Source organism: Nuphar pumila, chromosome 17, assembly GCF_984573655.1.
Source record: "Nuphar pumila chromosome 17, dmNupPumi1.hap1.1, whole genome shotgun sequence".
NCBI classification, from domain to species: domain Eukaryota; kingdom Viridiplantae; phylum Streptophyta; class Magnoliopsida; order Nymphaeales; family Nymphaeaceae; genus Nuphar; species Nuphar pumila.
The window spans coordinates 83931001-84003089 of NC_143265.1; the positions used below are offsets into that span (position 1 = coordinate 83931001).

General features: G+C 38.0%; 2 protein-coding genes across 3 annotated transcripts in view; one reads left to right on the top strand and one right to left on the bottom strand.

The window, feature by feature from the left end:
- Nucleotides 1-1765: 1765 nt before the first annotated feature.
- LOC149812568 (uncharacterized) lies at nt 1766-51331 on the bottom strand. The gene is made up of 3 exons (XM_089993086.1): nt 50300-51331; nt 41190-41330; nt 1766-1963 (listed from the first exon to the last, which is right to left on the bottom strand). Exons 1-3 carry the CDS (start codon nt 51329-51331, stop codon nt 1766-1768), a joined length of 1371 nt encoding a protein of 456 aa, XP_089849212.1.
- Nucleotides 51332-67522: 16191 nt separating this feature from the next.
- The window catches only part of LOC149812569 (polyadenylate-binding protein RBP47-like), a 23153-nt gene continuing 18586 nt past the window's right edge, over nt 67523-72089 (top strand). Inside the window, exon 1 of one of the 2 annotated variants that reach the window (XM_089993954.1) lies at nt 67523-68039. In XM_089993954.1, the coding sequence (XP_089850080.1) occupies nt 67674-68039 (366 nt within the window). In that variant the 5' untranslated portion in view covers nt 67523-67673. The remainder of the gene's footprint in view (nt 68040-72089) is intronic. The other variant, XM_089993953.1, reaches the window with a different exon arrangement.

The window sequence follows — 72089 nt, forward strand, 5'->3', positions numbered from 1 at the left end:
ATAGTTAAAAGACCGAAAAACACTACAAATCGTTGTGGGGCTCGTTGGAGACCTCAAAGCACTATAAATCATAGTTAAAAGATCGAACAACACTATAAAACATTGTGAGGCTCGTTGGAGACCCAAAAATACTACAAATCATAGTAGAGACTCATTAGAGACTCAAAAAAATCATAACAATAATTTGCTGAAGAATATTGCCAATCAAATAACGATTTGTTGAAGAAGTGCTACAACAGTCATGATATGGGGGCCAAAATCAGAACATTTATAAAATCTGGATACAAGGTTCTGGTATTTAATCAAAATAAAACAGTAATTGACCATGAAAAATTCTGAAAATTTACAGGGATAAACTAGACACATAAACTAAGAGAACCCATTTTACAGAATTGAAAAATGATCTTACATTAGGAAAATAAAATTCAAACAAAATGGATCAAAATCTGAGCCGTTAAAATGACACAGGGTGACAGGGTTATGGTTTTTGACCCGAAACTGGTACGAAAATGCCATAGAAATAGCTGAAATTTGGTATGAACAAACTAGATTCAATTTAAAAAACAACCCTTTTTACGGATCGGAAAGATCATATCTGGTTAGGGAGAAATCACTTCCGCAAGTTGGTCCTGATTCGGCTAAAATCCTGACGGTGCAAAATAACAGATTTTGAATCTCGATTTTTAAAGTGGGTCAAACAAACTCAGAATGATCTGATTTTTGGTGGAGAGCATGAAGACATCTGCGTGAAGTTGCAGTAAAAAATTCAAGTTAAAATGAGCTCTGGTTACATACAAATCGATAGATCTAAAATGCACAAGAATTCAAAGTATAATCTAGAAAGCAACTGAACATGATGAAAGCAAACTGCACATGCGTGGATGTTCAAAAATGAGATCTAATGCCTTAAAATATGAACGGATAAAATCTTTGAATCAGACTCCACAACTCTTCAAGTTGAATGATGCTACCCACGCTGGGAGGAGCCCCCAAACCCCCTCCTGTAAGGGCAAAAACTCTAAATCAGGTTCCACAACTCATCAAGTTGAATGATGCTACAGTTAGTCTGCAGGTCAGTCGGTGTTTGATGGAGAAATGTTGGATCGTTTGTTGGATGTGCACAGAAGTAGAGAGAGAATGGAGAGAGAGTGAGATGATGTTTTACCCCTCTCTTGTAAGGGTAAAAACTCTGAATCAGGATCTACAACTCATTTAGTTGAATAATGATACCCACGCTGGGAGGAGCCCCCAAACCCTCCTCCTGTAAGGGTAAAAACTCTGAATCAGGCTTCACAAGAGTCAATGTATAGGTCAGTCGGTGCTTGATGGAGCAATGTATGATCTTCTAATGGATGTGCACAGAAGCAGAAATAGAAGGGAGAGAGAGAGTGAGAGGGTTGATGTTCATGGCCTCCTCCAGGGGAGATTTCTTTCTCGGATAATCCTGCAGTGCAGAGACTGGGTCTTAAATAATCATCTTCGGGGCACTTAAGTCTTTACAACCACTCCTTTTCAAGAACCGTCATTTTTTTTTTGCACCAATGGAGGAGAGGGTACTTAAGTCTTTGCAATCTTATCAAACTCCAACGCTAATTAATGCTGACAAACATGGGGATACGAGACGCACATGCTTACATACGTGGTGCTCTTTGGGACCCCCGATCATGAGATGTAGCTAACTGCCCTGTTCGGGGGGGGGGGGGAACATATAACCTGCTTTGGTAATCGAGAGAAGAAATGCAGTTTTACCATCAACTGACCGACGCTAAAGCCGAGAGGGCCCATCAAGATCTCGTCGATCTCCGCCGCGCTCTTTCTGAGTAAGGTAAGAGATCCTCTCGGGGGACTCCAAATCCTCCAGGGATTTCTGGGGAACAACCTTACCTGTCATGACTCCCCCCGATTCAATAGATGCGCTGCAGATGCCTCGAGTTCTAAAGGCAGGCAACCAAGGACGTCGAGCCTGTAGACCACCCAATAATTTATTTAAGAAAAAAAACGACGAGATAAACAGGCAATCGACCAGAGCAAAGATTGGAGATTTAGATCAGAAGTTTACTTTTGGTTACCTTTTCTCTTCGATGAGAAACAATTTGGTTACTTTGTTGCTTATTTTTATAATGTCTCCAAGACAAACTTCTCCTAAAATCATTCACGTGAAATTGTTTAATCGAACAAACCGATTAAAACGCTTTCAACCTCAATTTATTTAATAAACTATCATAAGATGAGACGTTTTAGAAAATAAATGGTAAAATGTAGGGACTTTAACGTAAATTTCATTAATTTTTAGTACAAATGCTATAAATGACCGCAAACTAAAAATATAAAAGATCCTTTTTATTGTTCTTTTAACAATTTTGGCCTTTTCTTTATTCGAAATTGTAATACCTAGTTTTTTCATAAGGCAATTTACATGGCACCTGATTTTTCTAAGAAACAACTTACATTGCGTCTTGGTGCTTGATTTTTTCATATAATACTTACATGGCACCAAATATTTTTGAGGGGTTGTTTTCTTTGGTAGCCTATTTTTTCCACCCACAACTTACATTGTCTGATTTTTTAAAGCAATACTTACATGGCGCCAAAATTTTTCAGGCGACAACTTAGACAAGTGGTTTGACTAAGGTGTCTAATTTTTTTAGGAGCAAAAAAGGTAAAACCGTCAAGGAAAAAAATCAAGTCAACAAATTTGATATATTTTGAGTAGTGAATTGGCCATATTTGATATATTTCTTCAGTCTGAGCCAAAACAAAGAATGACGCCAAAAGTGAGTGTCATCTACGTCATTGTAAGTAAAAAGTATTATTTCATACCCCTAGCAAGTATTTGAAGATAACCTCAAATTAGGCAGTTTTTTGCAAATAGTTGATAACTTGGGCAGCTTTTCATAAATCACTCCTTACAGTCTTGAAGCAAAGTGAACTAGGTTTTAAATTTTGCATAGTTGTACTGGATCTAGTAAAAAAGTTGAAAACACATTGATGGATTGGATTTAATTGGCATCCAAATGCAAATCCAACAAAATTGTCAAATATGAACACTATCCAAAAATATATCTCAGTTCTATTTTATGGTCCAATATTCAGATTTAGATCAGAGACTTGGTGCATGCTACTTCAAATTCCATAACCAGGCTGCATAATTTCAACAAAGTAGTGATAGGGTGATGCAAATCCAATGCCAGATTTGTGAAGAACTCTGATCTACGAAGCTACTCTTACACTATGCTATGGTAAAGTAGATATCTAATTAGGGTTGTCAATAGGTCAGGTCAGGGTTGACCTGGACCCACTCATATAATTAATAATCGGGTTCGGGTTCAAGTTTTGATGGGTCATTAAAATAGAATCTCAAACCCAAAGCTGCGTAATTTTAAAATTTTGTTTCTTTAAAATATATATAAATTACTCAGATTGGGTTTGGAACCCAACAAAAAAACTAGGTCGGTTTGGGTATTGGCAAAAATATGACCCAAACCCAGCCTACATATTGCTCAGGTCAGGTTCATGTCGACCCGAATATTATTTGGCTTGGCACTTTCCATGCCCATAGTTAGGAATGCAGGTTTGGATTTGGTCGGCTACCTGATACAAATCGGACATGTTGGCAACCCTAAATCTAATAAAAAATATGCAAAAATTGAAGAAAATACTCATAAACTCATTCATTCATCTCTGAAAATAAAACCTTCTATAATCATTATTTATAGGCAAAAGAAAAACCTTAATCTAGTTTGGATTCGAGATAGATCCAATACCTACCTCTAAAATAGAAGCCAATCCAATATCTAGTATTCAATTTAAATATAATAAAATCTTAAAAGAAATAAAGGATCCAAATGGATCCTAGACCCAGCCAACCATGCTTGGCTCATGTATTATTCTCCCCGGATTGAAGAAGACTCAGCCTTGAGCCTAACTCGATTGCATTTCTTCTAGTTGCATTCAACTTTTTAAAAGTAATGAGTGGAAACAAGTCTTTGAAATTGCAAATCCGCTACAAGGTGGTGGCAAGATCCACTTCCCACGAGACCCTAGTAAGAGAAGTCCATGGACCCTATTGTTTGTTGGCGGATACAAAAAGTTCTCAAACAAATCTACACATTACATTTGGGTCAACCAAGAAAAGTTCACTTAAAAATGTTTTTGGGCCCAATCAAGTTTAAGTGCATCCAGATAGTCTTTAATAGGTTTTAGAGTAGGAACTAGGTCAAATGGAAAGGTTAGGCTTTGAACGTGGGTTATTTTTAGAAATAGTTTGGGTCTAATAGATCTAAGAGAGTTTAAGAGGTTATAAGGGATCAGTGGGGTTTGGTTTGATAGGTTTTCGGGGTGGGAAATTATTCAAAACATGGTTATAGAGGTCAAAATCGAGTGGGAACAGGTCTAGAATAAGAGAACCGATTCCCTGAGCTGATACAGGAGCCAAAATGGGTGGGATAAGGGGGTAAACTGTTTTAGAGATGAACCAGTTTGGGTTTGTTTCATCTAGCACAAGACTCTCTCGTTGGAAAACCCTAGTGCATCCACGTCCCATGGTGAGGCATGAGAGGGCAAGGCAGTTGGCCGCTTAGGGTGCCGCTGGTCAGGGAAGGCCGGTGGGAAGGTCACTGGAATCTTTCCAACCAACTGGCGGCCATTCCCTGCAATGCGAGGGAGAGAGAAGCGGCTTGGGAGGCACCTCCTGTGGCTTTGTTGACAGCGGCCAGAGGTACTGCCGACCCCGACTGGATAGCAGTTCCCAATCAACTCCACCATCCACTAACCCTCCCAAGGAAGGGAGAGATGCATTGGTGGCGACCCAAGTTGTGTCCCATGGATTGGCTACATGAAAGCTTGCCATCAATTGATTGATCAAGCCATGGTAAGTGTCGATAATCATACCTCGACTGGCGGTAGTTCTTGTCATTGTCTATACACGCGGATGGTGAGGTGACCAAGCTAGTTCCATGGTGAGGGCTTTATCGACAACTCGAGTCTTCTCGATCGTCAATGGTTGCTCCACTACTGGTTGTTTATCAATCTTGCTCATCGAAGTCTCTGGCCTCGCCAAAAATTGGTTGTGTTGCACCACAGGTTGATCTACCATGTTTAGGGTTGCGAAATTAGTCTTGGAATTATGTGCCACATGATTCGATGATGTTTTAATGGATCATCGTAAATATTTCACACATCTCATGCACCTTATTTTTAAGGTGATCCATATGTATTACCTTAATATACAACTGATCGAGACAACAATTAACCTCCATAATTGCTTGATCCCTTTTTGGAGTGTTGTGTCAAAGAATAACTCATTATGATACCACTTGATACAAATTTGATATTGAAATTGCGAAGAACTCTATGATTTACGAAGCTACTCCAACACCGACAAACTAAAGATCTAATGAAAAATATCTGAAAAAAAATACTCATAACCTCATTTATTAACCTATGAAAATAAAACCTTCACCAAAAGAATTCTGCGGATTACCGACGATGCTATTCGATGCAAATCCGTCGTTGAATTGTTTAGCAATGGATTCACGGCGGCGTAGCGACGGATAGCGTCCGTCGCAATTTCTTGGTCGCTAATTAGTGACAGAACTGATCTATCGCTAATTCGTGATGGATTAGCGAATGTCATGATCCATCGTTAAATAAGCATTGATTTTGTTTTGCCACAGATACATATCTGTCGCTAAAATTTAATGACGAATACGTATTCATCTCTAATATTCATCACCAATTTAGCGATGGATTATATTCTGTTACAAAACATCGGCTGATTCAGTTTTTGAGACAGATAAATATCCATCCTTAATTTATTGCTAAATTGGTGATGGATATTAGCGATAGATAATATCCATCGCAAATTTGTCACAAAATTTTAAAAAAAATTGAAATATAATAAATATCGAGAAAAAATTTCTCGTTATATATTTTATATAACCTGTGTATAAAAAACAAAGTACACATAAAAAATACATATACAAAGCAGGTGTACCAAATTTAACACAAGATATAAGTGAAATAAATTTAACAACCCAGTATAATTCTCGACAAGTTCTAATTAGTTACAAGTGTACATATACAAAGAGTTTCGTTTGAAACAACAAGTACGTGAAACAAATTCAACACATGAAGCTAATCCTCCCCAAGATTCGAAGCATCATCATCTTCATTATCTGGATTTGCCCCTCCATCCATGCCTCCATCAGCTCCTCTACGCTGATCATCTCCAGCATCCTACAAGAGAACCAAAATGTTAGTATTGATAAACAAAATATAATGAAATAAATTATATGCAATACACCTAATCTAGGGCAATCAAAGTAACATGGCTGAATGACACAAAGACTAGCAATAAAGTGAAGGACATTAACAGAATTTAGAGGTTGTCAAAAAACTTTCATAGTAATTCAATCATGCATATATGTGTTATAAGGCAGTCAAAAAACTTTCATAGTGATGAAATCATGCATATATGTATTCTAAGGTTGTCAAAAGACTTTCATAGTGATTTAATCATGCATATATGTGTTCTAAGGTTGTCAAAAACTTTCATAAAGATTCAATCATGCATATATGTGTTATAAGGCAACCAAAAAACTTTCATAGTGATGAAATCATGCTTATATGTGTTTTAAGGTTGTCAAAAAACTTTCATAGTGATTCAATCATGCATATATGTGTTATAAGGCAGTCAAAAAACTTTCATAGTGATAAAATCATGCATGTATGTGTTATAAGCTTGTCAAAAACCTTTTATAGTGATTCAATCATGCATATATGTGTTATAAGATAGTAAAAAAAAAATCATAGTGATGAAATCATGCTTATATGTGTTCTAAGGTTGTCAAAAAACTTTCATAGTGATTCAATCATGCATATATGTGTTATAAGGTAGTAAAAAAAAAATCATAGTGATGAAATCATGCTTATATGTTCTAAGGTTGATAAAAAACTTTCATAGTGATTCAATCATGCATATACGTATTAAAATCTAACAACATAAAACTTTATACCTGATGGACATCAGAGCTCATGTTGAATATAAACAAAGTTTACCTGTCCCGAAAAAAGTTGCATAACTCATTATGGACAAGGTTGGGAATGACTTCATGTAAAAAGTCATGCATTGTGTCCTAAAGAATCTGGCAGACACCATCCCAAGAAATGACATGGTCAATCGGCCGCTGGGAGTTGATGCTGGCGGGAGAACTCTGAGAGCCCTTGCTGGAGGAGGCAATGACTGGTGTGGTATTCATATTACTCCCAAACCCGAACATATAACCTTTTTTGGGTTTACCGGTTGCAGTCACCCATGTTGCAGGATCAAAAGACGGATAATGAGTGAAGTCATCGTCATATCGCTCTACCATCTATTGCTCGTATGACTCCTACAAAGTAATCATTACAGTATGAATTAATAATTAAGAATTATAATGTTTATGATAATATAATTCATGGTAACTTATATATTACAATATTTATTAAAACAATAAATACATACCATTGTCGCTCTCATCCAAATGAATTAAATTCATCTTTATATAAACCGAGCCTAACATTTCTAACTTTTATTATGAAGGTCTGATGAGTACGATCAAAGTGCTTCCAAACTTCTGCGTTAACACGATGTGTGATCTTGTCTTCATCATGTTGAACTTTATTTGCATGTCATCTCGTGTGTTTAGCTGTCCTCGAAGACATATACAATCATTGTAATCTAGGGGTGAGAGGGAAGTAACAGAGTGACTTATATGACACTTCCTTTGACCTCGTGCTAGCATTGCCCCTTGTCTTTGGCTTGAACCGAGGATGCCCACATGACGGACATGATCTGATATTTTCTTGTTCTTTGAAATACATCATGCAGTGATTTGGATAAGCATTTATCTTTTGATACTCTATACCTAGAGTGTTGACCATAACCTTTGCACGGTAGAAATTTTGTGGCAATTTCTCACCTTTGGGTAACATACTCTTCACAATAGAGCACAAACGGTCAAAACATGATTGACTCAAATTATACTCTGACTTTAAATTCAGTAGTTAAAGAATTATACACAAGATAGTGTGACTCTCGCAACCATTCCACAGTGGCTCATCAGCATCTCTAAGTAAGTCATAAAATCTACTAGCTACATCATTTGTTGTTTCTTCTTCTACCCCAGTTGGTACATCACTAGAACCCATAGCAGAACCCAATTCTGATCCTACGACATCAAATATCAAATCTACATATGGATTATCATACATCACATCCACCCGTGTGTCAAAATTATTTCAAAATTCTTCACCATGAAGCATCCAATTCTGATAACCACTCACAAAACTCTTTTTGTATAGGTGATGTCTAACGCTATGAGGTTCTACAAATCGATTATTCTTACACATCATGCAGGGGCACCTAATCCGACCAGTAGGATCTACTGTATTGATACTTGTCGTTGTAAATTCAATAAAACTGTCAACACCATCCATGTATTCAAGCGACACCTCATTATCAACCATCCTACGATACATTCATTCATGATTTGCAGCCATTTTGTCTTATAATGTTATGGATATAATCTTCATTAGTTAAAAGAGAATCATAATAATGCTATGATGAAGAAAATATCTAATTTATCTAATAATTCTTGTTTGGTGATTGTTGGTGAGCAATTTTTTTTCAGTTAATGCATAAATTTTCTTTCTCTCTCTACCACAAACATGCTTAACATAAAATGCAATTTCATGAACTATTATGCATGCATTGATAATTCAATATTTTTGTGTGTAACACCATCATATCACATTTACACACATCACAAGGATATTTATAAAGATGAAATCACATTCACAAACATGATACATTCAATTAAAGCATATTTTTATGATACAATATTACATGGTATGCATAATCAAATCGAAAATAACTTCATGCAAGCATGGATAGTCATGTCAAATATTGTAATATATTCAATCATTCATATCGCAATAATGTCAAACATCTATCTGCAGTAAATACACTCCAATATCCCGCTAACTACTACCATGACTAACATGTAATCCAAACTACAAAAATAAGAGCACTTCTATTCTCATACATTCAAATCATGTTCAGCATGATCTTCAAACTCCAGCAAAACAGTACTAGATATCTACAACTAAGTGAGTGTTGCATCCAAGAAAGTAAATAACATGTGATGTACTTTCATCACTTACTCATAACGGGTATTTACCTGATTTGCATGCTTTTGTATTTGTATTTTTCTTGTTTCTTTTTTGCATGATATTTTAATCGCATGAGATGCTTAGCATTAAGCATCACACATTTTGCTCTGCTACGCACCTGCAATGACAAAGACTGCTGGTTAAATTGGTGTATATAGTAAAAATATCTTGAGATAAATATAAATTTTTTCTTAGAAAAAAAAGATAGAAAAAATATTGCAATATTTAAATTTTACAACATAAATAAAATATAACAAAACCCTTAAAATATAAAAAATATAAATATCATAGTAATAATATGATTTGATAAAAACACAATATTTTTCAAAACAGGCGATGGTTTGAAAATATCGTGTCTTCATTGTGATTATATCAGTTTTCGAAAATCTTTCAATCAAATTGAGAGGTTTTCAAAAAATGGCTGATATTTACAAAACCGTCTCCTCCCCTCCCTTGCCAATAAAAAACCCAGTTGTGAAAGCCCCTGCTGGCCAGGGTGTCTCCCCTACCGACCTATCAGAAAAAAACCCTGTCGACCGGCCATGGTTTGCCAAAAAAGAGGAACCTGCCGACAGAAAAGAAAGAGAAGGAGAAGGAGAAGGAGAAGAAGAAGAAGAAAAGGACACAAGAGAAAGAGAGAGGGGGTGAGAGGTTACCTAAAAAGAGGTCAGCGAGAGGGAGAGCATCGATGTCAGGTGCAAGTGACAAGCGAGGTGAGTGACAGTTCGACTATGAGAGTTGAGCGAGGGAGTGGGTTCAGGGGTCCAATCGAAGAGGGGGTGGAGAAGGAGAGGGAGGAAATCTCTTGTGTGCAGGCGATGGTGGTCATGACAACATCGTGGGTCCGGCCGATCGGCTTACGGGGATTGAAGGAGGATGCTCCGGCCGATTGACAAAAGCGAAGAGGGAAGAGGTGGCGCCGCAGATGGGGCTCTCGGCGGTGAGAGAGATGGAGTGAGGGAAGAAGGAAGAGGTGAAGGAGAAAACTCGGGCGATTGTTATGTAAGATTGATGAAACAAAAAGAGAAAGAAAGGGGCTCGCATTAGGGTTTTATGGGAGAAATTAGCGACTGAAAAATTCTATCTCAAAATCTGTTGCTAATTAGCGACGGCGTAGCGACGAAAAAAAATTGTCTCTCATCCATCGCGAAGTTGCAACGGAGTTTGAGACAAAATGTTTTGTCGCTAATCCATCGCTAATTAGTAAGGGATTATGAGACATAAATTTTTTGTCTCTAATTGGCGATAGATTTTGAGACAAAAAATTTTCGTCGCTAATATCGCAACTAATTCCAATTTTAGGGATGCCTTGTTTTCTCTAGCTGATTCATCGCAAAGTGGCAATGAATTATTTTCATCGTTAATTAACGTCTTTCTTGTAGTGCTTCTACAACCAATATTTATAGACAAAAGCAAAACCCTAATCTAATTTGGATTTAAGATGGATCCATTACCTAACTCCAAAATAAAAGTCGATCCAATATTTAATATTCAACTTAAATATAATAAAAAACCTAAAAGAAATAAAGAGATCCAATGGATCCAACATATCCTAGACCCACTTGACCATGCTTTGTTCCTGCATCAAAGGGTCACCAAAATTTTTATGTTGCTAAGATAAATAAAAGAGTATTTCTAAAGAAATTATCATGCTCTTGGGAATTGCACAAGCCATCACAGGCTTGTTTTTAAACTAAATAGAATTGTATGACAATTCATTATTTTTGTTTTTTATTGATATAATTTAGTAAACAATAACATTACAACAACTATTATGGTTGTGTAATGTGTGCAATACCAAAAGGGCACCAAAATTTTTATACTGCTAAGATAAATAAAAGCGTACTTCTCAAGAAAACACCATGCTCTTGGGAATTGCACAGGCCATCACACAGGCTTGTTTTTAAACTTACTAAAATTGTATGACAATTCATTATTTTTGTTTTTCATTGATAGAATTTAGTAAACAATAACACTATAATGGTTGTGTCATGTGTGCAATACCGAAAGGACATGAGAAAATTAATACAAATATTGAGGTTTGAAGTGATTTTTTCTTTTAAGACGTGTTTGATGCCATGGTAAAAAAAGAAGAGGAAAAAGTATCTAGAGAAAAGAAATCGCAGGACTCCCCCTGCCCCCTTGCTAACTTTTTTTTACTCTTTTTCCACTATTTAAAAAGCATGAAAAAGTAGAGTAAAGTATTTTCACATTTGATAAACATATGGGTTCATTCATCAATAGGGTGGAAAAGTCATGAGACTTTTTTTGTCACGACTTCAAATATGCCTTTAAAATATGAATTTTCATATCACATGAAAAGCTTGGGATGTGATAACTTTGAAAAAGATTTGCTTTCATTTATCCACTTTCTTTGGTGAAGAAGTTTTCCACATGTATGGATGGTGACATTACAAAATATGAAAATTATTCTTGATTGGAAGTCAAATAAAAGGATTTTATTTTTCTTTTCATTTTGTATAAAATTTTCAAGCTCTTTTTCTCCTTTAAAAGATGTCCTTTGATAAATTATGAGTGCATATGTGTGATGTTTTTTTTTTTCTTTTGACAATTTGACCAATGCTTATTGTGTTGGGTTTGGGTTGTAGCTCTGATACAACTTGTTGGAATTAGGTCATATTGTGATGCCTGAATTTGGGTGGGTCTCAGGTATCGTGAAAATCCAACAGAGCATTGTGCACTCTCGCTTATGTGAATCAAATCCGATAAGGAACTAATACCTGCAATAGAATAAAATAAATAATTAAATTAAACAACAAAACCACACACCTAAAAAATACAGCACAATGGCGACCACGCTAAACTTGAAAATATTCATTTACTTGAGTCAATCATGATAAGGTATATGCATATTTATAGGCAAACAAAAGGGATCATGTGGTCCCCACACACATATCATCAAACGAATAAAACTTTGGCATACTTACCATAAGTAGATGTAGTTATTTTATAGCCACAACCAGCTCTATTTATAGAAGATTTATTCACTAAATACCAACTTGGTCATGCATGACATGGTTATATAAATGACATGTTGCCAACTTCATAACAAGTCAAAACATATGGCATTCCAACAAAATATAAAATTACTGACTAATAATAGTCGGTCTTGCACAACAAATTTTCACTCCTCCTCTCTTTTTTCCAAAAGCTACTTCATTGTTGACAAAACTCAACATGCAAAATTACCCTGTCAATGTACTTTAAAATGTTGTGTTAATCTTGTTACTCAATAGAATAAAAGGTGTTTGGTTGGGACCTTGAACACAAAAAATTTACCATGCACGGTTTGCAAGTTTTTTTGTTTGTAGGTAAAACATGTAATATCCGGCATTTTTTGGTGTTTTTCTTAATTTTTGTTTTAGTTTACCGGATTTTGTAAATGGATTATATATGGATGAACTTTCTTTTTAATGAAAAAAAAATCATTAGTTGGTTTTGAATCTTGAGTTCACTTCTGAGTTGAGAAAGCTTTCTCTTGAAATCAGCTTCATAAACCAAGTTTTCCTTTCACTATTTTTCATACTACTTTTAAATATAAAAAAATAAGTCAATTTTCAAACATGAGTAAAATAAATTGTTGTTTTATATTGTTCTATCAAAATACACTCTGTCCAAAAGTCATTTATCGGTAGGAAGCAACCCTTGATTTTGATTGCTTTTAAGGGCATGTTTGCTTTAGTCATAGGTGGAGATGAACGATCACAAAAGTAAAAATTGTGATTGTTAGTAACAAGGTTAATCTTGTGACCAACTTTGACAAGATTTAAGGAAAAATAATCGCTTGAAATTTTTTCTTGTTTTCCTAACCTTAGTGTTGTGATTGTGATTTATAATCAGAGTATCTTGATAAAATTCAAGAAATCACATGGCATCGCACACATGACCTAAGTGTTCATCAAAAAACTTTATATATATATATATATATATATATATATATATATATATATATATATATATATATAAGTTGAGAGATTAAGGCTGCTCTCCTATGATCTTTACTAATGGGGGCTACTGAAGATCAAATAATACATTCTAATCTAGTGGTTTGTCTTGTCATCACATATGTTCCCCATCATTAGAAATACAAAAAAGCAGGAAGCATACAAATAAATCAAGACTATGAAATTGAAAATAACAGGAGGGAAGAAAGGCTAGTATGTTTCTCAAACCAACCTAAACCATAGAACATCCTTACAAGAGCATTCATCTGATTAATCCATGCTTAATTATTGGCTGAAGAATTTGTATATTTGCTTTTATATTGATGAAAAAAATTCAGTAAAATTTATAATCAAGTTACATTATAAGGACACACTAATGCATCTGCTCTAATCAAAACAATATTCACAATAACAACAAACTTGATGGAGGCTTCAGTCTTTTGGGTAGAAGAACCATGCTTTGTCACTTGACATGGGATGATCACGGTTTAGAATTTCTGAGGGCATTACTTGTTGCAACTTTAAAGCTGACTACTTCTTGGTGGGTAGGGAAGACCTCAAGGGCGTTTTTACCAATAAGAAGCCTCTCAAAGTATGTCGGCTGGTGATAGAGGAGTTTTCCCTTAGCCTATAGGCATAGCCAACAAAAAAGGAAAAAAAAAGTTCCCTTCACCTCACATGTCGACAACAATAGTTGTTTTAAAGATGCCTGGTGCAATCAGCAAACATTTTTTTGACATTCCAAGGGGAAAACCCCACATTACCGACTGTACATTGGCTAACCCCACATTATTGAAACCCTTGAGGTCTCCTCTGCCCACCTGGGAATATACCTAACTTCAGCTTTGCGACAAGGGATGCCACCCATATCTTTCGAACTTGTGACGTCTCATCAACTTGGTGACATTTACAAGTCACCCTACCAGATGAGAGTGGGCAAAGATTTTCTCACGTCACCAAACATTTTAAAATGCCAAACTATCCTCATGAACTCAAATGTACAGAAAATATATTTCAGCCTAGCGAGAAAGTCTGTTTGTCATTGCCTATCACCATATTAATGAGGTTGGATGATGATTCTTTACAAGTCATTTTATTAATGTCCTCTAAATACATCTTTTTTTAAAGGAAAACTGGGGTTAGGCAGACCCCTACCAATTTTATTGATTTCATAAATTTCCAGTGCAGTATTTCGTATCTCTGTCTTTGAGGGGAACCAATTCGGGGGTGATCCTTCCATGATTTTTGGATTCCCACTTGGCTAGTTTATCTAACAATCTAGACATGTAGTTTGAGTTATATTGTGGTTTTATTACAACTATCCTGCAATAATTGTACAAAAAAGATCTAACATCTTGAGGGATGATGTTTCCTTGACTGCAACCATTCAATTTTTTTTTATTGAGTTGAAGTGTTCATTGTCCACATGGTCGAACCCACTCTTTTCCATACATATGTTATTGTGTTCCATGTTGAACATCTCAGATACGGATCCAACCCTATGTGTAACCCGGTTTGACACTAATAAAGGTATTAGTGGGGCATTAGTGGGAATCAGTGGAGAAGGGGGGTTACGTGAATGTGAAAGGTTCATATTTAATATGGCATTATGCATGAATGCCATGTATGTAACCCCCCAGTTTTCTCCTATAAATTGAGGCATGGCTGCTTGATGAGTGCAACCAAAGTGTTCTCACTTCTCATTGGTTTCAGGGTCCAGCTCACCATCAACTTGACGGTCTGAGCTCATCGTGGGCGTCGATATGCTGAGAAGAACACCATGCACCTACACCAATGCTCGTCTCATCCATGGCGTCAACTGGTATGTATGTTGCTTTTACATTCCGGTTATGGTTTTACATGAACGCCAACATTGGGTTATGGGCCCACACTCTGCTGCGCACGTGGGTGTTGACATTCTCGCAGCACTCACTGGAATCCCCCCATCGCCCAAGTATGTCTGTCTATCATGGGCTAAATTTCAAATGCCCGTGCGGCAGCCATCGGGCGGTTGCAGTAATTTTGGTTTTAGGTGGGAGGGGGTCAACCCCATCTACACCCACCTTACACTGGAAATGGGAATGTGTTGTGGTTGTTCATAGCCCATGATGTCGTATCATCGTGGACCGGCCATAAACACTTTGGCATGGATGGCCCAGCACGCTCGGTGGCTGACTGTCGGTGGATGGTCATCGCAAATGACATTCAAGATTGGTTGCTGGAGGCCACCGACGGTTGTTGTGCAAAGCAGGTTATATGTTCCCCCCCCCCCCCCCCGAACAGGGCCGGTACTGAGATCTCATGTTCGGGGCTTCCAAATAGCGCCACGTATACGATCGAGACCGGCATGGTTTCCGATGACAGTCTGCATCATACTGCATCGTAATTTGGTGCCGCAGCAAAGACTTAAGTACCCTTTACCACCATTCGCTTCATCTTCCTCGAACGGACATAAATGCCCTCCTTCTAGAAAACTGAACCGTCGGTTCATGAAAAGGACACAACTGCCCTCCATCGTTATCGCGCCAACGAACGTTCCGTAGAGTTTGCGTATATAGCAAAAGTTATGTTGTAGGATTCAAATAGTTCAAAACAATCCATTCTCGCTCTAAGTACTCTACCGGAGATTCTTTGCTTTCATCTGGAGTCGTCGGAGCATCCTTTCCCTTTGTTCCAGAGCATATGTTTCCGTCTTACCACTGCTTACTCTACAGTTGGAATATCCAAATTCCCATTGTTTCGCTGAGTTTCGTGTAAGGTTTCTTTCTTCAATCTGAAGATTGCTTCTTATACAACGATTTGTTTCTTATGAACCTAAATATTCCGACGATTTCTAATCATGATGATCGTGTAATGTGTTGTGCAGGTTAGCAATGTCTGCGCCTCATCAGATTAAAGATACCCCGTCGTTCTATGGGTTGTCTATTAGAGAAGTGATCCGCCAGTCCCATCTATCTAAGGTTTTTGAAAGATACCAAAATATACTTAAGATTGAGAACGATGAAAACAGGGAAAAAGCCTTGGAATCGTATTATGCGGAGGATTATCCATCAGATATCGAGGCTGCGAACCAAAGGAAGAACTCTGAAGAACGAAAGATGCAGAACAAGGATGACGAAGAGAAGGCAAAGGCAAGAAATATTCATGAGAATTTGAAAAGAAGGCTGAGGATTGACGCACGGTTGAGGGAAAATAGGAAGAAGAATAAGGAGGAGTTTCAAAGTTATGTTAGCTATTTAGTGGATGAAACTGCGGCAGAATGTAAGAGGAGAGGCTTGTAGCGCAGTGCAATGTTTAAGAAGGCATGGCTACTGAAGAAGGAGGAGGAGAGGCGAAGGCAAATGAATAAGAAGGAGGAAAAGAAGGAACAGAATATTCCTCAGTATGACGAAGAAAAGGAAAGGCGAATGAGGGAGAAGGAGTTTGAGAAAGCTAAGGAAATGCAAAGGCAGGAGAAGGAGAATGAAGAAAAGAAGGAAAGGCAACAGAAGGAGAAGGAGGAGAAAGAAGAAAAGGAAAGAGAAAGGAAGAAGCAGGAGGAAGAATTCCAGGAAAGAAGGAAACAAGAACTGGAAGAGAAAGAAAGGCGGCGGAAAAAGAAGGAGGAGGAAGAAAAGGAAAGGGAAAGGAAGAAGCAGGAGAAGGAATTGCTGGAAAGGTTTAGGAACAAGCAGGAGAAAGCGGCGAAAAGGGAGAGAGAAATGAAGCAGAAGGATGAGGAGAAAAAGCAGAGAGAAAGGAAGGAGAAGGAGGAGGAGGCGAAAAAGGAGAGAGAAAGGATGCAGGAGCAGAAAAGGGAGAGAGAAAGGAAGCAGAGGAAGGAAGAGGAGAAAAGGGAGAGAGAAAGGAAGGAGAAGGAGGGGGAGAATAGGGAGAGAGAAAGGAAGCAGAATGAGGAGGATGAGAAAAGGGAAAGAGAAAGGAAGTAGAGGAAGAAAGAGTTGAAAAGGGAGAGAGAAAGAAAGCAGAAGAAGGAAGAGGAGAAAAGGGAGAGAGAAAGGAAGGAGAAGGAGGATGAGGAGAAAAGGGAGAGAGAAAGGAAGGAGAAGGAGGATGAGAAAAGGAAGGATAGAGAAAGGATGGAGAAGAAGGGCGAGAAAAGGAAGGCGAGAGAAAGGCATGCGATGGTGGAGCCAGTAAAGATGGAGATTGAAATGCAATTGGAGGCAGTGGACCCACCAGAAAGTCCCAGGTTGGATGGAAAACAGCAGAAAATAGCGGCCAAGGTAAATATATTCGTTCTGTCTGTGAAGATTTAATAACATGTTTAGCGATTTTGGTATAGCGATTACTGTGTTAGGTATTAATTTGTATAGCGATTACTGTGATTGTCTGTCTGCAACCAATATTATTTATGGCGGTTAGTAGAATAGTATTTATAAGTACAAATGAAACTAAATTACAATTGGTATGAATAATATGTTATTTTGTGTTACAGGGAGTTCACAGGAGAAGTAGAGCAGTAGGTGAAAAGCTTGGAGGTCGGTGTCAATGGCCTGTAGTTCTGTCGTGGTATGGTCAGCTGAGTGCATATCAGAAGGACCGATTACAAAATATGCACTTCGGTGGCCTTTTGGACCAGCAATATTTTGAAACTTGCTGGAATACCATGACCCACCTGGTAAATAAATGGAATGATAAGACGAACACATTCCAGTTTGATTCTTTTGAGATCACCATGACTCTAGAAGATGTGACGAGGATCACTGGCCTTAAGTGCGATGGCAGTGTTGTCCTGTTACTGCATTCAAACTATAACGCAAGGGAGAAATGCACGGCCCTGTTAGGAATGTCGATGGACGAATGGAGTTAATGTATTTCTGGTGGAATAAATTCCACATCAATGAAGGTCTCATTTTTTCGTAATAAATGGGAAGGCCACTCCGCTACTTGTGCATCTAAAATAGCTGACCAAGAGTTGTGCGGCTTCCTTCTATATTTTTTTGGTCTTACATTATTTTCCGATTGTTCTGGTTCGAGAATAAGTTTCATGTGGCTGCAGTACCTGGCAGACTTAGACGAAGTAGACAACTATGCCTGGGGTGCCGCTATGCTCGCACACTTGTACAGTCAACTCCACCGTGCGAGTAACGATACGAAAACAGTTGGTGGATTTTGGCCATTTGTTCAGGTATTTGTTGATTACATACTTAGTAATTGTAGAACAATCTCATTGCAGGTTGTGGTGTTACTAATAATATTGTTTTTGTTAGGCGTGGGCGTTGGAACATATTGTCCCATTGCATCCTCGTTGTGGCCCTCCGATTTGTGGTTTTCCAAAGATCGGTCGTTGGGCTAGAATAAACGTCGCAGTTTATAATGCTAAGTCCATTTTAGATGGGCTACAACTAAACGAGGTAAACGTTCTAAAATTGTTAATATATTATAAATCATTGTAATGTTCAGCATTCTTAAGTATCCATCGCTGCAGGATTGTCTTCCGTAGTACATATCGTTGTTGCCATATCATGCGTAAATAAATGTTAACTTATTTGTCATTCTTTATTAAAAAGAATTACCAATGTACAGGTTATGTGGAGACCTTATGGAGATGGGGAGGACGATGATGAAGACGTTGTTGCGGTGGCTGATAGATTGGCTTACCGCGATTTGTGGCTATTTTGCAATTTTGAAGCCGAGTTGCAGCAAGGTAGTCGAGTTCTTCTACAATCTGGCTTGGGGCAGTCTATACCAAATAAGCTCTTGGAAGTGAGCAGGAAGATGAATAGTGGTGGTGGCAGGAACGTTAATTGGCCCGATCGCTACAGGGACGAATTATTAAATTGGAACTCAGGTAGTTTGATCCCTTCTATTTCGAAACCACATGAAGGACGACAATTTGATCCCTTCTATTTCGAAAGGTATTGGGAACCAATGCGGCGAAATCGGAAGATTGAAAAAATTGTGAACCCATGCCTCTCAACTGCCCCTTCTCATGTTGCAGCCAAGCCTCTACAACCAAAACGTCGTCTCTCTTCGGTTACTACGACTGATCCCTCAGTAACAAATCGCGAGGAAGAGCGAACACTTGCACTAAAAGAGAACATTGTCTCTGCCGCAAGGTTCGAAGTTGTGGAGAGGGAGAATAAGAAATTAAGGGCAGAAGTAAGCACTATGGGGATTCAATTGAACTCAGTGGTAGAGATGATGACAAGTTTTCTTAATAAAGGTCTCGCAACGAAGATGCCACGCAGGATAGACAATGCACAAATAAAAAGTGAGAGACAATTCTATGATATTTCATCTGATTCGTCAAGTGCCTCGGAATAAATCGTAGTTTTTCATTTTTATCACGCTAGGTTTTTGTTGTAATTGTATAATGAGTTGTAGTAACGTGACATTCTTTTATTGTTTAATTCTTTTTTATTACATCTTTTCGTCTGTGGATCTCTGAAATAAATAAACTTCAATCGAAAATAGATGTTTGTTCAAATATCGTGGCATTGCCTAACCTCTGTAGCATCGCTAAGATATATCATTTCTGTTTAGCAATCGCTGTATTTGTCTCCGCTTCGAAAGAATATTGCAATAAGGATTGGCGATGTAAGCCTTGAACAATAATTTAACGAGTTTTGACGGCGTAAATGATAATAGTCAATAGCGATAAGAAAAGGGTTTGTCGTTGCATGAATATATCGATGTATCCATATACGATAATCAATAGAATAATCGTGAAAGATGATTCATACCCAAAAGCTTGTTAGTTGTTATAATGCGACCGAAAAACGACGGGGTTTTTATTATTTAAAAGTTAATAATTAAATTTCGGGTGTGTTTTCAAAAAAGTCTGGCATGTGAGACGACGTATTTTTTATTATTTCTATCGAAAAAAGGGCGGTTTGTGGAAAGACGTATTTTTAAATTTTTTGAAAGCAATCATTTAATTTGGCGGCGGCTATCGAAAATAGGGCGGCAGACGTATTTTTATTTATTTAAAACGCAATCATTTAATTAACGGGCTATTTTCCAAAAATGTTTGGCATGTTAGACGACGTATTATTAATTATTTGTATCGAAAAAAGGGCGGTTTGTGGAGATCGGTATTTTTAAATACTTCGATAGCAAGCATTTAATTTGGCGGCGGGTATCGAAAAAGGGCGGCATGTGAAACGACGTATTTTTATTTATTTAAAACGCATTTAATTAGCGGACTGTTTTCGAAAAAGGGCGGGACGTTAAAGGACTTTACCTTTGTATTTGACTGAGGACGGCGTTTCCGTATCTGCGTTGCAAATGTGCCATCGATATCTCCGTCCAGGCATTGCACCGAAGAAGGGGACAAACGGAGCAGTATGACCAGCCATGGCGTCCAAGAAGACGACTACTTGGCCAATACGACCCGGCACGGCGCCAAAGATGATGGGAGCACTACGACCGGACACGGGGGCAACGGAGAGGACGGTGGGAGCAAAACGACCAGGCACGCCGCCAACGAAGAGGACGATGGGAGCAAAACGACCAGGCACAGCGGCAACGGAGAGGACGATGGAAGCAAAACGGCCAGACACGGTGCCGAAGAAGAACACAACCGCATCCACAGTACCAGCATTAGCACTTAAGACGTATATTTTTTGAAACGCCGAAGCGGTTTAGTCAACATTTGCCTTTTCATGTCGTATTTGGACTATTGTTGTTTACTGTAGACAATAATTTCAATGTCGAATCTTGAATACCACGCTCATGGTGCACACAGTTCAACATCCACAGACAAGGTTGGGCGGCAACGCCCTGACGAGTTTGTAGATGACATCGAGCAGATGCAAGAAGAATTTGCAGTTGGGAACACTATCAGTAATTTTGTAAGTATTTAACCACTATCAATTTCTAGGTCGTTCCGGTTTGTATGTTTTGAAGTTCGTTAATTTGTGCAACCAGACAATGTGTGATTTTGTCCATTACATCCAGAGCAAGCCAACGAGCAATACAGTACGCATCATCACCCCTTATTTCATGGTATGGCTGTTCCGCTGTTGTTTTCTTTGTTTTTATTACGTACTCAAGTTTCTTGATGGTTAAATCTTACTATTTCGTGCAACAGATGTACGTCCGGCGAAAGCCATACAGCATTGGATTCAAAGATGCAGAACCTTGTTGGAACAGCGGTGATGAGTGCCTAGACATTTCGAAATTTGGAAAGGTAAGTGAACAAACCTCTTCTCTAAGGTTTAGTCGTAACATCCTCATCACGATATGTCTCTGGAATGAGAAATTATTTTTTCGATTCGCAGATTTTACTTCCTACACTCTGGCAAAATCCCGACCATTGGGTCCTATACGAGATGAATTTTCTAGAAAAACAACTATGGTGCTACAACTCATTGGACTGCCACAGTGGCGTAGAACGCGACGCTATGCATTTGGTAAGATTGTGGCCATAGGTGAATTGTAGCTATTCGAGGTGAACCGGAGTGTAATATATTATCCCTTTATCACAGGCGGGATTCCGTAACGAGGCTGTGGGTGTGGACATTGCCGAGTGGATGTTGCTCTGTGCTGACGATGCTCCTTTACAAAGTAATGGGGTCGATTGTGGCATATTCGTAATAAAGCATATTGAAGCAATATACAATGGAATAGAGGTTACTTTCCACGCTGTATGAGCTTTGTATCCGATGTTATTGTTTATTCCTGTTATATATTCGTTTCACATTACATGTTTTGTTGCAGGATATTATGCCGGAAATACGCGACGAAATATGCGAACAATTGATTGAGTTTAAAAGAACGACAGACAAAATATGTGAAGTGAAACATATCGATTGTTCTGTCTGTACAACCTAAGGAGCTTTGCCATCACCGTTCTCGCCCTCCTCCTCGGCAGCAACCCAGTCGGTGCAGTCGCGCTGAGGATGGCCAGCAGAAGCTCCACCACGTCGTCTTCCTCTCCCTAGCGAGGAGGTCTCAGCACATCCGTCGTTCAGGTGACGGGTGTTCATCTCGTTCCGGTGACGGGTGTTCTACGAAATGTAAATCGTAATCAGAAATAGTTTTGTGTCGTATGCGCATAACCAATGCTGGTAGAAGTTGTTCTTTAGTAATGAAAAATACTGTACGAAGATAGAAATTTCTAAAAATCGCTGTATTGCTGAACCTACGTTAAGGTAGTACGCGTAAGGCAATTTTTTGGGATGCATGTGGACGTACTTTTGGATTTATTTGAGATCAAAAAATTCGGTCCAATCGCATTGATTAATATTTGGAATAGCCCCCACATTGTTTAATTTCATTAATGCGGAGTCCATTTTGACTAGTTTTGGTGTTTGTTCTCAGAAATCGCTGTATTGCTGAACCTACGGTAAGGTACGCCTAAGGCAAATTTCTTGGGACGCGTGTGGACGTACTTTTGGATTTATTTAAGATCGAAAAATTCGGTTCAATCGCATTGATTAATATTTGGAATAGCCCCCACATTGTTCAATTTTATTAATGCGGAGTGCATTTTTACTGAAGATTTGCTTTTGTTTTAATGAAACTGACGTATATACTTGAAAACAGACGGAGGGTGATAGGACATTTCATTAATATTTGATTGACACAACACACACTTCTATTTTGCTTCGCGATTAAGGAACTGAAAAATCGATAATATTCACACTAACAAGTTTTCATGGTGGTAGCGGTTTATCATATGCCAGCAATAAAGCGATGTTTAAGCATACAACATTTCATAGCGATGTTGAATATTATCATTTCGAACATTAGAAGTCTTTTGTTCATTAAAATACATTGCAGTCTCACTCAGCGACTGTCAACCACGCCGGTTGAGCGCACAGCTTTTATCAATTGCAAGCCTTTTAGATGCTCGCGAGGCCTCCTTCACTTTCTCCTCCGCAATTAGAAAGGACATCAAATTTTTGCAGAGTTCTTCACGGAATCCGAGTATATCAATCTGCAAAAACAGATTGTAAGGTAGAAGCAATAGACATGCACTTAATCCCCAATAACAGAGGCGAAGAAATGGCATACAACGTCGAATAAGGGTTCTGCACCATTGTATATTGCTTCAATGTACTTCATTACAAATACCCCGCAATCAACGCCATTATCTTGTAAAGGAGCATTGTATGCCGTGCGATAGATCCACTCGCTAGCATCGACTCCCAAAATGGCTTTGAGGAAACCGATCTGAGAATAATGCGACCGACAGTAAATTCATGATCCCAGTACACGACTTGTTCCTCACATAGATATTGAAACTTACGATATGGGAAATGTCTAGCCATAAACCACTGTGAACTTCCAACGAATTGTAACACCATAGTTGTTTTTCGCGTAAATCCATCACGTATAAGACCCAATGCTTTTCAGATTGCCATAGTGTAGGAATCAATATCTGCAAATAGATCGAAAAATTGATGTTAGCACTTGCTATGCTGTAATATTGCACTGTAGGTTTGTTTGCTTACCTTTTCACTTGACAAAGGGTCTCTGCAGTGATTACTGTTAACCCAATAAGGTATGCCATCTTGAAATCCACTAGAGTATGGCAAACAGTGTAAGATAGTCTGCAAACCCAAACATTGTTAACAATAACAATAACATACGAATCAATTGGAATAAATCAATAACGGAAAACAACATTAAATAAAACCGATATACCATGAAATACGGGCTTACGACGCATACAGTCTAGCTTGGTGCGCTGCTTTTAATATAACTGGCGAAATCGGATATAGTCTGTTTGCAGCAAATATGTTGTTTTTAACGGACGTACACATGGCTTACGTATATAGACAACTGCTATTAGTTTCATACTAACAAAATTACTGATCATGTTGTATTGTGCGAATTCACTCTGCATTCTGTTGATGTCCTCCAGGAGTGATTGACTAAGTTTTCGCCCAACTTCGTCGATGGATGTTCGACTGAAATGAATGCGGACATTGCAACGAACAATATGAAATTACATTATACAATACACAAAACACAAATCGCGAAAAACGGCATGAAACAGACGGATTTTGATGAAAATGTAGACGATGTGTAGACAATATACCCATGATTCGCCATTGTTGATCATGTAGCTATCTTCGTCTGTGTAGGTTTGTATGTATGAAGGAACCGTCTGTTTGATTGTTGTTGGTTCACGAAGTAGAAGACAAACACAGCTTCTAGTACTCGTGCGACTATTTATGACCTAAAAGATGTACTGCTCAACCAACATGATCAATGAATACTGTACGACAAATCAAACATTTATTGTTATCCGTTTTAACTGAGTAATTCCACTTTATATTCGCTGCATGGCGATTTGTGGTTATCGTTGAATAGCGATTTGTGCAGCAATACTCGGCCTTTGTAAAGGGTGTTAGTCAACGCCGATTTGCGGTGTTAAACGATACTAGTATAAATTGATAGTGAACGTTTGTCCATAATAACCCCACGGATCTAAAAAAAAACCCACGGGTTGAACCACATATCTTAAGAAATGAAGTCAGGAAGAGAAAAGACACATTGACTAGCCTTTTATTTATAATATATGGATACAACATTTCACAGGATAACAATAATGATTTCAAAAGGCAATTGGAGGTGTCACAGGAGTCTCGTGTGGGCCATTAATTTAGTTCTTATGCCTCTTTGCATGCCCCGATCTCCACAATGTCGGACTTGTTTTTGCGTTTATAGTCATTTGTCACTGACGACTTGCGGTTCGTGGTTGGATTTTCTTAAATCGATAGATAGCGATTTTTGGCTTCTGCATGAAGTCGATCGATGACATCACTGTATGGCAATTTGTGGTTATCGAATATTAGCGATATGTGGGGTCGCATCATAGCGATTTGAGGGTATTGTTCGACTGTCGATCTAAGCGCGATGACAATGGTTGTTCAAGTAAGCTTTTTTGGGGCATTGACCAAGGTTGCGCTTCATTTTATGATCCAAGTAGGCTTTCAACCGCGCAGGTGATAGCATACTTAGATCATAAAATGGAACGCAACCGTGGTCAATGCCCCAAAAAAGCTTACTTGAACAACCATTGTCATCCCGCTTTGATCGACATTCGAACAATACACTCAAATCCCTTCGCTGCGATGCCACATATCGCTAATCAACGATAATCACAAATCGCCATACAGTGATGTCATCGATCGACTTCATGCAGAAGCCAAAAATCGCTATCTATCGATTTAAGAAAATCCAACCACGGAGCGCAAGTCGTCAGTGACAAATGACTATAAACGCAAAAACATATCCGGCATTGTGGAGATCGGGGCATGCAAAGAGGCATAACAACTAAATTAATGGCTCACACGAGACTCCTGTGTCCCATACCTATCTGTCGATTCCATCAGAGCCTGTCATGAAAGAAAAAATATTAGACACTGAATTAAGTTTCACAAGAAATGCATACCTCCTCGCAACATTGATTACATACCAAAAGACTTGTAAAACTGTAGCGATCGTTGCCGGAACTCAGGTCGGGAGGAATGTAGGTTTGAACGTTTGGTGGTACTTCGGTATGGTATTGTTGCATGATGGACATTACACGAGTTAGCTATTTGACAAGCTTATCGCAATGGGAAGCAATATAATGTTTTACATACTTGTTCATTGCAAGGGCCTTGTTGTTTTTTATTACAGGTAGGTTGTTTCTTAAACATCTTCTTGCCAACCAATTCTAATGCACCCTTTGCCCTCCGACGACTACGATCAGAGGCAGGTTTTCTTTTGATACCCTTCGCTTCATGAATATGTCCATCATAATCAACAACGTTCACTACTGACTTGTTAAAGATAATGTTTATGCTTCGGTGCAACTTCTCAGGAGTGTCAAGCGAAACATGATTTTGACCTACGCTTTTCGATTTCATTATCTTCGTCTGGTATTCATTCGCTGCAACGGACTTAATGTGAATTAACTCCACGTTTTCAAGTAACTCCGTTGCAGCTTTTCTCACACATGCATAGCCTTCTTCACTTCTCGATGCCAAATCAGCAACATGCATGAATGACCTACACAGTTGTTGGTAACGAGAGGCTATGTGGCACTTCTCGTCAACACCAGATTTACTCGCATTGTCCATAACGAGCATTTCAATCTTCGCGCGTCTGGTCCATCTTCGCATTACGTAAGACTCAGGTATTTCTTGTATCTTCTCTTGATTGAGTGCCTTTAATGCATGACAGCATAGAATGCCTTTGAATTCATACATTTTGCACGAACATTCTACCCTTCCGTTGTCAACATTGTACGTGACATGTGCTTCTTGCCTTTCTTGATGCTTTTCGCCCTGACAAAAAATATGGTATTTGTGCATATTCTCGGTTTGCACGAGTCCTTCTATTTTGTAATTCATGACATGCAACACCTCTTTATTGATCCATTCAAATACAGTTAGTGTATACAGAGCTGCAGGTCGCATCAATATTTCCATGCCAAAAGTTTGAGGTCGTGTATTGAAGCATTTCACGTCTTGTTCAAGCTCATTTTGTCTTAGACCCTCTACAAATAATTCATATTGTTCCATGAAACGAAACATTGTTAAACATGAATACAGGGTTTTCTTCAGGGTGGCATGCATAGATTCGGCTCTTTGTGTGCTTATCATACCTGTACAAAAGTATTATCTTCCATATGCCAATGCCCACTTCTCTTTTTCTGCATATAAATTTTGTAACCACAGACAGTCAGTAAGGTCGTATGTCTTAATCATTTTGTCTCAATCCGACTTAAAAGTGACCTCGTCTACGCTATGAAGTACACACCTTGTAAACGTTTTGTCAAACCCTGTATTCTGATTAAATATGTGTCCTATGTTCTTTGCTGCATTTTGAAAGATATGCCACAAACATAGGCGATGATGTGCATCTGGCCACACATGAAGCACTGCAGTTGCAATTGCGTGATCACCATCTGTAAGTACAGTTTCAGGATGCTTCTCGTTCATTGCCTGTGTAAATACTCTGAACAACCACTCAAAGCTTTCCTTGGTCTGGTCATACACAAAAGCACCGCCTAATATACAACTCTGTGCGTGATGGGTCACTCCCACAAACTGCGCAAATGGCCACTGTTCAGTATTAATCTTTACTATAGTATCAAACACAAGCACATCATTGAAGCATTCATAATCTACTCTAGACTTTGAATCTGCCCAAAACATATTCACAGCATATCCATCTTCGTCCACTTGCATTGCACTAAAGAAACCATGCTCATTGCTTGATTTATTCTGTAAGTAGCGAACCAAACAACATATTTCTCCGTTCTTCATGTTATCTGTCCTCTTCCTTCTCAAGTGGTTTCTTAGATTCAAAGGAGTGAATGACACATTTTCGCGACCACCATCTATGCGGGTAAACAAATTGTATGTCTTCCTTGGTGCAATGCCGGCACTATCGGCTATTTCAGCCATTGCAGCATGTGCTACAGTTACTTTACGATGTGACCTTAGCATAGCAGTCATAAATGATGCAAATAAATCATGATTATGATCACTGATTAAAGTACGCACGACAAATTTCTCATTCAGATGTCTTCTCAAAACCAATCTCGCCTGACATCCACATCTTGATTCTGGCATGCTCCTTGTTGGATTTTCCATTGATTTCTTCCAACCTTGCTTAGAACAGACATATGTCTTTCTAACCAAGACACCCTGTGCATTTTTTGACCAAGAAAACCTTCTCACACTGAAGCCAACTTTTAAGACATAATCATTGTAAAATTTATATGCATCTTCCTCGTTATTAAACTGCATTCCTTCTACAGGAACATAGTCACGTGTAATTCCATGTACATTCCCAGTTCCTACTGTATGAAAATCTACCTCATTATTGAATTGCATTTCTTCTCCTGAAACATTCAAGTCAAGTGTACTTCCGTGTACATTCCCGGGGCCTACACTTTTATTATGTGCACTGTCATCAAAATCTACCTCATTATTGAATTGCATTTCTTCTCCTGAAACATTCAAGTCAAGTGTACTTCTGTGTACATTCCCGGGGCCTACACTTTTATTATGTGCACTGTCATCAAAATCTACCTCATTATTGAATTGCATTTCTTCTCCTGGAACATTCAAGTCAAGTGTACTTCCGTGTACATTCCCGGGGCCTACACTTTTATTATGTGCACTGTCATGGTAGTCTAACTCATCATTGAATTGCATTTCTTCCGCTGGAACATTCAAGTCAAGAGTGGGTCTAATGCCTGCACCCTTCTTTTCATGTGCATTGTTAGTGCAGATGTTCAATACTTCAGTTGCGTTATAAGTATAGATATTCAATTCTCTAGATCTTTCGATGGATTCAGCTACATCGTCTTTATTACAACCTGATGATAAGCTCAACAATGTTTTAAGCAATATATCAATTTGTGTTTTGCAGCAAAATAGCAAACAAATTGAAATTAACTAACAAAACGGGAGTCTGTTACTAATACAGCGGTTTGAGATACAATGCATGCGATGAATGAATGTAGGATACCTGATGGGGTAGAGGCCCTTCCTAGCATCTGCAAACAAACATTCTTGTCAATAGGTCCCAGCGTCTTACAAATATCGATAAGTTTCCAACCTTCGTAAGAACAAGATCTACCTGCAATAACCAGACAATGCCTTAATGGCACATAAGACGACATGCCTTCTTCATCGATCGCATGATGAGATGAAAAGCTACTCACGCTGCCTTAATGGCACTGGTTGGAATGTTTGTGCATCATTGCTTTCTTCGATAATGCCTAACAACAACGTCAAATAAAATAAGACAGTGGAATGTTTTGTAAGCAATATATCAATTTGGGTTAGCAAGCGGCATAGCTTTACTACGATTTAATCAGGATGCATATAACAACGGATACCACTAGGGTTAAGCAAGTCAAAGCAACGATTTAATGCATGACAGTATCAAATCAAGTGCAGTTTGATGTTTGCTTATACTGAGCATCGACTTATCGCTTACCATGCCAATAAAATACACATGTCGTACATGTGTGTTGACGATAACGATCTCATAATATCCACGAGGCTCTAAAGCGAGTTCAATAGAAGTCGCTGAGAGAGCAGCGATATGCATGCGAAAATCGCCCCGCCATTCGTGTAACGATGTGTTTCTGCATCCACATGTTTTCAAAGTCTGTGTACAAATATCTTACAAATACATATTACATGAAATATAATATCTTACACAAACGATATGTATGCATAGCGATTTGTAAGATATTGAAAATCAATGCGGCAGTTCAGCATAATAACTTACAAATCGACGATACAAAACTATACTATCTAAAAGGTTGATAAATATATTGCACAATAAATTACAAATCGATAAGGAAGAACTTGAGCATAATAGCAATCAAATCGATATTAACTAATAAAAATGTATCTCACAAAAATGGGAGTCTGTTACTAATACAGCGGTTTGAGATACAATGCATACGATGAATGAATGTAGGATACCTGATGGGGTAGAGGCCCTTCCTAGCATCTGCAAACAAGCATTCTTGTCAATAGGTCTCAGCGTCTTACAAATATCGATAAGTTTCCAACCTTCGTAAGAACAAGATCTACCTGCAATAACCAGACAATGCCTTAATGGCACATAAGACGACATGCCTTCTTCATCGATCGCATGATGAGATGAAAAGCTACTCACGCTGCCTTAATGGCACTGGAAGGAATGTTTGTGAATCTTTGCTTTCTACCATGATGCCTAACGATAGCATAAATGAAGAGAAGACACTGAAATGTTTTGTAACGCAAGGCAGGCACGAGAAGGCGACAGTGTGTTGTACAACAGGATAAAAAACAAAGCGGAAAGCTAGACTGGAGACGAAGGCAAAGTTTTGGTTGATAATGGGAGCAACTGTTACAGCAGATGGCGCAGGGGTTTAATGAATAGGGAACGTCTCCACTTTAAATGGTTAACATCAAACTTTCTGGATGGAGGACTTTTTTGTCTTTTTATCGACCTGTCGTTTCACAACTTTTGAATGGAGGATATTTTTGTCATTTCCTCGAACCGTCATTTCAGGGCAGGAAAAGCAAGTAAGGGTGATTCAGTCTTTGCAACAGCATCAGAGTCCGATGCAAAGTTATGTCAACATACACGGGAATACGAGCCCCATGTGCTTGAATATGTGGCGCTCATTCGATCCCCCGAACACAGACGTGGGATTCAGTGAATCATCGGGGGTGAACATACACCACCCTCTCGTTGTTGTGTCTGCAAGCAAGAAAAAGGGAAAATAGAGTTTTGGGGGTTTTACATGTTTCCAGCCATTGCAACCGTCAACAGACAATGGTGGTAGACAGCGACTGGTCACCATCCACCGACTGTCACTGAAGGTTGCTTTGGCCAGCTGTCGGTGGAGATTTAGCCTGAGCAATGCCTGTATAAACATATATATAAAAAAAAAACTTTTCTCTTACCTTTCATCGGCGTCTACCGGGAAGACTTGTCGATGGCTAAGTGCTGCCATGGAGTGGCCTTCACTGACGGAACCTTGCGTTGCCTGTGCATCATCTCGATGGCAGCGAACGAGAGTCATATCCCATCGGCCGCTGGTGAAGATGACAACAGACGACAGGGATTTCTTCCCCTCTCTTCCACCGAGAGGTCAATGGTGGATGACGGCGGTCACCGTCGCCATTGACTAATCGTCAGAGCCAGTAGCCTTGGCCGACCGACAGTGGAGAGGGTAACCCTGACGACTATAAAAAGAAAATATACACCCTTACCTATGCCGACTATCCGGCTACTATTGTCGGCAAAGGGAAGGGAGTCGGTCGTCGGTAATGGAGGCCTCAACGGTTTGAAACAGAAGGGCGAGGGGTTTTGCCCTTTCAGTTTCTAAGAAACCAAATGTTTCAGTTTCTCATAAACTGAAACTCTCTTTAGTTTTAAAATGCATACCTGGTTGCGGGTCGGGTCTAGATCCAGACCCGGCAGCTAGACCTAATTTAAGAGACCAGACCGAATTTGTATCATGGGATCGGACCAGACCTGAATCTATTTGAGGTTCCAGGTTTGGGTCAGACCCGGACCCATTTGGGTTCCAGATCTGATCTGGACAGGATGGGTCAATCCCGATCTATGTACCAGATCCATTAAGGAATCGGGTCAGGACCCGATCCATTGGATGAGAGTGAACCCAGACCCATTTATGCTATCGAGTCTGGGTCTAACCCGATCCACAGATCTGGATCTGGATCCAACCCAGATCTTTTATAGATCAGGTCCGGGTTTGGACCAAGTCAAGTTCTTGGATCCAACTTGGACCCTTATTGGATCGGGTCTAGGTCTGGTGCGGGTCAGGTTTCTTGACCCGATCCAGATCAGGATTGTGTTGAGGTCTGGATCTGACACAGATCCTGTTTGGATTGGGTCCAGATCTAAACAGGTTTCAAGATCTAGATTTGGCCCAAATTTGTTACGGATCTGAATATGGGCCATGAGATCAAACATGAGACCCAATTATTATGGGTATGGATCTAGACTGGATCCTACCCAGGATCCATTAGAACTGGATCTGGATTTGAAGTCAATCGGAAGTTCGAAATAAGATCCACGTACTATTTAAACTCATTTAAAACTGAATTGGTTTTGTGGTCGATATAGGGCATTTTGGGACCAATTCAGAGTCATTCTTTACTGGTTTCTATCGATTTTTCATTGGTTCCTAAATATAGAAACCCTGTTTTCATGTATCTATGAAGGAATAAGGATTTTCTCATTCAGTTTTAGGGGTTTATGAGCTTTTGTATATGTTTCAAACTGGTTTGATTGTTTCAAAATTGGTTCAAGCCTTTAGTTGATTGATTATGGGTTGTTTCAGACCGATTCAGAGTATTACAAGACCAGTTCTAGCTTAAAGACCCTGGGTTTACCCATAAGGGTATGTTTTTATCATTTTCATGCTTTATACGTGTTTATTGTTAAGGAAGCATGGCGTATGAATGTCTAATACATGTGTTTTATGTTATTTAAGTTATGCATAATGTTTTAAGCATGAATTATGACTAAATTCATGACATTTGTGATATATTTTCATCAAAATTTATTTATACATATAAGTTGAAGCATGAATTTATATTTTTGATGATATAATGTATGTTTTGTCATAAATATACATGCATTATTATGTATGCATGGATATGATCCATAATACAAATATGTTTGCGATAAAAGATCTCGATTAATTGACTCATCCAATCACTAAAGTGATCTAAGTTGTATTGATTGAAGATTCTTTGGACCGTGTTAAAATTCAATATTATGATTGTGTGTGACTTTATGAAACAATGATTCTACCCAAAGGTAGGTCATTGTATTCCAAATTCATACAGAGTGTAATAATAGATGTGTAAATCAGCTCATGAAGCATGTTCGTACCTAAAGGTATAGTATTGAATTGCCTCTGGTTATATGATATGCTAGTTTTATCAATTAAAGTCAATTTCTTGTGAATTGAAGAGGTGAAGCAACCATGAGTATTATCGCTTTCACCGAAGTGGAACGATAATGACCCAATTATGCTTGTCCTAAAAAAGGTAAATAATAAAGAGTCTCAGTTTTTACCTTTTCAACATGAGTCTCGTCTGGGCAATAATAAGGTTTTTCCTTTTCGTTACTTGTTGTATCAGGTTCTTTTATCATTGATGGTTCCAGTAACATGTCCTTGTTAGATGGATCCAATTTTTAAGATTGAAAAGAAATAGTATTATTCACTCTCAGTTACATGAACCTAGATTTGGCTCTTAGAATTGATGAACCTCTCACTCTTTTAGAGTGGAGTATAGCTGAAGAGAAGGCTACTTCTAAGAAGTGGGAGTGCTCGAATAGACTTAGTTTGTTGTTTTTGCAATCTCAAGTGGTTAAGAATATTTAAAGTGTCATCCCTCACTGCAGGACAGTGAAAGAATTTCTGGGAGTCATTGAGGCTCAATTTGTCAGTTCTAATAAGGTTTGGGCTAGTACACTGATGTCCAAATTGATGTCTATGAAATATTCTAGCGAGACTCACATTCGACAACACATCTTGGAGACGAGAAATATTGCATCTCAGTTGAATGACATCAAGTTCGCTATTTTTAACTCCTTTTTGGTCTATCTGATTTTGACCAGGACAATATAGGTGGGGTGGTTTTTGAAAAATATGAGCACATGCAATCAAATCAGAAGGCTCTAAGTCCTAAAGAGATAGAATTTTGAAATATTTGAAGAAGCAAACATTGTTTTCAATCAAACCTAGATTGAGGAGGGTTGTATTAGACCTAAGTCTATGTGAGCATGAAAATTTCCTCCTCAATATGGTCCTATCAAACCATACCTAGTCTATATGCATTCCATGTCAGCTGGGTTCAGGTCCAGGCTCCTAGGTTCACATGATATCATAAAGCAAAGCTGACATTCCATGGAAATCGATTTTGACAATTTGAACTAAGTAGAGCATTAGATTGATCAGGCGAAGACAGGTCCCATCACGGTCGCCAAACCTGTTATCATCGCAAATTTTTTTACTTTTTGCGAGTCAAACTGACCTTTGAAAAAGATTTTGAAAATAACTCGCCTCCGTTTTTAAAATGCGGGATAATTCCGAAGAATGGGACTCGCCTGTCGGTACGAGGTTCAACCGTTCCTGCCACCTTTAACAGGGGTAATTGAACCAAGGATCAATCTTATGCTCTACTCTATTCAACTTGTCTAAATCATATTCTAATTTCTAAATGCACATAGAATCAGGCATGTGCTATGAATTTTCAGAAAATGCACATTTTGAAAACATGATGTTTGCTTTGAAATATTTAGAAAATGTAAATTTTGGAAAATCGTGAATTGGGATTTGAAATGTACTTCTGAGAGAAATAAAAATCGATTTTGAGGAATCCTTGACATTTGGTGAAAATCGATTCTGAGAAACTTGGTTTCTCTGAATTCAAACTTTGAACTTGAAAATATAACTTGAAATTTCGAATTTTGAACTTGAGAAATACTTGAAACATACTTTGAGATTTTCATATTCTGAGAAAATCGATTTCTCCATATGACTTAGAAAATTTTGAGAAAATGAAATTCTTTGAATTCAAACTTTGAAATTGAAATTCTAACTTAGAAAATTTGAATTTGGAACTTGGGAAATACTTGAAATATTCTTTGGAATTCAATGCTTTTGGGAAAATCGATTTTGCTATAAGACTTAGGAAATTTTGAAAAAATGAACTTCTTTGAATTGAGATTGGAATTGGCAAATGCATGAAATGAATGAATATGGATTTGAGGAATTGAGAAATACTTTTTGTATTTTTTGAGAAATGCAGTGCATTTTGAAGTTAGCCTAAGAGTGTAGGCTGAATGTGGCTAATGTGAAGATCATAAATCTAAGTATCATTCGTATTCTGACTATGGCCATAAATACAAATTCCACCAAGTTTATAAACTTCATAGAAGCTAGTGCATGTGCCATTCGTGTAGACCATGGTGAGTTTGAATATGCATGAATCATCATCCATCACACATTAACATTATTTTAAAAAAAATAAACTATATGCAATGCAACCTAAGCTAAACAGGAAATGTAAATTCTTATTCCAAAGTTTAATTACAAATTACATCACTATTGAAATTTAAATACATGAAAAATAAAGTCTTCAATGTACCTGCAAAACTAGAAAACTTGATTAATGAAAATATGTTGGCTTTTCTAGATTTATCCAGTAATATCTAGAAATTACTGGATTTTGCTAGATATAAGCCTTTTCCTTGATTCCCTTAAATAAAAATGATAAAGTATGAAATAAAATGGAATAAATAAGGAAGATAAGATATGAAATTTCGAAATTGGGGTCAAAATGACCAAAATACCCCTAATAACAAGACTATGGCCTTGAAATTAGGGTTTTTAGAAAGATATTTTATAAAATGCAAGTTTTGAAATTCAAATGAAGATAAATCAAACTAAATATGATATGACATGATTAAAAATATGAAAATTAGGGTTAGGGATTTCGAAATTTAGGTCAAATGACCAAATTGTCCCTGATAGCAAGACTATGGCCTTGAAATCAGGGTTTTCTGAAATAGATTTTGGTAAAAACTTAGGTTTTATGCACTAAATGAAATCAAATGAGCCTCAAATTAAACCTAAAGCATCCTAATATGATTATGAACATGATTAAACCCTAAAAATATATGCTTATGCACGAAAATCCAATAATATCACAAAAACTGTGATTTTAGCAGTGTTTTTGGATCTATCAGGAACCCGGTTTTGCAATTTGCTTAATTCAGCCATCAATTGGATTCCAAAATTTATCAAATTTGGTACCTGCACTTGTTATAACCCTAATTTTGAATTAGAATTATAAAAATAATTTTTTGACATTAAATTAATCCGAAAATTGTATTAAACCCTAAAAATATGCTATTTTTGACCTAATTCACCAACCAGTCTCAGTCCAAGACCTGAACCAGGGGTCAAATCTCTATGGAAATTTATGAAATTTTACAGAGACTAACTAGAAAGAAAAACAGAGATTTCCCAATTTACAGATCGGAAACATCATCTCCGGTTAGGGAGAAACCCTTCCGGCAATCTGAGCTAAAATATATCACTCTTAACAGGGATTAAAACAGCTATTCCAGATTAAAAATACAGACATAAATAGCAATTCTAAATAACAATCTCTGAAATTTTAGTGGTGAACAGTAGACATAAAAATAACAATACTCACTTTTTACAGATCTAAAATCGGATCTATGGTTTGGGATTTATGACTAACACAAGTCTGATTAGGGTTTTGGTAAACCCTAACGAGTTTTAACTTTAAAAACAGATTCTCTAAAAGGGGAAAATACTAAACAGTGATCAAAAAATCCGAAAATTTCACAAAAGACAGATCTACTCAATTTGAATCCATATCACTTTACAGATCTAAAATCGGATATAAGATGAGAAAAATATCATAACAGCAAGTTACCTTCTTGATTTTAACCACGATTTTAAAGCTTTAAAAACCCGATTTGATGTCTGATTTTTTTGACAGAGTTCCCGAGATCCAAAACCTCTGATTTTTCTACAGTAACTCAATAACTCATGCATGCATCACATATAAAAAAATCAGAAATAAACAATGATTGCTTCAATCCGAAATAACATCATCTTAGTGTTCTAAACCTAGAACACACAAAGAAATTTAAGAAACTTGAAAAACCATGCATTAACTAATGTAAATAAATAAAATAAACCATAAAACAGTAAATAAAAATTATTTCTATGCTATAGAACGTAAAACAAACATGAATAAACCATGAAAATAAATTAAAAACAGGGAATCAATGGCTGGAATTTGATATCACCTTTAAAACATAGATTTAACCCATTAAAAAGGGTAAATCATATATTTTATTGGTTAATAATGCAAAGAATCATATTAAAATTAATTCTAATGGATTAAAATCTCTGTAAATCATCCAAAACAGGGTTAGATCACCTTCTTGGATTGTTCTTGTTGGTTCTTGATGGTTCTTGAGGTGAATCCATGAAGGGGATGACACCAATGGCTAAAATTGATTTAAAACATGAAAAAGCATTAAATAAAACTAAAAAATATTAAAAATATTACCTTGGTGCTTGCAGCTGCAATGGAGGAAGGTGGAGGTGCTGGAGAGGAGAGAGAGGCCACGAAAATTTGAGAGAAAAGAGCCCTCCTTTTGGCCCCCCTTAGGTCCTTTTTTATAGTTTTTCAAAAAGTCACTTAATTAGGGTTAATTAAGAGGTTTTTCATTTTTTAGGACTCTTTCTAATAAATCCACTAAAGGCAATGATTTTTTATGGTTTTCTAACCTAGGTGGGACTCTAATTAATCCCTAATTAGCCCCTAACTAAACCTAGAAAACCCCCAAATGTGATGCCACTTGGCATCTTTCACATTTGGGTTTTTAAAACACCTTTAAAAACATTTAAAAACACTAGTTTTAAAAACTAATTTTCAAAATGAGTTTTAAAAATGGTTTTGACTCTTCTAAACCTCTAACACTAACCAAGACATCAACTAACCCTAGTCTAGCCCTGACTTACTCGAATATGGCACCACCCCGAGTGGGCCCTACTTGAGTTTTTCAAAAAAAACGATTTTAAAACTTGAAATTGAAGGAGTTTTCAAAAGATTTTCAAAAGTAAACTTAAAATTAGGATTTTTGAAATGGCATAAGGTCCTAACTGAGTTAGAATTCCTCTGGATATGGTGCCAACTGAGTGGGCCCACATCGAGTTTTAGAAATTTTGAAATAAACACTGAAAATGGCTTTGAAAAAGGGTTAAAATTGACATTTGAAATTCAAGATTTTTGAAAATAGGGTCTCATGCGAACTGGAACTCCGGGTTAGAGTCCTGAACCCTTAGGACTCTGAGTTTTTAGATTTTAAAAGCTAAATGAAAGAATTTTCAAAAGATTTTATCAAGAAATGATGAAATAAGTCAGAAAACACAGTCAGGGTTAGACTCCTAACTCGACCGAACTCTAAAATAGAGTCCTGAACTAACTGGACTCTGTAAAATGACCTAAATTTTGAAAGCAAACGGAAAAGATTGAAAATGGAAGTAAAACAGACTTCAAAACAGACTCCTGACCGGATCAGGTCTCTGAGACAGAGTCCTGATCGGACTGAAACTTTTAAAATTTTGAGAAATTTGATGAATAGAGGAATTCAGAAGCGACACCACCTCAATGGGTCTCATCTGTGAATTGAAATCGATTAAAATTTGAATTTTAAATGAATCCAGATTGTTTCCTTGAGAAAATATTTCGAAATATAAAGTCCTGGGGTTGGAAAATGACAGAGTATTGAATAAAGACCCAGGTTTTGAAATTGATTTTGAAATAAAAGCTTTAAAATTCAAATCTGGATTGAATGTTTTGAAATAGGAGTGCTGGATCTCGAAAATGAGATGCAATGACCTGCAATGCTATGTAATGACATGCAATGCTATGCAGAATACATGCAATGACATGCAATGATCTGTAATGACTTATGAAATGGACAAACACTGGATGAGGGTGAAAATTTGGGGTGTTTACACACCCTAGATCGTGTGTTCATCTTTTGCTCCTTGTTGATGACGCCTCAGTTATATTGATGGATCGTGGTGCATCAGATCTACCATCATGTGGAGATTGCGTGGAGCAGATCTGACATCATGATCGTGGTACATCAGATCAGCAATCATTTTGTGATTGGGTGGAGCAGATCTGAGATCGTGCAGTAATTGGATGTCGTGTAGCATGGAGCGTTGATGTTGGATCAGATCTGAATGGTGTGGCTGACTGACTGTTGCTCGTATCAGAGTCGTGTTGATGTGGTAGGTGTTAAATCTGTAGTGCTTGCTGTCGTTGGAATCAGATTTGCTCGTATCAGAGTCGTGTTGATGTGGTAGGCGTTAAATCTGTAGTGCTTGCTGTTGTTGGAATCAGATTTAATCAGATCTGATTAATTTTTGTTGAAGTTCAGATGTGAAATCAATTTTTGTCATCTAAAATTAATTTTTATAGTGGTGATCAGATTTATTATCTTGCTGGTGGCGTCTATGATATATATATATATATTGCAAGACAAGGATTTTATTTCAGCTGGAATCTATTTCTTTACTATCAGTTTGCTCGTGATTACTTTCTGGTTATTATTATTATCCGGCTCATTAGCTAGCTACTGTCAGCAGTGAAATACCATGGCTGAAATAAAGTCCAGTGATGGTGAAGAAAGGTTTAAAGTGTCTGCAGAGTACAAAGCTTTTGCTAATCCCTTCTCTTATGGGTCGTCCGTAAAGCTGGACGACAATAATTATAAAAGGTTGTCGAGGACTTTTATGATGTCTGTGTCAGGACATCGTCGAAAACATATTTTGTTAAAAAAGGAACTAACAGAGAAAACTGGGAAATATGCCACATGGCAGGAAGATAATGACATTGTTATGTCTTGGATTATGAACAGTGTTCAGCCACATATTGCAGACGACTTAATTTACTATTCTACTGCAAAGAAGATGTGGGATTCATTACGTGACACGTACTCTCAAGACAAAAATGTCAGTAGAATTTTGTAAGTTGAGCAAGAGATATTTCAGTTGCAGCAGGGTGATCAGAATCTTTCCCAATATTATGCATCAGTTAAATCAGCCTATAAAAGGCTCAACTCTGTTCGTCCTCCCTGCTGCACTAATCATAAAACCCATCAGGAGTACACTATGGTGGCTCGTTTTCTATCAGGATTATCTCCAGATTACTCAGTAGCCAAGGTGCAAATGCTTACTAGCTCAGAGATCCCTACTCTAGCTGATGCCTACAACCGGTTAAGTCGTCTTGCTGTTACCCTTCCTCCGCCTCACGGAGACTCTCAGACTTCAGCTCTTGTTGTCACAGGTGGAGGAGGGCATGGTTTACCTAGTTCTTCCAGAGGCAGAGGTCGTTGAAGAGGCAGTGGAGGTCGTAGCAGACTTCAGTGTACATATTGTGGCAAGCAAGGGCACCTTGAGGATCGTTGTTGGGATAAGAACCCTAAAATTCGCCCTCAGAGCTCATTATCGTTCCCCAAAGCAACAACTCCGGTTGTCTCTTCCATCACTGAACCTGTGCCTACTTCTTCAACCAATACGATTAATCTCAGTCATGCAAAATATGATCAGCTTCTTTCTCAGAGTTCTGCATTTGTGTCTGCCTCTATTGTAGTGACTGATGTGGCATGCTCTGCGGGTACTCAGTTGGATGATGGAGGTAAGATATGAATTATTGATTCTGGCGCCTCTCAACACTTTTGTGGAGATTCACATAGTTTCTCTACACTGGTTCATACATCTTTCCCTCGTCATGTTAAATTGGCAGATGGTAGATTATCCCCAATGGTGGGGCAAGGAGATGTGCATTTTACCCCTACATTACGGATTCAATATGTTCTCCATGCTCCACAGTTTCCTAAGAATTTATTATCCGTAAGCCAGCTTACAAAAGAACTAAATTGTCGAGTTATATTTGATTCGGGTTCTTGTGTATTTCAGGATTTGCTGTCTGGGAAGAAGATTGGTGGAGGCCATGAGGAGGGAGGTGTTTATATCTTACACAACCTGTTGGAGTAGCAACTTTGTGTGTGGAATCGAGTTCTAATTCCTACCAATGGCATCTCAGATTGGGTCATCCTTCTCTTTCCAAGCTTCAAAGAGTCATTCCACAGGTCTCTTCTACAGCGTCCTTTCAGTGTGAAGCATGTCAGTTGGGCAAGCATCATCGTAGTTCTTTTTCTTTAAGTCAGAGTTGTACTAGTCAAAGTCCTTTTGATCTAATTCATGTTGATGTTTGGGGGCCTAGTCGGGTTCCTAATAGGTTTCAGTCCAAGTATTACCTTGTCATTGTGATGACTACTCTAGAGTGTCTTGGGTCTTTTTAATAAAGGAGAGATCTGAAGTCTTGTGTATTCTCCAATCTTTTATTCTTGAAATAAATACTCAATTTGGTTCCATTGTTAAAATTGTTCGCATTGATAATGCTCTTGAATTCAAATCTAGCAAACTATTACAATTTTATCGGGATAATGGGATTTGCCCTCAATTTTCATGTGCCCATACGTCCCAGCAAAATGGGGTAGCTGAAAGAAAACACCGACACCTTTTGAAAGTAACTCGAACCCTTATGATTCAAACAAACATGCCAGCTTCTTTTTGGGGAGATGCCCTTCTTACTTCTTGTTACCTTATTAACAGAATGCCTTCTACTGCTCTTAATGACCAAATTCCTATCAGACAACTTTATCCTGATTGTTCTTTGTTCAAAGTTTCTCCTATGGTATTTAGTTGTGTTTGTTTTGTGCAAAAACTTGGACCTACTAGGGACAAACTAGCTGCACAGGCAACTAAGTGTGTCTTCCTTGGGTATCCAAAAAACCAAAAAGGGTACAAATGTCTTGACCCCATTGCTCGTAAAGAGTATATCAGTGCAGATGTCACATTCTTTGAGACCATTCCTTACTTCTCGCCGTGCGCGTCTCGTGTGAATCCTGATATGTCCACATCATTTCCCTTACCCATTCCTCCCATTCCTTTGGAGTCAGTTCCTTTATTGCCTTCATTATGTTTTGATCCCTCTTCAACTCGGTTCCATGATCCTCCACTGGTGTATACTCGTCGTCAAGCCTCCTCTCGTGGCCCTTCATCGTCTTCTTCTCCTGCAATCAGTGATCCTAATTATGTTGATGATTCTATTGCTTATCCTGATGATCGTAGAGCAGATCCTGAGATTAAAAATGATTTGCCCATAGCCCTGAGGAAAGGCATGCGTCAGTGTACTCTGCACCCAATTTCAAAGTTTGTGTCCACAAACAAGATTGGAAAGAGCATGCAAAACTTTCTATCTGCTTTATCTGCCATCTCCAGTCCTATCAATCATCAACAGGCTTTATTAGATCCTCAATGGAAACAAGCAATGCAAGAAAAAATGGACGCCTTGATTTCTCAAGGGACTTGGGAGCTTGTCGATCCTCCTTCTGATGCAGACATTGTTGGTTGTAAGTGGGTGTACACTATTAAATATCATTTTGATGGCACTCTGGAGAGACACAAAGCTCGTCTAGTCGCCAAAGGCTACACCCAAACATATGGGGTGGACTTCTTTGAGACTTTCTCTCCCGTAGCCAGAATGGGCACTATACGCTTAGTTACTTCTGTGGTTGTTCATCATGGGTGGAGTATGACTCAGCTTGATGTGAAGAATGCTTTTCTGTATGGGGATCTATCTGAGACGGTCTACATGCAACAACCGCCTGGCTTCGAACGACAGGGAGAGTGTGGCAAAGTGTGCAAACTAAAAAAGGTAATATATGGCCTAAAGCAAAGCCCGCGTGCATGGTTTCACAAATTGTTTGAGGTGATGTCTAAATTTGGTTTCCAGAGGTCACCATCAAATCATTATTTGTTCATAAAGAATAGCTCTAAGGGTTTTGTGACTATGGTTGTTTATGTTGATATAATTTTAACTGGAGATAATGAGCAGGAGATTTCAAGCACCAAGGCATATCTGCAGAAATACTTTATTACAAAGGATCTGGGTCCTCTCAAGTACTTGTTGGGAATCGAAGTAGCAAGAAATAGAGAAGGTATGGTTCTTTCTCAGAGTAAATATGTGCTTGATCTTTTACAGGAGACAGGGATGCTTGGTGCAAAACCAACCACTATTCCCATGAATCCTAAACTGTTCTTGTATGACGAGCAATCTGAGGCAGTTGATAGTAAGTCCTATAGGACTCTCATTGGTAAACTTCTCTATGTTACTGTAACTAGGCCTGACATATCATTTGTTGTTGGCAAATTGAGTCAATTCATGGATAAACCAAGAAAAGTTCATTGGGAGGCAGCTATGATGGTTCTTAAATACCTGAAGACATCTCCAGGAAAAGGTCTATTGTTTACAAAAGAGGCAAATCTTGATGTGGTTGCGTATACTAATGCTGATAATGCAGGGTCGGTTGATGATAGGAAGTCTACTACAGGGTTCTGTGTTTTTGTTGGTGGCAACTTAGTTTCATGGAGAAGCAAGAAACAAGCTGTAGTAGCAAGATCAAGTGTTGAGTCAGAATATAGGGTCATGGCACAAACTGCTGCTGAAATGATTTGGATAAAATCTATGCTTACCGGATTGAGCATAAAGGTTTCTCTGCCTATTAAGATGATGTGTTTCATGAGATGACTAAGCATATTGAGATAGATTGTCATTATATTCGGGATATGGTTCAAGTGGGAAATATATCAACTTTTCATGTTTCTTCAGAAGATCAAGTAGCAGATGTTTTTACCAAACCCCTTCCTATCACAGAATTCTCAAAGTGTTGTAACAAGCTGAGCATGATTGATATCTATGCTCCAGCTTGAGGGGGAGTGTTGAGAGTTATTATCGTGAGGGGTTTATTGGGTGGTCTTGTTTATATTTTAACTTTCAATGGTCTCTAGTGTAATTTTCTTTATTGACCCTAATCACTACTTAAAGGTGATTAGGGCTAATCGTGAAGGTACTTTTCTATCTTTTCTCAAACCAAGTTTCAACATATACTTTAATTATATGTAATTTGATTTTTTTATGGTAGATTGGTGGATTTCTTTTGCCATTGGTTGTCTCCAGCTCCAGACCTTTGTTGTTCAAGTCTTAGGTCTCGCATGCATTACATTCAGTTGTGAACGTGATTGAAGTACTTTTGAAGCAGTAAAATATTATTTACTACTAATTACTAAATAATATTTGTCAGTTTGTATATATTTTAACTTTATATATATTTTTATAGATTCATACAAAGAAAAGAAACTGACTTTTGCACAAAAAGTTGAATGGTTTGTTTTTTGTGCAATATAATCATAAATTGAAACGAAGGTATGAGGAGAGAATGAAAAAAAGGAGATCTCGACCCCATTGTCTTAAGAGAAGTCAATGATAATCTTTGAAAATGACACATCACTTACATGAGATCTTGTTGATAAGGCATCCAGAGCGTTAAGGCATAGGGTGGGGGTAAAAATACGTGTAACTAATGTCCTAAGAGAGAAAATGTTTGACAAAGGAAAGAAGGTGGTGAGGGTGGAAGAAGAAGAGGAATAAGCTAACTCTGCAAATAAAACTGAAGAAGAAGAGCAATATATCAATGAAGATGATGATAGACTTTCAAGTTCATCTAAGGATTAAATTTAAGTTGTTATTATAAACTTATTGGGTTTTTTTACTATTTTATACTTAAATACAGTTAAAGTTAATTATGTTATGTGTGTAGATTTGTTAAATGTCTGTATGCTTATATTTTTATTTGGTGATTAATTGGTTATGTTTTAATTTTTTGCATTGGTTATCAGTTGCATGGTTTATTTATTCCATTGTTCTTTGTTTCATTTTTTAACATGGTTATCAGTTACATTATTTTACATTTTTGTAGTGATTAGATTTATTAATTCGTGTTCTAGTAAGTCGATTGAGGGTAGAGGTTTTGGAGGATGCCTCTCAAAGAAACCTGCATTGAAATATTGTACACTATTGACTTAGAGATGCCAAAGAAATAGTGAAGTGTAATTTTTGTGATTTTATAATGCATGAAGGATTGTATAGATTTAAATATCATGTTGTGGGACATATTAACTCCACTGCGAAATTATGTAAACATAGCATTCCTTCTAATATTTGTGTTGAGCTTCTTACTAGTCTTAAAAAAGATGATGAGAGAAAGGCACAAGTACCTGCAACATTTGTGGGACAGAAATTGTATGAAGATGATCTGCCATCATCATCTCAAGCCACTAAAAGATGCAATAAATGAAGGAAATCGTTGAAATGAAGTTTGATACTAAAGAATGAAGATGACTTTTGTATATAGACATATGTTTCAAAATTCTATGTTTAGTTAGATGTATTGTGTTGTTAAATATTTTGTGTTGGACAATGTATTGAGCAGGTTATTTAATATAATTATCTTATAGTGTTTGACGACATATTTTGTTTTGTCTATTGCTTATTGTTGATTGATTTTATGTTGTATACATATTTGTTATTAATTTTAGTAGTTTGTTTACATATTTGTATATATTTTTTTTATTTTTTTATTTGGGGTACTGCCTAGGCTTTTTAGGGGCTCACCGCCTAGGCTCCGCCTAGCGCCTATGACAACTAAGAACAAAACCCACCTAAATTCACTGCAAAGTTATCAAAAAATGATAAGAAGAACGTTAAAATTGGGTGATCTAATCAATGGATTGGTCCAACCAGACACTTGCCACTTTATACTAATCTGACTCAACTTGACTCTAAAATTGATTCCCACTGGTATGGATAATCTATGGAATCAATCAGAATTGGTTAGTTGGACCCAATCTGGCCTGATTTGAGCACACCAATCTGGAATAGACACACACCAGAAAAAAAAACAAAAGAAAAAGGCTTGATAACATGACTACCGACATGACATACAACCTAAGAAGACAACCATTTATGGCATCAGAATTTTTTAATATCAATAGGAGTCCTACCAATGATAAAATGATAATAGAATGTCGAAAGCCAGTACAATGATGGCCATGTGGAAACTGGAAAGTGATGGACGTCTTACTTTTTCTTTATTGCTTGCAGCTTGAAGCTTGAAGCTCCAAACTATGCTTTTCCAGAAACTCACCAAAATTTGGGTCCTGGTGAAACAATGAAGCAAACATAACCTTATTAATATTTCAAGCATCCAGAAATAATGTCGTACTGAAAGAAGTATGAAGAGTTGTCTATATCACAAAAGATGCACTTGTTTTCTTTTTATGAGCAAACACAAAAGCAAAAATAAAAAACAAAAAGCACTTCTATTGCTTTAAATATGCTCTTCATACTTAAGAATACAACATTTCAAGGGTCATAACATGAAAATCTTTCTAAGCATTAGCCAGGGCAGTAAACTGGAAATATTCAGTTGAGATCTAGGTCTTAGTGAATCTGACCTATCCGGATCTAGCTTAATCAAATTTAGAGTTGGATGGAAAAGGCAATATTGAACTTGTACTCGGTTAGCTAATCAGATATATTTTATAAGGAATTGGGTTGGATTACCCTTGGATCCAGATTCAAATGAAAATCTGAAAACTGCATCCGAATCTGATTATTAATCAGATTCACTTGCTATACCGATTCAACTAATCAGATTTGTACTTTTCAGATACTTGACTCAAATGTGATCGATTGACATCCCTAGCATTAGTTCATTTTGGGTAAAACTAAGTGCATTACAATGATGAATGTGAGCCATCAATTTTTTTGTCTTCAAAATAGGAGAGAAATTTTTTAAAACAATGGCAGACCAGACATACCATGAAATAAGGGGTGATGATGCTAAAAAAAGTTGGTCATCATCTCTACAACTGAGTTCAATTGTATCTCCATATTGCTAACTTCTGTCATTAATTTCTTATTCTCCCTCTCCATAAGATCGAACCTTGCGGCAGAGACAATGTGCTCTTTTGTAGCAATTGTTAGCTCTTTATCGCGCTTTGTTACTGAGGAAATCGTTGTTGTAACAAAAGAGAGACGACGTTTTGGTTGTAGAGGCTGGGTTGCAACATGAGAGGGGGCAGTTGGGATGCATGGGTTCCCAATTTTATCAATCGATAGATTTCGATGCATTGGTTCCCAATAGCTTTCGAAATAGAAGGGATCAAATTGTCGTTCGTCAGAATCATACAATACGGCAGGGACACCACCTGAGTTCCAAATGAATAATTCGTCCTTGTAGCGTTCGCGCCAATTCACGTTCCTGCACCCACCACTATTCATCTTCCTTCTCACTTCCAAAGGCATATTTGGGATAAACTGCCACAAGCTAGATTGTATGAGAACTCGACTACCATGCTGCAACTCGGCTTCATAATTGCAAAACAACCACAAATCGTGGTAAGACAATCTAGCAGCCTCTGCAACAACGTTTTGGTCATCGGCCTCCCCATCTCCATAAGGTCTCCACAAAACCTGTACATTGGTAATTCTTTTTAATAACGAGTGACAAATATATTATAATTTACTTAAGCATGATATGGCGACAACGATATGTATTACAGAAGACATTCCTGCAACGATGATTACTTAAGAATGCTAAACATTACAACGATTTATAATACTCAATGATAAGTAAATAATTTTCGAACGTTTACCTCATTCAAGTGCAGCCCATCTAAAATGGACTTAGCATTATGCACTGTGACGTTTATTCTAGCCCAGCGGCTGATCTTTGGAAAAACACAACTCGCAGGGGCACCACGTGGACGTAATGGGATAATTATGTTCCCACGCCCAAGCCTAACAAAAACAATATTATTAGTAACACTATAACCTTCAATGAAATTAGTTTATAATTACTAACTATGCAATCAACAAATACCTAAACAAATGGCCAAAATCCCCTAACTGTTTTCGTACCATTACTCGCACGGTAGAGTTGACTGTACAAGTGTGCGAGCATAGCGGCACCCCAGGCATAGTTGTCGACTTCGTCTAAGTCTGCCAGGTACTGCAGCCACATGGAACTTATTCTCGAACCAGAACAATCGGAAAATAATGTAAGACCAAAAAAATAAAGAAGGAAGCCGCGCAACTCTTGGTCAGTTGTTTCATATGCACAAGTAGCAGAGCGACCTTCTCATTTATTACGGAAAAATGAAACTTTCATTGATATGGACTTCATTCCACCAGAAATACATTACTTCATTCGTCCATCAACATTCCTGAAAGGGTCGTGCATTCTTTCCTTGCGTTATAGTTTGAATGCCGTAATAGGACAACACTGCCATCGCACTTAAGGTCAGTGATCCTCGCCACATCTTCTAGAGTCATGGTGATCTCAAAAGAATCAAACTGGAATGCGTTAGTCTTATCATTCCACTTATTTACCAGGTGGGTCATGGTATTCCAACAAGTTTCAAAATATTGCTGGTCCAAAAGGGCACCGAAGTGCATATTTCGTAATCGATTCTTTTGATATGCACTCAGCTGACCATACCATGACAGAACTATAGACCATTGACACCGGCCTCCGAGCTTTTCACCTGGTGCTCTACTTCTCTTGTGACCTCCTTGTAACACAAAATAATATATTATTCCTACCAATTGTCAATTAGTTCCATTTGTACTTATAAATACTATTCTACTAACCGCTATAAATAATATTGGTTGCACACAGACTATCACAGTAATCGTTATACATATTAATACCTAACACAATAATCGTTGTACCAAAATCGCTAAACATATTATTAAATCTTTAAAGACATGACGGATTTATTTACCTTGGTCGCTCTTTTCTCCTGTTCTCCCTCCAACCTAAACCTTTCTGGTGGGTCCACTGCCTCCAACTGCCTTTCTCTTTCATTCACTACCGTCTCCACCATCGCCTTACTTTCTCTCTCCTTTTTCTCATCCTCCTTCTCCTTCATTATTCTCTCCTTTCTTTTCTCGAGCTCCTTCTCCTTCCTTTCTCTCTCCTTCCTTTCCTCATCCTTCTTCTCCTTCCTTATTCTCTTCTTCCTTTTCTCGTGCTCCTTCTCCTTCCTTTCCTCGTCCTCCTTCTCCTTCCTTTCTCTCTGCTTTCGCTCCTCCTCCATCTCCTTCCGTTCTCTCCGTTTTTTCTCATCCTCCTTCTCCTTCCTTTCTCTCTCCTTCCTTTCTCTCTCCTTCTGCGCCTTCTCCTTCCTTTCTATCTCCTTTTCCGCCTCCTCCTTCCTTTCTCTCTCTTTTTTCTCGTCCTCCTCCTTCCGTCGCCTTTCTTTCTCTTCCTAATATTGTTTTCTTCTTTCCAGCACTTCTTCCTCCTGCTTCTTCTTTTCTCTTTCCTTTTCTTCCTCCTCCTCCTTCTTCCGCCGCCTTTCTTCCTCTTCCCAGTCTTGTTTCCTTCTTTCCTGCACTTCCTCCTCTTGCTTCTTCATTTCTCTTTCCTTTTGTTCCTCCTCCTGCTTCTTCATTTCTCTTTTCTTTTGTTCCTCCTCCTCCTTTTCCTTTCGTTGCCTTTCCTTCTTCTCCTCATCCTCCTTCTCCTGCCTTTGCATTTCCTTACCTTCCTCAAACTCTTTCTCCCTCCTCCGCCTTTCCTTTTCTTCCTCATCTTGAGTCTTATTTCATTCTTCCTCCTCCTTATTCATTTGCCTTTGCCTCTCATCCGCCTCCTTCAGTAGCTTTGCCTTGTTTCGCCTTGCTTTATTCTCCAAGTTCCCATTATCCAATTTCGCCCTTGACTCCATCATTACCTTCTTAAAATACCTTTGTCAATCCTCCTCATTCTTTTTTTGCCTTTCCCTCTGTTCTGCCATCTTCATCCGCCTTCTCTTTTCATTCTCCTTCGTATTTCTTTGCTTTGCATTCTCTTCGTCATCCTTCTTCTGCATCTTTTGTTCTTCAGCATTCTTCCTTTGGTCCGCAACCTCGATATCTGAGGAATAATCCTCCGCATGATACAATTCCAAGGCTTTCTCCCTGTCTTTGTCGTTCTTAATCTTAAGTATATTTTGGTACCTCTCAAGAACCTTGGATAGATGAGACTGGCGGATCACTTCTCTAATACACAAACCATAGAACGACGGTGCATCTCTTCTCTGATGAGGCCCAGACATTGCTAACCTGCACAACACATTAAACGATCATAATGATTACAAATCGTCGTAATATTTGAGTTCATAAGTACACATCTTTGTAAGATTTCTCAAACTTACAAGTCGTTGTATAAGAAGAACCCTACAGATTGAATAACGAAACCTTACACGAAACTCACCGAAACGATAGGATTTTGGATATTTCAACTGTAGAGTAAGCAACAATAACAACTAATACGCAACAGAATGTGACAACGATGTTGCGACTGCGCGTAAGATGGAAACGGATGCTCTGGAACAAAGAAAATGATGCTTTGTTGTACACAGATGAAAGCAAAGTATGCTTCGGTAGAGTTTTCTGCTTAGGGCGAGAATGAATTGTTTTGAACTATTTAAATCCTACAACATACAGCTTGCTGCATACACAAACTTTGCGGAACGTTTTGGCGCGATAACGATGGAGGGCATTTTTGTCCTTTTCATGAATCGCCCATTCAGTTTTCTAGATATAGGGCATTTATGTCCGTTCGAGGAAGAGGAAGAGAATGACAGTAAAGGGTACTTAAGTCTTTGCGACGGCAACACATTACGATGTAATATGATGCAGACACACATGGGGATACATGCCGGTCTGCAGCGCTCTTTGGGAACACCCGAACATGAGATGGAGTACTGGCCCTGTTCGGGGGGGGCATATAACCTGCTTTGGAGAAGAGATGCCTTGTATCACCAAGATCAAAATATCACCATCAATGTTGATTTTTAGCATCACCTGATCCCATTCCGTGACCACCTTTTTTTTCAAACGTTTAAGATAAATCTCTACTTTGCAAGAAGAGTAATCGTTTATCTCAAATGTTTGAGAACTGAGATGAGCGACCATATCTCATCGCAAAGGACCGGTTTTAAGATGGTGAATGCCAACAAGCTAGAACACGGCGGTAGTCGATCGGCCATATCTCTAGAATTACTTTTTAGAATGAGGAGGGGCAACACATATCGGTCACCAAGCTTTGGGCTTAAAGTAAGTTTTGACAGAATGATTCTGTTCAGTTACCTGATCGCAGAAACCCAGATTGTCGGATTTTGCTGCCGCGAACCTGCAACCTTTGACCTTCTTGCGCTCACCTTCGAAGATGCTCACTACCTCCTCCTCGTTCTTGAATACTCTTGCTTCCGTCCTCAACAGCAACGTCAAACCGAAAACCGGTTCTCCATCCTCGGTCAACACCTCACTCACAGTTACATTACAGAATTTCCTGGCCCTGCATCTCATGAAATCAAATACTTGAAGGCGCTTCTCCGAACCCATTCTCTCCAAGTTATGCCTGAATACCACCGATTCTTCGAAACAGATGGGGCCTCCTCCTCCGTAGTCAAGACCCTCGACGGTGGGTTTGTGGTCGAAGGACGACTCGACGAGGTTGGAGGTCCACGAGCCCATCGCGGTGCGAAGCTCGCACCAGTGGGACAGGACCCACCTCTTAGGTAGGGCCCTGCAGCCCATCTTCACGTACCAGCCCACAAACGGGATCATGGCAGTCGTGTTGTGCCATGGGTTGGCGTAGTCGTAGTAGGTGTCCGAGACGAAGGTGAGCCCCGGAAGAAGGGTGGAGTTTTCTGGCAGGTGGTCAGCGTATGCAAGAGCGTACTCGTTATTGAAGCCATCCAATACGTGGCGCCCCTTGATGCATAGTATCCTGAATTTCGACTCCTTGGAAGGGAAACGAAGGTGCTCCGACTCGTTCGCTTGGAAGGTGTCGTTCAGGGAACTCATGAACCAGGTGGGACCTTCTATGGCAGTCTTGGCAAATCGGAGGTCTTTAAGACGAAGGAAAGTTACAGAGTCGACAAGCTTTGCGTGCAACTTGCGGCCTCTCTCATCATCCGAACATGGTTTTCTGTTATGCTTCTGCAGCAACAAAACAGAGGCATAGTTCTGCCACTGCGAAGCTCGAGATTGCGAAATTACGAAGAGAAGGGCGATGACGAGAGAACAAAAGAGCATGAAGAGTGAGAATTTGGAGGAAGGTCTAACAGTAACAGAGGTCGGTTTCCTGAAGGCAGTTGCTTTGCAGGTTCTCCCCATTACGTTTTGTAACGGCTTGAGTTCAGCATGCTACCATCATTAATTTATGCTCTTCCTCTCAAGGCTCGTTCATGCTTGGCTTCTTCATTTTTTCTGTTTTTGATTGTTCTCTTTCTTTCTTTCTGCATACACCAGACGCCGGGACGCGAGCGTGAAAACAAGAGATCAAAGACTTGAATGGAAGAGAGGTTATTCTGCATCTCTTTTTTCTTTTACTACTTGTCCCATCATTTGACATAGGATGAGTTTCATCTTGCGAGCAGTGCTAACTGTCCAATCAACAGTGAGGTGTTACGGGCATAAAAATTTTTGCAAACCCGCAATACGCCAGATTGCCCAGTCTGGTTAGCAAAAACTGATCAAGCGCATCTTCAAATACGTATTCTATCTAGTTTATGCTACTTAGTGTATAATTGTCTCATACCAGCTATCACTTCTGAAAAATAACACAAACTTGCCTTAACCTTACGTATCATAGAGCGTATTGTGACTTCATGCACATGCTACAACAAAACCTCGTCACTGGAGGAACAAGACCTTGCATCCCCCAATCCCAAGAACAATTGATGATTAAACACCATAGCAAAAGAGCACCACCCAGACTCATTCACTAATACCCAGGCATTCACTCGCCTAACACCGAGTCACCATACTCGATTGGAATCACCTAAGATGATCTCTACGAGAATTAGCCCTAACTCACACGCAACTTCATGCATCCAAATGCTACGCGTGAGAAACTTCTCTAAGTCAAGAGGTCTTTAACCAAATCTCTAAAGGCAACATCTTCTGATCCACTGGTAATACTTAACTAAACAATGCTTCACGTCTGTGTCGCCATACAACGATGTACTAATGATGATATCGTTGCCTATCACATGTCGTGCTATCACCGCACGTCACCGATCAAGTCAATGCATAGTACATGTTCATACACTCGATGCATTTTCTATTCAGTAAAGCTTCGCACAACACCTGCCCCATTCTGAAGGCTCGGTTCGAGACATTCTCCGTCACCCAAACCATTATTGTCTTCGACAATGCTGGTGCAGGTAAAAATACAGTCTTAACTGATATGTCAATTTTTCTTTACATTTATCTTTGGTCTACTTCTTTTTTTCACCCTACTCAACTTGTTCTGATTTTCATCTACCATCCCTGCAACATTTAATACGCCAAGTCTTATTTCTTAACGTACCACCGATCACTTAGACAACAGTCTTTCGCTCCATCAACATCGAGCATTCTTTGCTTGTGGGACCCCAATGCAGTTCCATACACAAGCGGGTCATCCTCACCCGCACGATAAACTTGTCATCTTCATGCTCATGGCAGGGGTGTATTCCGACCCAGCAAGGGCAATTCCAATCCCTTCATGGTTCTCACAGAGAAGGACGACCATCAATGCATGATGCATGAATATCAACTCCCTTAAGGAACCAACTTGCGATTTTCCAACAGTTCAAACTAGTTCTCAAGTGGGGGATGCCTACTTAAGTATCACCTTAAAGCGGGCATTCAAAATGTCTTCTCAAGAACTCATCCACACAAGGAGAAATACAGCCCAACGCTACAACTCTCATCCAGAGCCAACAAAACGTTTCAGCATAAATCAAACCAATGAGCCACAAACAATAACTTTTTCTGCACATACAATCCACGGATGAACTGCCAACTCAAGGGACCAAAACAACAAGCATTCTGCCTCAAGATAGGCACTCTGCTAACCCACAATCTTGAGAGAGAATATAGAAGTTTAGTTGAGTCTTTCGTACCTAAATGTGCAAATTCATCTAGTCGAATCCAACATGTATTCTTTGCATGCACAATGCAAACACCACTCTTCACATGCGAGCCTAATACACAATTGGTAAGAATCTTTGGCTTATTCACGTTCCCTTAGCCAACTGAAGAACAACCTTACACTTCTGCTTACCATCGATAAGATAACATATACCACTCTTCTAATATCTTGATTTTGTGCTTGGTCAACAACACTTTAGCTGCGCAAATTTACGTAACCAGGATAAACTATTATTGTCTCCTTCAATGTCACACTCAATGAACAACAAGGACTCCATGAATCTTTTTGCTTTGATTCTAATTTGTTACGAGCATAGAATTTTTTGTAAACCCGTGATGCACTAGACTACCCAGTCTGGCCAGTCTAATGGCCAAAGGCTGCGCACCAACACTTTTTCATATGCTGAATCATTTCATTAGCTTTGCGCACCAACTCGTGTGCAACTGCCTAACGAAAGTTGATGAAGCGCATCTTCAAATATGTATTCTATCTAGTCCATGTTACTTAGTGCATAGCCATCTCATACCAACTATCACTTTTAAAAAGGACACAAACTTTCCTTAGCCTTGTGTACCATAGAGCGTATTGTGACTCCATGCACACACTATAACAAAACCTCACTACTGAAGGAACAAGACCTTGTGCCCTTAGTTCGAAGATCAGTTGATAATTGAACACCATAGCAAAGAGCACCACCTAGACTCATTCACCGGTGCTTAGTCATTCACTCGCCTAGCCTTTAGTCACCATACTCAATTGGAATCACCTAAGGTGATCCCTGGGAGAATTAGCCCTAACCCACACGCACTTCCGTGCATCCAAACGCTACGTGTGGAAAACTCTTGCAAGCCGAGAGGTCCTTAACCAAATCTTCAAAGGCAACATCCTCTGATCCGTTGGCACTGCTTAACCAAACAACGCTCCATGTCTGTGCCACCATACAACGATGCACTAATTATGATATTATTGCATATCGTGTGTCGTGCTATCACCGCATGTCACCAATCAAGTCAACACATATTGTGCGTTCCTACATTCGATGTATTTTTCACTCAGCAGAGCTCAACACTATAACCGCCCCATTCTGAAGGCTCAGTCCAGGACACTGGGATTGATCCACTTTTTCACCTGGATGTGGACTGCTTCTAGCCATCTAGATGCTTCTACTGGACGATTAGGATTGACATAGAATAGAACCCTTCCGATGTGGGATCCTTTGAGTGAGCTCCCCCACACCGTTCATCCTTGAGATGAACGACACCAATAATCCCTAAAATGCTTTGATACAGTGAAGTGTTTATGGCCATCCATTTTTTCAACCCCCTTGATGTCGCTCATCTAAACAATGAATGGCATTGCAAAAGCTTGTGGGGCTCATTCATATGAAGAGGAGGAGTCAGTTGAGGTGTTTTTTGATGCTTGTTGTACAAGCACCTCTCATGCAGAGATTCTGTTTTGTTGCTGAACTCGGGCAAGTGGTCTATAAGGTCAAAAGCCCTGGTGTAGTGAGATTTAGGACATGGGCATCATGGCTTACCTACACTACTACACTGGTACACATGCACATACACACACAACACACACAACACACACAGTGAGACAGAGGGAGGATTTCATGTTCAAATGAGGTAAAGAGAAGTGAGTGTGGGTTCAAACAGTGAGTTTTTTATATCTATGAAACAAAAGTAGGAAACAACCTGATTTTCCTCCTCGATCGGGATGAACTTTGGATATTCTTATCAGTATTATATATGTATTAGACCTTTCTTCTAAGCTAGATGAACATACTACAGAGTTTGATTGATCCCATTCCGACCATGATCAACGTATTTGAGTCAATGATGTCTCGATAGTCTAGAAAATAAATGCTTTTTAATTTTCCATTATTTCCTTGAACAAGACATAATCTTTTAACCTGCCTCACTCTAAATTGGTAAAGCACGGGTGGCTGGGAGGATTCCTCACATGCATGATGATGCGCTTTGAATCAAATGTGACACATCCTGAAGATCTGCACCAAAAACCCAACAAAGATGGTGGTCCCCACCTAATGGGCCTCACAAGAATTTGTTATGCCATCCACCTTTACATTAAAACTTGTTTTGAACATTAAACATGATGAAGGAGTCCATTCAGTCAACTCAGACCATCATAAACATGCATACATATGCAAAAGAGTCAATTCAGTCAACTCAGGACTTGACTCTCTCTAGCCAGAGTTTGACTCACAAACTTCAAAGATCAATTTGTCTGAAGAGTTGTCTATTTTGTTCAGAAAGAGTCGACTCTCAGAAAGCAAGAGTTGACTCCTTAAAATCAGGATAAACATTAGGGACTCCAAATGTTGACTTTTAGGAAGCAGAAGTCGACCCAACCACCTATGAAACGAACAGGGGTTGACCCTCTAGTGCAAGAGTCGACTTCTATATTTCATAGTGTCAAATAGCTTCCAACCAACTAAAAATTTAATAAATAACAATCTTTGAACAACATTCATCTCAATCATGCAGATAAATTCAAACATTTAGCTATACTAAAGTTTTTCATCATAAAAATCTCAACATAATACTAATAAGTACAACTTTTTCAACCATAAATATTTAAGCAAAATCATCAAAAAACACAAAAAATTATTTAAAGAATATTCAATTCGATAAATATTGCAAATTTCGGAAATCATTTATAAGAATGCATAATCTACAACTATCTAGCTTTTAAAAAAAGATTCACAAAGAATATATTAAATTTATAAACATTTCAGATTCCCACAAACATTTTTAAATCACATAGAATCTACAAATACAGGTTCCAAAGACTTTATAAAGCATACAAAGTTTGCAAATACCGATCTTCGAAACTGTAATGACCCCAACTTGTACCCATGAAAAAGTGACAAATTTTTGTAAGTGCGAAAACATTCCCAGAAACCTAGTGCCTTTACAATTTAAACACAACCACCACCACAAGAGATCTTATACTTATCTTTCAAACCAAACCAAACCATACTTTATTTGATTAAAATGCATAGAGTCTGAAACATAAGCAAATAAAATATAAATAAAGCAAAAAGAAGAGTCACACTGTCCAAAAGAATCTACCAAGCAACCGTGTGGTCTCCTCGTAGCTCCTCTCAAAGCAAGTCACCTCACTGGGCATTTGAGACTGCAAAAAAAAAATACAAAAGTAGCAATGTCAGAATCCAAAGAATTTTATGTATGAATCCCTCTAATGAAACAAATAAGTAAAAAAACATAAATAAAATTAATGCAATATTTTAGATGGATGCAATTAAGACAAACTCATAACTCAATTAACCATTCATGTAATAAAGAACAATTATCAAGCATGAGAGAATAATTTAGTAAACGACAAAGACCACAAGTTAAACAATAAAAATATTTAACATGCATTAGGGAACAAACATCATGCATTCACCAATATATCAAAATTAAGGGAACAAGTAAATATGCATGATCTAATGCATAGCAGGAATATGCATGATTTCAGTGCACATGCATGAATAAATTATTATATTTTATCAGATTTTTCTTTTCATATGCATATCCCTATTGGATGCACATAATTTAATTTACTCATTTTAATTACCATTGCCTGTGGATACTCCAAATGGGTAAAATCTTCGAGGTCAATTTAGGTTCTCAAGGTAGTTTAGCATACAATTTATATTTTATTACTAGGTTTCACACTTCCCCCTCGACTGAAACATCCTTCGAAACATTAGACATCCAAATCTAATGTCGGAGACACTAGAGACATCCAAATCTATAAGTACAACTTTCTTGGTATACCAAAACAACAGTTGTGTCTACATACCACCTCCAGACAAAGTGACAGATTCTTTCTAAAACCATGGCCAGGAGAAAAACCTCAATATCAGGTTCAGAGGCAACAACAACGTACACAAAGTTTTAGTTTCTTCACAGTTTCTCAAAACCGCTAAGCCCAAGATTACCTTTCCGCATAAGGAACATCAAGAAAATGTAAATCGCATTGTTCTCTTTATTTAACTTATTATTAATATCAATTTCCATTATTTGCAATTCACCATGCAAAATTAATAACATAAGTTTGCATATCCATATGTGATGCTCTTCACGGTCCACCCGTGGCATCAATAGAACAGTTTAATTAGAATCATAATATCAAATTAGTTTTTTGCAATGCATAAACAAGTAACACAAAGAGCAACATCGACTCAAGGCTTCCCACAGCCTACGATAATTCATCTTGATCATCTGTGCATTCATATGCAAAAATCTTAAGGAACATGTCAATGCATTCTTTTTATACCACATGCCTTTTGATGCACAATCATGAATGTCAATTTAGAGATGTGCATGAAACAATAATATTCATATGCATATGTATGAGCTTACACACCCACGCCAAAGTGCATGATTCTATTCTGTTCACATATTCATGTCAAATGCATGCTTTCATTCATGAATCCTTTCAATTAAAGCATGTGAACACTCATGTAATTACTTACATGCAAAATATATTGATTTCATAAATGCATGTGCATATAAGAACAATTGTGTATTAACACTTCGATTAAGCATGATATACTAATGTGCAAGCATGCAGAAATTTCATTCTTTTACATGCATTAAGCCAAACCCAATTTGATTAACAAATCTAGAAATTTAATTACATAGCTGAACACATCCACTTTATGCACACACATGCACTTGAAACAAACTTGAAATAACATATTGTTTAAGTATGTTACACCAAGTCAATGCATGCAAAAAAATTCCATTCTTAGCATGTATTAAAATCAAGATACATGTACTTAACAAAAATCTGGAAATTTAAAATATATAATGGAACATTTATTTATTTATTATTTTTTTATTACTATAATTCTAAAACATGCTCAGCCGACTGTCAATCGATTGGGATTAAAATCAAGCATGTATCCAGCCGACAGTCAGTTGGCTGAGGCTAAAATATTCCCTTTTTATTATCTTTTTTTTATAAAACATAGTCCAGCACTCATAGGAGTTGCATCGTAATCAAATCTCATTGCCAGTAGCAATTTAGGCAGTTAAACAAGCCAATCGCAGACCCAAACAGTCAACCAGTCTGGTTGCATAACCAACTCATATTTAGGGTAACGTGGCTTTCTTGCCCTTTCACAAGGTCCTAAAAGAATCAAGTGCTAAAGGTTCAAGAAATCTTCTTCAGAACTAGAGATTCTACTTATAGTGGTCTGTCTTGGTGTGCCACATAAACTTGGATGAGCTGGCATGACCAATTTGAGAGACTGCAACAGGGGAGGACCACAATGTGTGGCCTCTAAACTTAGCACCAAGTTGCACAGCTGGTACATATGAGCCCTAAGTAATTGCACTGGCTCAAGCAAATTTAACTATAGTTGTCAACTCAAGCAATAGATTTGACATGATCCTTTCTCGAGTCTACAAGCTTTACATGTAATCAATGTGGCAAATCAATGCCCATAAAAAAAGAAAACGAAAGAAAAAGCATATCAAATAACTTTTTAAGAGATATGATGTCATAGCAATATGATCATATAAAATCTTTGTGGTAGTCTGACGTATAAGCTCACATCACCCCCCCAACTCTTCGGAGAACCATTCAGGTTATCACCTTTTTCACGAAGAACAAGCCAATGCCAAGATTATTAAATTCAACTACCTGTTTCTTCTTAATATATTTCAATGCATACTTAAGGTATAAAATCAATTTTCAGTCCTTAATGATAAAAATAAATCATCTATCTTCTTTTGTTAATTAAATAAATTTGGTTTTAGCATGAGAAAAGACATGTACATAATTTTATTTACTTATTTATCTTTTTGCAAGATGTATAAAATCGAAAATACATTCATAAAAGAGGATTCATAACCCTCATCCATGTATTTAGAGTAAACATCTAGATCTACTCATTTCCCATAGATTTTTCTCAAAAACATTACACAAAAATCAAATTCATGTTCTTTTTCTCATTCAGAACAAAAGAAAGACTCATACCTTATGCAAAGACAAAAAAGAAATATGGATTTGATGGTAGAAACGATGGATGATCGAAGAAGAAGCTCCCTTCTTCTTCTTCTTCCTTTTCCTCTCTTTTTCTCTCATTTTTTTCTTTTTTTCTCTTTTTCCTTCTCTTTGTCTTTCTTCCTCTTTTTTTTACTTATTTATAGAGCTCTAGATGGGCTGGAGAAGAGAGTGCAGCCTCAGGTGGAACTCTCTTCTCTCTTAGAGTTCTGAAAATCTCGAAACTCTCCAAGTGTTGACTTTTTCAAAGTTTCATTTTACTAGGCTTTCTAAAACTTTCTTAGATGCTTCTAGGTATGTTTAAGGGCTCTACTAAGAGTCTTAAGCACTCTAAAAAAATAAATCTCAAAATTAATTAAAATTATTTATTTATTTATTATTAATGAATATAGTTCAGTTCTATCCCTTACCAAACTTGAAAAACTCTGGGTTTGAAGCAGCCAACTTGAATGAAACTCAACACCAACATGTCTAGGAGTGTTTCAAAATGACCAAATACAATGACAACTAAAATTATCATTTAAATAATGATTCTACCAATCATTTCAAAATATTCAAAACATGCTTTTCACAAAGAGCACAATCAAAACTATTTGAAGTCCTAGCATGCTCACTACCTACAAGAAAAGAAGTCGACCACCTAGATTACACACATTCATGCTTCTCAAATCATTATACACATATCAGAAAACATATTTTTGAACACACAATCGTGCCTATGCATGCCACTACTATGGGAAAGAGATCAGACTCATACCTTGACTTGTGAATCCAATTGATATATGACCACAACACAACTAATCGATACACCACTCGTGCCCTTGCAACAACCATAGTATTGCAACTTGTCCTTTACCATGGGGATGCCTAAAAACATGGAAAATGATGAATTGAAGAGAAAAAACAAAGAAGATAACAAAGGAAAAAAACTTATCAAGGAAAAAGAGAGGGTCAACCTACTTTGGTTGATCATTTTTCGAAGCTCCTCCACGCAACAACACACCACCAACAACTGTCGATTGACAAAGGGAGGTGGTGCAGTTCGACTAGGATGATGATGGAGTTGGTGCATCGTCCACCAAGAGAAGGAAGAATGTGTGAAAATGAGTGTAGAGAGTGTGTAAGAGTGAAAATGTTCAATAAGTGAAAGAAAGAAAGATGCATGCCCTTAAAGGGGTTTAAATAAGGTCCACCTAAAATGGGTATGAGCCTAAGCAAATTGGATCTCAAAAGGTTCATACTTGATTGGATTCCAACCAGATCCCAACTAACCAAAATCATGGTCTCCTAGTTAGCCTACTAGTTGGGTTAAGTAGGTCCAAACCAACTAAAAGATAACCCACAACGAAGACTGGTCAAGTGGCATGGTCTAGCTGACCCTAGCAAGTTGGATCTGCTAGGGTTGGCCAAGCTGGGCAACAACTATAACCCAACTAAAATGACCAAACTGCCCCTAAATAGGAAAATGTGTCAGATTTATTATTTTTTCAAAACAAAACTACAATAATGTCATCCAAACAAAACAAATAATTTCGGATATACCCCCCCTGTAATGCCCCAAAATTCCAACTTGGAAAATCCTTAGACTTTTTTAGAGTAAAATTTTTTTGGAATATTGCGCAAGCAGAAAATCATAAGGGAAAACAGTTGGAAATTTTGAGCGAGTTAAAGGATGAACAAGTAGAAACATTCCATTACTATTGCTTTACAAAAACGAGACCAAAAAAAGTATACATTATTCCTTTTACAAAAATGTCTCTCAAAATGGGAGATTTTCCAAACCAACTACCAAGATCGCAAAATTCTAAAGTGTGGGTTCAATTCTCTGCCGCACATTGATCGCCATCGCACAACTAACAATCATCACCTACATCCTCATAAAACAGGGTCAGTACTATTGCAAGTTGGTGAGATAACATTCACAACTTACCATTTAATGAAAAACATAAGCGGTGCTAGCATGATGCACAACTAACAACATGGCTACACATAAGTAACTTGGGCATGATGGAACAATTAGAAACATTTGCAATAATTAAACAAGTGCAACTATAAACAAGAAACAATAAGTAGGAAAAATATAACTTTAGCAGCATGATCAAAGATAAGCAGTATGAACATTATCAAGGGACTAGCATGCTTATGTAATTAAATTTAACATTCAATTGCAACAATGAACATTTCAACAATTATAACTATGAGCAAGGATATGCACCTTTAATCGCAGAGTTAATACTAAGTAGTGAGTGATCTCATTGTGTAACAAGCATGCATCTAGATTCATAACCCCATGTAATTAGGTAGCTAAACAATTAAACAATTTAGCAATTAAGCAAGAAAGCAATTAAGTAGTTAGCTATGACAGAAACCATTAAACTCATAAGTCAGTGGTTAACACATTAGTTTAATTGTTTTGTCCTGACTACCCCTTCGGGTATGCGAAGTAACCTCACATAGGTAACAAATTTCAATCTCCACTTTTCAAGTGAATCATTTTGTGAATGGGCAACTGGGCGGTTATCTCAATTGGGCTTATTTATGAACATTTCCTCCTTTCGAGGTACTTGAGCCCATCTGGCCCTGTGTTCCCTGTAGGGCAACACGAACAACATGACAAGGTCATGCCCATCCATTCACGTGCTCTGACACCACAAAGCCAAGGGGAGCACTTTGTCGGTGAAGGCGACATCGATATTTATCATTTAGGGGTGTATGACATTCTTAAACAAGTGAGCATGACTCACGAGGTGGGTCCATCGCCCACACATAACTCGCCATGGAGTTTCAACATTCTACAAGATCCCAAACAACATGTCATAATCCCTATTGTGGTGTTCTAGGTCCCATTTTTCATTTTTGGGACAAAACAAGTGTCAAGATACAATACATAGCATGGTTTTCTTTTCATAGAAGATAGCATGCAAAACAATCTAAGTATTTCGTGGCATAATCATGCTATTATGACACCAATATGCTCATATTTTTAGTTCAGTGATAGGATGTGCCAATAGTGCATGTGAACTTTTAATTTTTGCCAAGCATGCTATAAGAGTTTCGAATTATATCACTTAATAAGTCACATGCTATTCTACACATATGCTCAAATGCAATACTTGTATATTGCGATATTATCTTAGGACATTTACACAGTAAGATTCACAATAGTTGAGCATGAGAGAAATCCATCCATAAAGTGTTATAATTAAGAGTGCAACCAATGCACAGTTCGGGTAATCAAAGCACCTTTGCAATATTGACCTTACCCGAAAATACTTAAGAAATAGATCTCAATGAAAATCATTTATTCATTGAAAATAATTGTTTGTAAATCATGTATTCATATTCAAATATCTAAGTAATACTTGATATTGAACTTAATTCGATTGAGCACTTCCTTATCATATGCATTCATATTCAAACTCTTAGGCACAATTTATATGTATATAAACATATTGGACTGCCTTCATAATTTAAAAGTTGGCTCAACTGGGTGTCAAAACTAAGTTTTGCCGTACAAGGATTCATTACAACCATACTCCTTGGGTATATATATACATATATATATATATATATATATATATATATATATATATATATATATATATATGTATGTATTCATATATATTCAGTTTCCTAAATCAGAAAGTGTAATATATATATTTTTGGTTTATTATAACAAAAATCTTATGAGTCAACTTTGCTGAAACATTGAGAATTAGATAGTTGTGCTAAACACGAACTTACCGATTGAGGTGGTTCAATAAGAGATGGTTGGCCAAGCTCTTGACCCTAAACCCTTCACGAAAAATTCTGTATAGGTACATATTACATATATACACATGTAAATTTGAGCAGATCCGCTTTTCTAGTTCGGTTTCATGGATCACACTATGATTGGGTGCGTCTGCCGATTAAGTAACGAGTGTGCAGAAAAAGATTGCAATACTGTATGTTTCCATATACAACGAAAGTGCGGTAAGTAAATCGCAGCAATAGGCATGCTGTCAAACATTTTAAGGATGTTGTCCAACACAACATTCTAGTGCTGAAACGAAGGCCAAACATGCGCCAAGATGAGGAGAAGTGTGGTATCGAAGGTGCTGCCACTTAGGTGTTCTAAAAGCGAAAAGACTGTGGTTGGCGAAGGGGTTGTCCAAGAGTTGTTTTTTTTTCAAAACCTAAGGGCTCACCGACACTTGCGGGTTTGGCACTAGTGGCGTTCAAGAATCTGCTGAGCAGCAACACCACCTGCTGCCCTTGTAGGGCAGGGTGAAAAGGTGGACACAATGCCCACGGATAGGCTGACACATGGCCTGGTCTGGCTGGACATGCAGGCCTAGACCCATTGGCCAAACACAAAGACCACACCCTATTCGACCCTGCTGAATAGGGGCACCAGCTAGGCAGCAACCACTCCGGCAGTAGCACAACTCGAGCTCCCTTGGACAAGGCTGCCGAGTATGAGTACAACACTTGAGGTGATGTAACTGCAATACCCATGGCAGCAAGGTCCAGTCTGGTCTGGGTGTCCAAAAGGGAAAGCAAACAATCGGAAGAAGGAAGGAGCATCTGCTCTGTTCAGCAACAAGGACCGAAGCGCGAACACAAGAGAATGGTTAGGGCATGGACTGGACTAAACCAAATCTGTCCAGTCATGCCCTGTTGTCACGTAAGGTGTGCAGAGCGCTGGGTAGCTCGGTCTGGACTAGGATTAACCCAGCTGCAACGGTCTGCTGCTCACCAAGAGGGGCAGCTAAACCCTAGTGCGCCGATGAGTTAGAGCCATCCCAGTTGCAAGCTGGATCTAACCGGTCCAAGTGCAACTGGGTTGCTGCCATAGCATAGCAGAACCCATGCACGGACTAGTTCACACTGGTGAATCTATCCTTTGCCAAAATTGCGACACACAAACAAAAAGAGGAAGAAGGACAAGAAACAAAAATTAATATGGACAAACACGTCTGCAGGCTGGGAGTGCTGGAACCGGCCTCCCTTGTGCCCAAAAGCAGCATGAAAGATGCCAAAACCCTTCCAGCCTATACTCCACGCTGCCAGACCCCATTCACATGGCCGAACGGTCGGAAACAAAATATGCTAAGCTTGAACCAAAAGAAAAACAGAAGAACAACACATTCACAATGCACAAAAACAAAAAAAAAAGGAAATATAGTGGGCGTGTGTGAGCCAATACCATGTGATAGTATACAACAAAAGAGAGGCAACCATTACATTTCTAATCCACCGAATCCACCATGTATTTCATAAAATGCATTGGGGGATACTCGGTTTCATGTTCACCCATTGAAATCCATATTTTCAAACGAATGGAAGTTGTAGAAAAAACTCACCTTGTTTTCCGAAACTCCAAGCATGCAAATCTCCCCTTTGCTTAGAGTGTAGAGGGGAGTCCCTAGCTTGGTACCCACCCCTATACACAAGCACAAAAAGGGAGGAAGAGAAGATGGGACTCACGGTTTTGGGAGAGAGAGAGAGCCCAAAAATGTCTAGCATTCTCTCTCTTCCTCTTCTCAAAAAAGCATTTATATGCTAGGGTTTACAATGGATGGCTAAGATCAATTTGTTAGATCGGACAACTACGGGTTGTTTCACACCTTTCTAGGTAATGGCGTTCTTAAAATATTTCAATTTTGCCCCCCACGCCCCCTATAGGCTTATTTGGTTTGAATCTTTTAAAAAATTCTTTCAAAAATGCCACAACTAGGCCAATAAGCATTCTTACTTTTTGATAAACCTTGAAAATATTACCACTGGGCCACCGCCCAACTAGTCAAACACGCCCAACTAGGGCTCCCTCACGTGGGCTGCGCCCAGTGAGCCCTAGCTAGGGTCCAGGTTCGAGCCTAAACACAACCAAAAATTCAATTTATGTTTTATTAAAAATTACACTTAGGTTTTTTTTTTTTTGAAATGCTCTTTCCAAATTTCGGTAAAAACCTAAAGTTGTTTTTAAACCCCGAATCTTGTCTAAACTTCTTAAAATCTTTTGAGTTTAGGCAATTAAAACTTTCTATGTATTTTTAAATAAAAACTTAAGAGTTCGACATAATATCATCACTATGTACATATATATATACATCCGTTCTAGGGTTTCGTATACATATACATAAATATACACACACATATATATATATATATATATACATACAAATACATACACATGCATATACATATATACATATATATATATATATATATATGTATGCTCTAAAAAATATATATGAAATTCTATCATGAATTAAATTTTTCTCAGAAAATTCGCAGGTCTTGCACCCCCCATGCAGTTGACTAACCTGGTCAACTATGAGTTGGATGACTATGTCTTTTGAGATGAAAATACCCTTAAAATAACTCAAAATTAACCAAAATACACCCAAAACTTGTTGAGTGCGCTCCGAACTCGATACAACTCCATTTTTGGCAAAACAAAAACCATTCTTCTCAAAATTGCAATATGAACACAACCACAAACTCAAACATCATAAAATATGACTCAAAAATTCCATTATCTAGTTATTACATAAATTAGAAAAAACACCAAAAAATGTTGGAGATTACACTCTATTGAGAGAGATATCAGGGACCTACGATGGTGGTGGCTAGAGAGAGAAGACCGACATCAATGATGGTGGTGGATAGATAGAGCTTCGACTGTATGATGTTTTGGGTGTTGAGAGAGAGAGAACACAATCCGTGAATCATGTGAAAGGTACCTGACCCCTAAAGTCGAGTACCATGGATAAAATGTGAGCCATTTGATATGAGTTGATCGGATGATTCTTATCTGTCCAATGGTTTATATGGTTCTCTGGTTTACATGTTGCAGGGATCTCTCTCTCTCTCTCTCTCTCTCTCTCTATATATATATATATATATATATATATATATATATATATATATGGTTAATATTTGGTGCTTTTGAAGGCACCAAACTATATGAAAATATTGAGATAAAAATCATACATTCAAGCTTTATTAACTCAATATGACCACATAGATGCGTTCAGAGAGATTTGTTTGCTAAGGATCAATCATGTTTTTGTGTCACAATTGTATGATTCAAAACTCATTTCTTACTAAACAAACATTAACGATCACATCCATAAGATTTAATTTGCAAAAAACAAACAAACTAAAATGTATGATTTTCATCTCAATAGTTTCATATAATTTGGTGACTTCAAAGGCACAAAATATTAAATAGACACATATATTATATGGTGGTAGATGCTAATCACCATGTTAACTAGGGTTTCGAAGGGGCTTTTCATATTTTTCTTAAACCTGACTATACAAATTTGTTCTACGTGCATGATTTTATAAGAATCAATTCTCAGATCATCCGATTATGATATGAAGATAGAATTTTATAAGGTTTAAAAAACCGACAATATAAGATTTTTTACATATTCAAGGCTTAAAAAAACCACATTTTTCATAAAAATCATTATCCAAGTGTTGTTTCCAAGTAAGTCGACTGTGTCAAACATATATGTATAGTCAGATTTAAGTAAACATGGAGAAAACCCTTTGAAAGCCCGGTTAGCATGACATTTAGCTAGAAAAGTGGTTGGTTAGCAGCTAAGGATGTAAACAACTCGGATTCAAGTTGGATTTAGGTATTACCAAGTCTGAGTTAATCGGGTTGGGGGTTGGATTCAGATTCGGATCATAAAAACATAAAACCAAACCCAGATCTGACTAGCTTAAAACTCGATATTTACACTTAATCGGGCCGGGCTTTTAGTCGGATTCGGGTTTGAGTTTGAATGCAAAACTTAATATCAAACCCGAATCCGATTATTAATTGAATCCAGATTTGCTACCAAACCTGCTTAATGGACTCCGGGCCGGGTATCACATTGTGCCCGAACCTTTTTAGTATCTACCACCTTGTATATATATAATGTTATGTTTACCGTTAAAAGTTGGCGTCAACGTATTGCTTTATAGCGTTTTGAAAACATCTTTTATATTCATGAATTGCGAGCTAGTTGATTTTTGGCCGTCTCATAAATCAAATATTAACCTCCCTATATACATAGATAATAACTCTTCAAAAAAAAAAAAAAATCTCCCTACCTACTAAATGAACGATGTTGTTGTGGTTTCCGTCCGCACTGCGCACATGGCATATTGGCAAAGCCGAGTCGCAACGATACGCGTAACATGAGAAGTGGGAACCCCGTCCGTCGATATAGGCCACCGAGATGAACGGTACGGATGCCACCAGCTCGTGAGGAAGGATCGGACGGCTGTCAGCGCCCAACAGCCGTGTGCAAAATCGCTGTGGCTTTTTAAGGGTACGGAATAGCCAAGTTAGGGTCTCTTTGTAACCCTGGTTCCTACCAGACCAGGGATAGGCTTAAGGCCGCTGGTGCTTCCCTCCTTTCGCCCCTCCCCCACCCAAACAACAACGTCCTCTCTCTCTCTCTCTGTGGCCGCTAAGAAAACGTTGAAGATTAGAGGAAGATGATGCAGTCCGCGTCTGTTGCCGTAGACCCGCAGCAGCAGCAGCAACAACAACAACAACAACAACAACAACAACAACAACAGTGGATGGCCATGCAAATGCAGCACCAATACCCGGCATCGATGATGATGCAGCATCAGATGATGCCCCAGCAACCTTACCAGCACTATCCACATGCATACATGGCTTATCCTCCTCAGCCGCAACAGCAGCAGCCTCCCCTTCCTCCTCCTCCTCAGCAGCAGCAGCAACAGCCTCCGTTCCAATCTCAATCCAACGAAGAGAACAAGACCATATGGGTCGGGGACCTCCAGTACTGGATGGATGAGGGTTACCTCAATTCTTGCTTTGGCCACACCGGAGAGGTGAGACTTTCACCCTTCCTCCTTCCTCTTCCCACCTGTGATCTTAGTTCTCAAGTTTTACGGTACTTACATATCATTTTAACTCTGTTATCTAATCGAATCAATGACTTCAGATAGCTGATGCTGATGGTTCCCATGTTCTTTTTGCTCGTTATATACTATGCCAAAGATATTGCTGGTTCTATGTTGACAGCCATGCTTCCTATCTATGTTTTACGGAACGACTCGTACTCGGGATTTTTTTGCCAATTTTAAATCTTATGATAATTTCAGAATATTTGTTTTGATCAGAAAAATATTGGGAAAATCTCGGCACACTCATAGTTAAAAGAATATGAGAAAAATATTCATAGAATCGCACCATTCTCTTGTCATTTTGATTGGTTCATGACCTAATATCCATATACTAACTTTTGAGAACAAAGTTAATTGCATACTGATTATGAAAAGGCAGAGTTGGCTCCATGAGGTGGTTCTTAAAGGATGTCCCTCTCCCCTCCTCGCATGGGTAGATGAGTTGGTTCTCTTTCTTGAGAGCTGTGTATAAGCGTCGGTTATCTTTATTGTGAATCATGAAGCATATATGCACTACATAAATACTCTTCATGTCAAATATAAATCTTTATTGAAAATCGTGAATCATAAAGGATATTAGAAAATCCGCTTCATGCTTAAATAGTCACTAGCTAATTTTGTCGCGTTGTATAAAAAGAAAATTGCCAGAAATCAAAATATACAGATACTTTTAATATCTATGTTTAAAATGTTTATTTTTGGATTAATAAATTATCATGATTTTTCATGATAAGTTCGAAATATTGCCAATAGTTTTTCCTATGTTTTGAACCATGACAGCCACGTTTAACATGAAATGAGTTGTAGTCTTTCATAACTAACACCTAGAAAACTTGTTTTCTAAGAAAGGTGCATTATATATTACATTGATTCAGCGAACAAAGTGCTTGATACCATGAAATGACTTTCTAGTTCCACAAATAAATGGTGCTATTTGTATGAATTGCACGGAAGTGCAAAAACCCAATTTCCAATAAAATTAAGGGAAGGGCACCCAAAACTTAACTAATATAGGTATAGTCTTGTGGCATATGATTTTCATGTTTTGTGTGAATCATAATTAGAGTGAGACGTTCTACCATCTATGTATATGTTTACACTACTATGTTGGCACAAAACAAACTGCACATTTAACGTATATCGTTATATGTATTACTAATTTTAATAATGTGTGTGCAAGTTGAAAACATGAATTTTCTTTTTTCTTTTTTCAATTTCTGCAGATTGGACCCTCCAAATGTGATCCATATGTTTGGTTTAGTAGAAACATGCCCTTGGATCATCTTTTCCCATCGTGTATGTCGGATTTTCTGTGGGTTGAAAATTCATTGGCCTATAATGTACCAAATTTTCACCTCTTCAAAATTGTATTTTTACATTAAAAAAAAAGATCCAAGGGTCAATATTATATTTATCATGCTGAACACATTTATGGGTTCCTAAATCACTAGCTGAAATTCGTAGACATCATATAAAGATTCTATTCAGGCAATCACTGTGCTTATTTTCCATCTTATTGGAAGTTAGTAATTTGTCCAAACATTCTCATTGCACAGTAAATACACAATATTATTGATTATTTTTTGGTTGAGGCTAATTGTTTTTATCTTTTTCCCTTTTTCCCTTTTGGCGTGTGTTCATGTCCTTTCTTTGGAATCAAATTTATAATTATCAAATGAAAAACTATTCACAAAATACAGAAATTGATGTAACGGTTGCAGTTGCAATCTTTACTTCCAAAGTTGAGAATGAAAAAATGAGTGATTATGTGGAATGTAACTGAAATTTAGACTGTTAACACACTCACAGTTGTATAAATTTCCCAATATTATGAAAAAATTGACTTTGAATGTGTAAGTTGTATTAACTAATAAGTATGAAGACCATAGTTGGCAAACCCGGCGAGTCAACTCCAGAATTGCCCGAGTCGACCTGGACCGGACTCCAACTGGGTCACTGATTCAGGACCGTTGATCCACATGCCTCTTATGTGTTTTTTGTCATGCATTTTGTGGTTCTAATGCATAATGCCCATAAAAGAATACTTGTTATAAGGAATCATATGTTTTTAAATCATAAATATTAACAATTATGTATAATTGAATACTTATATAGCTTAGTCATTGATGTCATATGCTAAATTTAGTGATTATATAGAATGGATTTTGATTTTTTCGATATCTTAACACTAGAAAATGCATAGTCCTAACTTGTCCGAGTTACCGAGTCGTCCTGTTGACTCGCGGAGTCAAGGGTTGGGCGATTCGAATTTGATTCACGAGTTTGCCAACTATGATGTAGGTTCTCCTTGTGAAAGATGACGATGAGGAAAAGGGTGGAGAAATAGTTTTCTGGATTGTTAATCAATTTATAAGGGAAGTGAAGTAGGCCAACAAGCACCAACCACAATCACTAAACAATTAATAGGGAGCAGTATGGAAAATAGAAACAAATGTTTATGAAATGGATTTCAGTCCTTAAGAGAGTGAATCTGCGGGTCAGTGCGTTGCGAACCAAACATTGAGCTGTAGGAAACCTTTAGTGCAAACCTTGAATTTTGTGTCATAAAGTTTTGAATAGAAGCCAAAGTTTTTATTAAGGTGTCTTATCAAAAAGCTTAGAGAAGGAAGAATTTGCATATGGCTTCTATTGATATAAATAAGGCTTATGTTAAAAGGATTAAGGTAACAAAATTGCTAAAACTTGGGGTGTTCCCTACCTAACCCCCTTCACTCACTTGGGTGCTCTTACTAGGATCCCCCATTTTAGAGGCTTAAGGTGTGTTTGAATGCTTCAAATCTCAAACCTAAGGATCTGAGTTGGCATGGGGCTTATTGATGTGGTGTAGGCCCTACACCAAGATCAGAGCGCATTCAAAAGTTGGATCTCAAATCCTTTCATTCAAGAATTTCAAATCCTTGAAATAAAGGATGAGAGGGAGATACTCAGATCTCTTTGACCCTGAGGGGTTGGATGAGAGATCCGAGTATCTCTCTTTCAAACATATCCGATGGATTCAAACACTTTCTTAGAAGCTCTTTAACTAAGATACAATCTGCAACATTTTTTGGATCAATCCCTTATTTTCTCCACTTGAATACCCTCGCTTCTTATGAAGCATCACTCCTACTGGACATGTCACCAAACCTAAACTTTACAAATCACATTGTTTTCTTTGTTCCTTTTAGAAACCACACTTCTATTTGACACACAAAGACAGTCGTCATCAATCCAAGCCATTTATACAATTTAGATTCACCTAAAGGTTCCTCACAACCTTTTGTTTTTAAAAAAATCATAAGCATAGTTGCTATTAGCAGGAATGAAACTACAGAGCGGCATGGGAATTAGAATCAGGAAGCAATCATTCAATTTTTTGAAGGGCATGAGAAGCGGGAATTGAGCTAGGAAGCGATACAGGGAATCATTTAAGAAGTGATATGTAAGATTTTATAAGCAATGAATTAGAATTCCTGAAAGAATTTCCCGAGGGAATCATGATTTCTGAGCATAGGAATCAGGATTCCCATGTAAAGGGTTCAGGATTCCCATCTCTTAAGAATCAAGATTCTCAGTCATGGGATTCACGATTCTCATCGTTAAAAATCATGATTCAGATCTGATTCTAGTTCTTGCTCCTTGGGGATCATGATTCCCATGTAGTCCAAGCAATTTTGGTAACTATGATCATAGCAGTCCTAATTGCAAAAAATGTAATAGAAAATTTATACTCAAAATTTTCTAAAGTCCTTTAGCGGTACCAATTAAGATTTACTTTGGATTAGATTGACTTTTACCTAGTCGTTTCAGGTCTTTGTGGCCTCACTTGATGGTAGAGAGATCAAAAAAATCCCTTTGCAACTATATCACAGGGATTCGGCCAACCAGGTGTTGCACTGTGTCGACACGACGTCGGTGCGGTCAAACTGACCTTGGGTGCGGTCAACACACCCAGGGTCATAAATGTCCAAATTT

What these genes read in the sequence shown, in the direction of transcription:
- LOC149812568 (XM_089993086.1), bottom strand. Translation starts at nt 51,331, where the DNA reads ATGGGGAGAACCTGCAAAGCAACTGCCTTCAGGAAACCGACCTCTGTT. An exon ending in ATCTGGGTTTCTGCGATCAG is followed by an intron (nt 41,331 to 50,299) that starts GTAACTGAACAG and finishes CACTGATTGCAG; the next exon opens with GAGAAGAAGACGATGAAGGG. An exon ending in CAAAGGAATGGGAGGAATGG is followed by an intron (nt 1,964 to 41,189) that starts GTAAGGGAAATG and finishes GGTGGTCTACAG; the next exon opens with GCTCGACGTCCTTGGTTGCC.